Here is a 69226-nt window from a genome sequence, read left to right as displayed (position 1 = left end):
CTAGTGACTTAAAGATTACTCCAATGAGACTGCAAAGTTGAAAAGGTTTGAAAGGTCTATGTTTCAGAGACCTTAATAAAACTCTCCCTCCCATTTTTACCATTGCTTATAACAGAGGACTCTTGAGGAGACAGAAAGGAGTCAAGGTACTAGATAAATAGGTCCGACAAAACTGACCGTACCCACAGGAAAGAACAATTAAACTGCCAGCAATTTTTTGTTGGTTTTTTCCCGTTTCAATTTTGCTGTCGTGTTTGTCAGCGTAGCAAAGAGTATTGTTCTCAGACATCAAAAGGAATGAAAGGAAACAAACGATTACTCTAGCATTTAGAGATTGATCCTGTTAGCTGCTGGGCTACTGGGCTGAAAGCCTCTTAACAAGGGCTAAACCTTCAGCTCCTTTTGATTTGATTAAGTGCACTAATCATCTGTTCTAACTTAAGTCAGTGAGAGATCTGGGTACAAACACTTCACCGGCTGTTCTCTGTATTGCTCTGACCAAAGCCACAGTAAAGTCAATATCTCTCCCAGGCACTGAGATTGCTACTTGAGAAACAAGTTAGCTGTTAGTTAACTAACCGTCAAACCAACCATTGCTGCTGCCACTGTTAACCAGAAGGGTAGGCCACAGGAAGAGACCGATTCCGGGTGTGAAGTATCACCAAGACAGCTTGCAACAACAGCTCTGCTCATAACTCTGGTTGGTAATGCATCTCATTGTGGATTAAAGCAGTTATTCTGGGAAAGTATGAATTCTAAGTTCCTTAGAGATGTCTTTAAGAGAGTCTTTCAGTTAAAGCTGCTTCAGACTTCCACATCTGGCAAATAATTCCATTATCTTTAACCTTTAGGAAAGTGTCTGTAGTTTGATTAAGTGCTTTAGATTAGAGGTTTCCCTGTTCCTCAGTCGGTGGATTTAAGCACCTTATGAATTGAACTAGAAATGTGTTTCGATTCTCTGTTAGCTTTGGCTCTTGGGTGTTCTCCACCAAAACACATTTTATAATTCTATACTAGTAAATGCCACTACAGTAGGAAAATTTTCTTTAATGTATATGACATAGTAAAATTTAAGGTGTACAAAAAGTCTTTGGTTTAAAGCATTTTCCTCAAAATAAGTAGCTGCAATGAAAAGAATGATTACTCATGTGCTACAGATGGGAAATTGAAACACAGAATGTCAAGCCAAAGGTGTTTAGAGTCAAGTAGTAGTTTTGCAGACTTACTTAAAGTACTTGTTTTTCAAGGATGGCTAGCATCTATGTGGCTTCAGTAGTTCTCGGTATTCCTCCAAAACTTATGTCAAAAGGTCTGATACTGAGCAACACATAATGGAGGTATAATGAAGAGAACAATGAGGTCGCCCCTCAGCCTCCTTTTCTCCTAAATAGACAAGCCCAAAGTCCTCAGCTGCTCCTTGCAGGACGCGCCTTCCAGCCATGTCACCGGCGTTGTTGCCCTCTTCTTGACACATTCAAGGACATTCACATCCTCCTTAAACTGTGGGGCCCAGAACTGCACACAGCTCTCAAGGTGAGGCCTCACCAGCGCTGGATATGGCGGGATAATCACCTCTTTTGACCAGCTGGTTCTGCTGTGTTTGATGCACCCCAGGATGCGGTTTGCCCCCCTGGCTGCCAGGGCACGCTGCTGGCTCATGCCGAGCCTGCCTTCGGCCAGCACCCCAGGTCCCTTTCTGCAGGGCTGCTCTCCAGCCACTCCTCGCCCAGTTTATAGCGGTGCCTGGCGTTACTCCGTCCTAGGTGCAGAATCTGATATTTGGTCTTGTTAAGTTTCATCCCATTAATCATAGCAAACAGATAGTCAGGCTGCTACAGTTGTTTCCAACAGGTGGGTATGCTTGTGGTACAGCCCTCTAGTTAGCTGTCCAAAAATCTTTTCAAGATGAGATAGATGTTTTTCTCCTAAACGTGTTATTCTTAGGAGGTGGATTTGCATGTTGAGAGAAATAAATTATTGAAAAGCACTCTAATGGCTCACTTCCCATTTGCAACAAATCAAATGACTGAATAATAAATTGTATTACAAGTATTTCTGAGAAAGAGCTTTCCTCATTAAGGAAATTTTTGTGTTCTAATGACAAAAACATTAACTAAATGATGTATGCAGAGAGTAGCAAACAGAAAGTGGTAGAATACTTGTAGCTGGTGTGAAAACAACTCAGTAGCATAGTGACATTAGAAATTACTTTGCAAATCTTTATGTCCACTGTATTTATTTTAGCTGAAAACTATCTACTCTTTTGGAAGGAACTTCCCTTTCAACTGTTGTGATTTGGCAAGAACAGTCCTAGGGACATTATGTCCTGGGACTGTTGACAATTGTGAAAGTCCTCTGTATGTCCTCATCCCTAAGAAAACAAAGTGTTAGTTCGCATTCACTTTCTTTCCCAGCTTGTCTCTCCTACGAGGATCATAGCTAAGAAGAGCTGGTCCTTCTTTGGCTTTAGGGTAAGAAATGCTGCATATCTCTTCTCCTTCTTTTGCCCACCTGACAGGAGCTGTAACTGCTCATCCTTCTCCCAGTTTTCTTCTCTATCTTCCTGCCTGATAACCTTCTTCTGTTCCACTCCTAATCCAAGAGGTCCTACCTATCTTACCTACAGGATTGCCACAGATTTTCTTTTTCCACATAATGTCACATCCAGAGATGTGGAAAAAGAAAGAAAGAAAAAAAGTAGCTTTCTCCAAATGTTGGTCAAAACTTTAATAGGAATAGAGAAATTGCCTTTAAAGTTACGATGTCTTTAGTTTTGCTTCATTAGAGATCCCCCTATCTAAAGTTTCTCAGTCTTGCTCCTGATTTTTAAATCAACAATACACCTGTCCTTGTGTCTGTCACAGACTGATACAAGAAGGTGAAATTATATAGTACCTAAATTAAAAATAAACAATGTTATGTGGAAAATAGACATTTGTCATAGATAATATTTTTGAAGTTTTGAACATTGAAATTAGGACCAGATTTTTTTAAGGGTGTTAATTACCTAAAGACAAAGAGAAGCACGCAACAATGTATTCTGGTTTCTAGGTGTATGTCTAATTCCCAATCAAATTAACTAGTGCTCCTGAAAATGTCAGCAGTCACCTGGGTCTACCTGAAGTCACTGTGTACCTATGGAGTACATGGATAGTCGATTATCTTCAAGAATCCAGCACTTAGCTCTCTTGTGAAGTTAACTTTTTATGTTGCTAATGACAAAGAACAAAATAAAACCAATAAACCCCAAACCCGACAATCACCAAACTGAAAGGCAATGGCCGGAATTATTTCTTATTCATGGAATGACCTCTAGTGGTCATCACAGCTTTTACAGCAGTTGACATGCCAGCACTCGGAATATTCTAGAGGAGATGTGCAATTTTTTGCAAAATATGGAGCATGAAGATCATCTTTTTCAAAACTGTGCACGATCCACTTCTGCTCTACACCTGGAAGGCTTCCTTGTTTCACTATTAAAATAATATTTTATTTCATTTAGAAAATGAGCACCCTGTGAACTCTGCAGGAGTTTTAAGCCAGAATTCTACTATCTACATGACCCCTTGCTGTCTCTCTTTGCTAGTCAGTACCTCCATCAATCTACCTCTCTTGAACTTTGTCAGAGAATGCCTTCCATCGGACACCACAGCGTTGCTGTGTAACCTGGTACCTTGTATGACAGCTGTTCAGCTTCTCATAACATCATTTTGTTTCCTGGAACTGGCCACCAACCATCACCTCTCACTGCTGGCCAAAACAGACCACTTAATTCTGAACACTGATGACCCACGGAGTCAGTTTATCTGGCTAAAGAGCAAACTCAGCAGATGGAATACTGGCAGCATAATTGGGAAGAGAGCTCTAATCCTCAGTATTGTGGGACATAAAAAGAAATCTGAGTTGAACATTCAGCAGTATGTCAGAAAACAAATGGTATTCTCTTCACCCAGGGTTTTTATTAACATTTCTGCTGATCTTTCTGTGGCTTCTTTAAACAGCTGGGCCAGATTGTTCTTCTGCTGGATGTACATATCAGTCCAAATATTAAAGAATTTATTAAAATCTTTTGCTAAAGACATAGAATGCATCCCCAGAAATATCTCCTCTGTTCCCATCTTTCTCAAATATGGGAGTTATACAGGACTTCCTGCATTTGCATATTTTGTATGTAGATAAGCATATCTTGTCTGCAAAGCCAAGCTGCATTATAGGTGAAGTATCTGCACGTTAATCTCAGGTAGTTTTTGGCAGTCATGTTTTTCACTACACAAACCCAGTGACAGAAGAAAAATAGCGCCTCCATCAGGAGGAAACCACCGAATACAGAATTTATGGTAGAGCCATTAGAGATTGCTTCACAGTCCTACTTCCAGTGCTGAAAAGTACTTGAGAAGAGCTTGAACAAAATGCTTAATCTGTTTAAAAGGCATTCTGAAGTTCTCACTTAACAGAATGGTGTCAAAAGAAGAATGATTTATGTGAGAAACAAAGTTTGGAAACAATCCTGACAGAACAGTGATGAGCTTTTTCTATCTATGCAGCATCATCTACATTGAAAATATTATCTTTCTCAAAAAAAAAAAACCTCAACCCCAAAAACCCAAAACAAAACTGCAGGCAGCCTGCATGACTACCCGAGTTACACTGCTGTGGGTATTTTTCAAGAAAAAAAAATAAATTAATAGATGCATCTTTAGTTGACCATGACGTCATCAGAATTTGATCAGAATGCTTACCAGAGGAGCATTTGCAATTTCTACCCTGACTTCTCATTTTATTGAAAGTGACTGCAGTAGGTGGATTCTAGAGAATGCTTCATGAATATTGGTTTTCTTCCTAGAAATAAGAGAACATACATCTTACAGATAATATTTGTAGGTAAGGCATTTCTGGGTTTGCGTATCAGTCATGTACAAAAAGATGGTCAGTCTTGAACAGCAGAATAGTTTGGCTCTAGTTTGTAGTCAAGACTAATTCAGAAATTCCTTTTATGTTATAATTGATGTCTGGAAGCTACTAAAAATAATCTTGTCTATTTCTGAACACCCTAAAGCTTGATTTAGCTCTGTTGTCTCAATTGACATATTGGGACAGATTGCCTCATGTACGTAAGTAAAAACGTACTATATTAAAAAGTAAATATCAGACATAATGATTTTTTAATATTATGATTAAATAACTAATTTATCTTTAAAAAGCTGATTTTTCCCCTGCAAATTTGCACATTTCTTTGGAATATAACCTAAGATGAAATCTTTTCATCTTTTTCCCAACGTGGTCAGTAGCTTGGATTTTACTGGAGATTGAAACTGTATGGTACTGTGTATCAATCTGTTTGGTAATGTTAAATAATGCACTTTGGGACGCTGACTATATTTGGGATTGATTGGTATCAAACAGTGTAACTGGCTATGCAGAAGCTAACTCAGTAGAGAATTATTTTCTATGGCATTATGCCTATGTAGAATTGAAAGGATTTCCCTATGAGTTGGTCTGGTCAGCATTTCCATGTGTAGAATTTGCTCTGGGCTGTCAGTCCTTCTTCAGTGGTATTATGTGGATGTAGGCTGCTTTGTCTCAAACTTCACCTGTGCTCAAAGCCTTTTTTTCTCAACCTTCAAATCAGATTCCAACACATTTTCTTTAACTAGCCCCTGTGCTGCCTATAAAGATTCTAGAAATTCCTTTTTAACAAGTACCTCAATTTTTCTGTGACTTCCTTTTTCAAAATTAAGCACAACAGTAGTGAGTGTTTTGGTTTTGTTGCTCCTGCAAGAACGTTAAATCCAAATTTACTATGGTAATTTTACAGAGTAGCGCTTTGACAGAAGTATTCACCATCACAGTCAACTCAAGAATACTAAATCCTGATGGTTCTGCCAGAGGTAGAGTGGGCCTTTTTGGGGGCTGAGTAGCTGAAGACTTAGCTCATAATACCACTTCTGCTGTCGTTCCCCTACCAGACTTAACATTTAGTTAGTGCACAGGCATACAGCGCGTGAGCTCCACAGAGAAGGGTTGCAAGAGTACCTGCTGCAGTGAGAACAGTTTTGCACCTCAGGTTGGAAGCAAAGTAAGAAATAACAGCAATTCATCAGAGATTGTTTATTGATTTGAATTTCACTAAGGGCTCCCACAGAAATTTGCTTTTCAAGTTCAGAAAACACGTGGCCTGGATATCTAAATCAATCCATCATGAAAGATTTCAGGAAAGTGGAATTGGAACTTACCCCTTAATAGGCATGCAGAACTTACACACGGCCTTACAAATAATTCATAGGCTGTCCATTTTCTCCAAATCTTTGTATAAATTAACATGTCATTGATTCCTATGTTTAAAGAATGCCTCTCTTCTCTCCCATTTTAATAGTTTAAGGAGGTTAAGATGTTAGAGAGGAAAAATCTATGGGCAGTTCTGGATGGACTTATATGTCAAACTTCTGAGCACCAAAAATACATTTAGATTTTCACTGAAAAAATGTTGACAAGAACTGATGAATTAGCCTTTGTAACATATGTAAACATTGGTTATTGCCTGATATATGTCATCTGCACACGTGGCTTTATGACATAGTTAATATTTTACTATACTATATATGCATACTTACGTATAAATTATTTGAGAATGTTAGTGTAATCATAAAAGGTGACCTGTTTTAAAAATTGCTGTTCAGAAATGTTTTTTTATTACCTCTAAGATTATGTCATCTGTCTGACCACTAGTGTCTGTATTTGCAGTCACACTTTAGATTTCACTAGCATATGATCCATCCATCGCTTTTTTGGCAATATTTTGTGGAAGGAATCATGCAGCTCCCTGCCTTCAGTCTGTTGGGCAGTATTATGCATACATTTTGATTAATACAACTGCATTTTCTTCTTTTGGGATTTTCCAATCTGTAAATACCATTGCCTAAAACTTTACCTGTGCTCAAAGCCTTGTTTTCTCAACCTTCAAATCAGAGTTCAACAGTTTCTTTAGAAACCAGGTAGCAAAAAAGATGGAACCCCTCACTGGCAAGCAGCTGTCCAAGGCAAAACTCCTATGGAGACCATTTTAAAAAGTCCAGTGTATCTTGCTCCCAGACAATGCGCAGGTATCACACGGGAGCCATATGTACCTGTAAGAAGTGACTCGCATAGTTAAGTGGGCTGCATGTGGGTTTTGATTTAATTTACAACTCTTCCAAACTACCATCTTCCCACTATTGCCTCTCAGACTGCAGAACCTCTTGGTCTACAGTACCCATCTGTATCAATACAGTTAGAATACAATAATAGCATGCTGGTTCTCCTTCCACGCTTAGGGGAGCATGGCGTGAGGGGTTTTGCTAATTAAAATCCAGGCCCTGGCTCCGTCGCTGTTTGTCGTGGTCAGAATGTCCGCATACAGCCAGGGACCACCTATTGAACGGTTACTTGCAGGGCATGTACCTGCTGCACAACCTTGTCATTCAGCTTGAGCCTAAAGAAATAACTGCAATTGTTGTCTCTCTTAGATATGTTGTATTAATTGCCTGAGAGCATTTCTAATTATTTATCCTGATCTCAGAGATAAGGATTTTAAGCTTTTAACCTTTTTTAAAATACGGTTTAAAACCAACACCATAGTATCTTTGGCAGGATGTCTTTCTAATATACAGGAGTAATCATTCATGCACAAAGAGGGCCTTTTTATTTCCTTTTTAAACTGACAGGGAACAAACAATTTACAGACGGATTTTAAGTGGGCTAATATTTTTACAGTAAATGCAACTCATGTTTCCACCTTAAGATTAGCACTTAAGTGCTAAAGCAATGCCTTTCTTGAACTAATATAAATGGACTAATATTTTCACAGCAAATGTAACTCCAGTTAGGATGGCACCATCTCCCCGTTAAGATTAGCAGGGGAGTGCTGAAGGAGGTCCTTTCTGGAAGGAAGAACGCAAGAACTTCTGGTTCTAAATTGACAATAAGAGATATTTCCTAGAACGCAGCACAGAATTAGCTTTGTTTGTTGGGGAAATCCTTGTACGGTGGGGGATGTGATCGAAACAATCCTTGCCTTCCAGGTCACTCGTGACTACGTCACCGCCGGTGCTCACTCCGTTGCTTCTCGGAGCGTCACCTCCAACCTAGAGCTTTGCAGCAAAGCCCTCTCTTTCTTCAGAGGCAGGGCAGAGCGCTCCGCTTTGGCTGTGCCTTTAGCTTGCCCCCGTCACAGACAGATGCGACAGCCACTTCGTGTCCCCCTCCCCCCACCCCCGACTTCTCCTGATGGCCTCGGGGGCACCACAGCCTCTCCTCCGCCTCTACGTGGCGACCGGGGGAGCTTCTGTGTCACCGGTGCCAGCCGGGCGACCCCGCCCGCAGGAGCTCCGGCCTCCCGCTGCCCCGGCCGCCCCCGTTTCCAAACGCGCGGCACAGACCGCGCCACCCAAACCACCGCGGGCCAGACGGGCACCCCCGCACGGCCGCCCTGACGCGGCGCGCCGTTACTGCGCGGGGAGGGCGGCGGCGGCGGCAACGGCCACGGCCATGGGGCCGCCGGGGCGGTACCCTCGCGGGCCGGAAGTACCTCCTCCCGCCGCCGCCGCCACTACTGCACGCTCTGGCCCGCATCACGGCGCGGCGCACGCGTGACGCGGGGCTCCTCTGCCCCCGCCCTGCCGCCGGGCCGCGGCTCCTCCCTGCGCCACCTTTGGCCACGCCGCGGGCGGGGGCGCGCGCACGGAACAGCTCCCCGGCGGCGGCTCCATCCGCGTCAAGTATCAGCTGGGGAAGCCGCGTTACTCCCCTCTGCCGTCCTCCTCTCGCTCCCCCGCGGCCATGGAGCTGCCCGAGAGCCAGTGCAAGAAAGTCAAGCTGAGCAACAGCGTGCCGAGCTGGGTGAGCGGGCGGGGGGGGCGGCCGAGCTCCGCGGTGATGTGGCAGTGGGCGGCAGCGGGAGCCGGGACGGGGGCTCCCTGCAGCGCTGCCCGCAGCGCTCCCTGTCGCCCGCCCGGGGCCGGAAGGGATGCGAGGCGCCGTTACCGGTAACGGCGCGGCCGCGGCGTCGCCCCGAGGGGAGCGTGGCCGCGCAGCCCGGCGGGGGGTGTCCCCGCGCCCCCTCCCCGGCGTGCCGGCTTCCCGCCGCCGCCCGCGGGATGGCGGGGGCTGCCCGCGAGGGCGAGCAGGGAGCCCCTCGGGGAGGAGCGGGGGTCTGGGGGCTCATCCCTGCCTTCCCCTCGGCGACCCCTCGGCTTCCAGCCTTTTGGAGGAGGGAAGGCTTAAGAACGCGGTGTACAATGTGGCCTTTCATAAACCTGGGTTGGCCAAAGACTGAGGTTCTTTGTGTGGCGGGTGTTATGTGGAAAACTGTCGAGACAGGGCTTTAAAAAATTTAACCAAAGCCTTCATTCTTGTTCAGAAAGATGGGGGAAGATCGGTTTACAGCAGAGCCCAAAATGCAGCTATTTAGAAGATATGTTGCAGGCCTTTACTGAGAACATTTGATAGTTTTGATGATTTAAGACGAGTGGAGGAAAAAAAAAAGTATGATTTCTTTCAAAGAATGCTGAGCTGAAGGAGATGGGGGATAAGATCCAGAAAACATTTGATATGAAAGTAACACTGTAAAACAGTCTTTGAAGTCCTGCTGTTAGTAGTACAGGCCACAACTTTCGTATTAAAATCACAAATCTATTAAAGAAGAAGAGCCTCGCAGTTGCCTGAAAAACAGGGAAGTCGGTATTGTGCTAAAGAGTGTTCAGTGGATGTTGTGCCTGTCCAAGCCCCTTCCACTGTGAACAAGTTCGATCTTGTTTAGGTAAGAGAGTAATTAGTAAGTTACACTGTTTCAATTTATATAAGGAAGAGGCAAAATCAGATGTTACGAAGACAAGGAAATAGATCATGTCTGGGTGGGGGTAACAAAGCATATTCAAAAGTTACTCTGCACCATTTAATTTATCAGAAGCAAAGCCAAGATGGATTTATCCAAACCAGGGAAATCATACGTTAAAAAAAAAGTTAACTGGCATTAACCGTTTGCTCAATTCGGTTGAGGTTAGCAACCCCCTATATGTTACGTGGCAAGCAGAGGAAGTCTTCCGCTTCTCCCTTTTTCTTCCGAAGACCTCAGCTGAAATGCTCTTTATAACCCAATAAGCTTCACCAGGAAAAAAAAAGGTTGCTGATTCACACGCTCCACAGACAAATGTTCTGGCACTTCTGACTCTGTGTGGGCTCAGCTGAGAGCAAAGTCAAAGCGAACTATTATACCCCAATGGAATTGGCAGCCCCTGGGGGAGTGGGCAGAGCGTTGGCTTCCAAACTTTCTCTGGGCATCCAGCACTATTCAAAATACACCTCTGTCTGTGAAATCCCCTCGCCAAGCCCACCTCTGAGCACAGCAAACTCCAGGTTACAGAGCAGCACACAACGTAGCCACAGATACTGCCATTACACTACCTTGCTAGGAAGACTTGCGGAACGCTTTCTTTAGTGTAGCTCAAACTCCTAGCACAGCCGAGGTGTTGCATCATTTTGCAGGTAGCTCCTAATGAGCACTTGCTCCAGTTCTTCTTTCTGAAAGGCGTATTCAGCAGAGGCATTTCTGGCTTTGTGTTTGTCCATTCCTTCTGGGCCACCCAATGACTCCGCTCGAGCACTGGTGAATAAGCTGTCTCTGCTTTTGGTCATGCTGTTACTGCAGCAGGTGGCAAGCGCCGATATACTCCTTGTAGGACAGTTATCACGGAGTTGCTTGTACCCACAGTACTGTAGAGGACTCAGGCTGCTTTCGGCTGCTTTGATTTTTGAAACTGTCCCAGCGTTAGGACATCTGGCAAAGATGAGCTAGTCTGTGCAAGTGGCAGGAGAGCACGCATTTGGCAGATTGTGTGGTGCTACATGCAAAGGTATTTAGATGGCTTATTCTATCGCGATCACGGTGGCATGCTGCGTTCTGGAGGGCAGTTGTGAGGGTAAAAGTAAGTTGTTTGGTTTTTGTTGTTGTTGTAAGTGGGAGAAAATTTAATCCTGCAGGCTATGGCAGGATATGGATTGGTGAATTGTTAGTTTTTTAATAACCATAAACCATCTTATTGTTCAGATATAAATTCTGGGCTTACCCTTCTTTCCCAAGCACAATTCTCTACATCAAAGCACAAATTTTCAAACCAGAATTTGAGAAAGTAGCTATTGGAAGGCATTCCTGGCAGATCTTTTGGTGAACAGGTCCGGAAACCTTATCTAAATATGTGAACAAACTGACTCTCAGGTGAGGTGCTGTTGTTTTAGCATCCGTGGTAGTCAATTTTTTTATGTTGGTGCTACGTCTGTTCTCCTTGCTTATCTTTGTTTGTAGGCAAAGGAAATGGGCAACGTTCAGTCTGCTTGAGCTGCTGTTTGGCTGTTGACGAGAGCAGTTTGGAGGGAAAAAGAAACCTACCATTTGGTTATCAGTACTGAAGAATAAATATCATAAAAATATGTTGTTATTGGGGTATCCCTGGCTTATAAGAGGCACATAGTGAGCAAGATAGCAAATGGCCTAGAAAATATCTGAGATGATTGGGAAATGGGAAAGGCATTAAAGATAAGACTACATTTCAGAGGTGATGCTGGATGTGTTGCTGCTGTTAGCTTACGGGAGTTGTTAGCTTGGGAAATCAGTGCTGTCATCTTAGAGCAGAAGAATATGAAATTAGTCACAGCTTCTTGAGTATATATGGTTTGTATAGAAACCATATCTGTTCTTTACACAGTTCTTTCCTGATGCTTCCAAAGTCAGAGCTGTCTCGAGTTGGTGCTGTAGCTTGGGGAGTTTTGCCATTGAAAGCCTTACTTCCTACCCCAATGGTCTTGCTTTGTGAAAAGTTAAAATTTGATGCCAAGTGACTGTAGAAGCACAATGTTTCATTGTTGCTCTGAATTAATAAAGAATAAATTCAGTTTATGCCAGTGTAGCAATCTGTCTGCTAACTGTGGAACAATTAAGCAATAACCTTTTCTTTCTGCTGTCTTTTGATCTTAGTGTTGCAACTTGGATTTGCTCTTCAGCATCTGGATGTCTAATCTGAGTTCTTACATCAAAGGTGTTTGGCACTGATAGTCGGGTATGGTTTTGGCAAAAAAATTATAGTTGCAACTGGGCAAAATATCAAGAATGAGATAAGAAAAAAACCACATGGGTCAAGTCTATCTTGGTGAATCTGGTCAAGTCTATCTTGGCAAATCTTTACACAGAGAAACTGACAGAGTTAGTATTTCCTCTTGTCCCCATCTTCCCCATCTTTCTTTCTCCTGTTCCTGTAGTTCTTAGATGTCTGTATTCATTTCCCTGGTCAACTGCCTGCAAAGCTAGAAGGTTACCTTTATGCCAAAAACAATAAGCTGTGGAGTCATCCTTCCTTGTTCCTCTTATCATTACAGTTTTTCAGTTCACATCTGTGAAAAGCTTGTTACTTTAATACTCCCACTTTTTTTATCTTCAGTACAAAGATATTAGCCTATTATGGCACTTCAGATTTCTTGTGAGAAACGAACTAGCATAGTGGGGGAGAAGAAAGGAAGGGTATGTCAGCTGACGTTACTGTTCTAATGAAGCACAGTGGACCGAAGCATGACTTCTACTTAACTTGGTGAGTAGGAGGGAAAATATTAAATGCAGTGTTTACATAAGTAGTGTGGAAGCACTTAATGTATAACATGGGTTGGAAGAAATATTTTTATGGGCACGTCAGAGAGGAAATTTCTGATGGTTGTAAAAAAAGCTGTTAAATAGACCCTTGAGATTAATGCCCTTTTTTTTCATTAGCCCCTTTACAAAAATGTAGTGTGTCCTTTCAGTAGCAACTATTATAGTGAATGTAATTAGGCTAAGAAGTTTAAAATAGCTTTTTTAAAAGAATACTTGCACATCACATTGAGTTTCTCTGTTCATTTTCTTAACGTTTCATTTTGTTTCATGGGACTCCAAGGTGAGCGAGGCTTTTGATATAGTGTAAAAGGAAATGACAGTTGTTTGTTTCTGCTACCGTTTTGGATGCCCATTTAATTTCATCAGTCAATACTCATCAAATTTTATGTACAGGAATTTGAAGACTAAATAATCTAAGAGCACAACCAATGTGAGCTACTGATTTCTGCTCCTGAGTATTTTTCTGTGTCACATCAATATTTCTAGTAAGTGTCTGTATCAGGGATAGTAATTAAAAACTTACGTTGTTGAGGATCCAATGTTCAGCTTTTGTTCCTCGGTGGCGGTAGTGAATCAGCTAGTAGCAAAGTGGATGGGATAGGAAACATTACTAGTTTTTTCTGCAGCAAGAGAGAATGACTTGCTAAATTATTAACTCTTTAGAGCACCTCTATAAAAAGCTGTTTTCCCTTGGAAGATAAGGAGGATTTTGCTACTGCGTGCCCAGGAGTGGTACTGAGCTGTCTTGTTCCTGTGCATGCACCCATAAACCAAAGGTGGGGCTGCTGGGGATGGGTGTGTTTTTGAATGCATCCAGGGTGTTTGGGCACTTTAACCTTTTGTCTTAGATGCCTGCTTCAGAAGTACAGGTAGATAGATGATTGTCCTGCTGCTGACCTTGTTGCTCTGTTGCACTTGAGTGCCTTCTGCTCCAGCAATCTGTAGATTTCTTATCTCTGCTAATTTGTTACTTGATACTCTTTCGTGTTTTGTTTTGTTTTTTGTTTTTTTTTTTTTAAAGTTCTGTCCTTTTCGTCATTTTAAAAATCCCTCTTGCCTGCTTCCTCAGGGTTTCATGTGTTTTGTAAGCCTAATGCAATACCCTGATCAGTTTCGTTGCTGCTCTGCTGGTTCTGAAAACAAAGAAAACTGATGTAACTTACTGAATATGGACTGGAAGAAGTCTCCTTGGATGAGACACTTGACCTCAAAAGTATTTGAGTCTGATAATAGACTCATTGCCAGGAGTCAAAAGCAAAGCATGTGTGTTTTTATGTTTTAATGTAAAAGAGCTTACTGAGGCAGTGGCATGGGAGCTGTACTTTGAGGCTGTCTTCCGTTTATCCAGTGCTGGTACAATTCAGTATGACTGGAATTAATGAGAAATGATGTTGCTATTAATGTATTAGTTTGAATTACTGTGCATAATGAATGTATACAGCATATCTTTCTTTTAATTGAAGGCTAGGTACTTAAATTCTTTTTGTTGTTTTTAATTCCACAATTTATGCATTTGCTCACTGCGATCTCCAATTTTATGTAGTACATAATTGTTTCTACTACAAGAAGAAAGACTTTTTGATTTTTTGGCTCTGACTTCTGGTTTTAGTTAGCTGTATTGCACTGACTGTGTCTACAAGACAATTTTGTTTTAGGAGATCAGTTGTTTGAAGAGAACACGATCAGCAAGTATAACTTTGTTTTGTATGGCTATAACCTGTTTACAGGTGGTGGTTTCTTATGGATTGGTATTCAGCCTTCATCTAATTTTAGATATTGGACTGTCACACTGAATTATGGAGTTGCTTTATTTAAAAACTTGAACATCTGCTCCTACCTTGAGTTTCTGTTTGTATTAACTATGAGCCCAGCTGTGTTTAGAGTGGGAACATACAGTCACACAAATTCATTACTTCCAGTTATGTTATAGGTAAACTTTTGAAGTGTTTTTCTACAGAAGAATGATGTAGCAGTGGTACTTGAAGCCACAAGTAGATACCATTTTTCTGCTAACCCTACTTTGTGGTGTCTCTCTCTAAAACTATGACCAATGCTCTGTTAGTACTCCATAGATGATTAATCTCTCTTCTTTCTTTTTTATTAAATGTCATAAGTGCTTTCCTTTCCAGCTAGCACTGATACAATGACGAAAGAGAAGAAAGTGCAAATATCTTGAAACATGTTTGTAAGCAAGGGAAGTCAAAGCAGCGTTACATATACCCCTTATCTCCCCATTCCCCCCCTTTTTTTAGGCTTTCTCTTCTGTTTGATTCTTCATGCTCTGTCTGGTCATCTTGATGTTTTATAAACAAAGTTCATATAACTAGGTACTGTTAAGCATTAAGGGAATGCTGAGGCTGAACTTCCTGTGGGTTCTTTTGCCTTAGATTGTGAAATGTGTTTGACAGCAGTGTCATCTTACTTAACATTTATGTACAGTAGCTTATTGTGGTGAATAAATAATTTTAAGAAAGTCTGTAACAAGCTTTGTTTTAATTAAAATTGTATTATAAAAAATCCCTTCTATTTAAGTAAATTCTTTAATAAGTTGCTTAGAAACAGTACTTTCTTTAAACACTCAGAATATATGATAGCTGTCTCAGTTCTGGAGACTGAAGATATCACAGGTAAAGGGAGAGTGGTTTGGAGGCATGTGTGCTGAACTGAAAGTTGGACCAGGCATGCATAGTTTGCAATGAAAAGGCCTTTTAAGAGTTTAAAATGAGTCAAAGTTTGGCTGTTTCATGACAAAAACCTTTAGCCCAGAGAGAGAGACAGAGAGAACCCATTTTATCTTCTTAGATTTAAATTACATGAATAGAAGTCAAGTCTAGCAGCTCTAGCAGTTAATCTCTATAGTTGATTTTTCTTAAACAAGTTGTGTTTGAAAGTAGTAGTTGACTAACCTGGCAATCCCAGGTTTCACAGGAGGACAAGGGATGTGGTTTGCTATGGGTGGCTTTTCTAATTTCCTTTGTGTCCTTTGATCTATGCTGCAGCTAATGGATTGGGTATTGTTTTAACTTCTGTTGGTCTGTCTCCAAGACTTTCTTTGTGTCTGTGAATAAATTTTAGTATGCTTTGCCAGCTCACCCTTTCAGAAGTTAAAGACCTAATCAACTGCTTCTTTTACAGGGAATGCAGAGGGCAACCAATGTTACCTACCAGGCTCATCATGTCAGCAGGAATAAGAGAGGCCAAGTGGTAGGAACAAGAAGTGGTTTTCGTGGATGCACAGTCTGGTTAACAGGTACAGTCACAGATTTCTGAGGATCCTTTTTAGATACTCTTCCAAAACTTCCAAAAAGTTACTCTTCTTAGCTGTAGCTCCTTTTTCTCATGAAAAGTTGAATGTTTGTAGAATCTGGGACCTTGATGCAATTTTATTACTATTTTTAGGTAGACTAGCAAGAAATTGCTCTGGGACAGATAGTAACTGGAGAATGTACTTTGTTCGGTGCTCTAGCAGCATTTATTTGGCACTGTCCACTGCCTAATTCCAGTTGAATTTTGGTGTGTATGGGAGGGGTTTTTTTTGTGTGTGTTTTAACCAGTTCTGGCTTTTCCTACTGTCCATTTTAGCGATTAACAAATGAAAGCTAACCTTTTAAGAGTCTGTGTTTCTAAATCTTATATCTGAGGAGGTCTCTTCTCTTTGACATGTTCTTGTCTCCTTGGGTTGAAGTAACATTTCATCATAAACCTGTGCCTTTGGGCAGCAATTGCATGTTGAGGCAATGCATACTGGGAGTTATTTTTGAAATCAGCACCGCATTGTTTTCACTAAATTGTTTTGACTGTAAAAAGAGGGGGTAAGTAAATTCCAGAAGATGGCTTTGTCTGGTACTTGTGAGGGGATTTCTTTAGTCTGTCTTTAAAAGTACCTGGAAGCTATAACATATTTCCTTTGGAGTTTTTGTCAGTTAAAACTGAAAATAAAAAGTAAATATTACAAAATGTGTTAATTAATTTGTAAACTGTTTAGAGCACTGTTGTATTGCAATACAAAAGGTCTTAACAGAGTATTAGAGAAACTTACTGGAATAAGTAAAATTTGTTTCCACTAGTGTTAATGAACATGTGTGAAAGGTAAAGCAGTAGTGGATAACAAATTGCTGGGAGTCTTTCCAAACAGGTTTGATACAGTAGCTTGCTGTCATGTATTTCTTTGGTAAAAGAATGGAGCCCCTTCTCTTCCTGTTTCTGTCACGTAGCTCCAGTCTGTCTCAATGCTCAAATGATCTGGCAGGCTGCCTTTCTCCTGGTAATTCATTAATATCCTTTTGAAAAAGGTCATGATAAAAATGTTTTCTCGGTTATCTACATGGCAACGTTTTCCAGTCATCATTCTTTTTTTTAAACAAGTGTAACCTTAATGTCCAGTTTCATTTTTTCCAGGAGGAAGAAAGGTGATGGTAGAATACAGTCAAATAGAAAGGCTGTAAGCTATCAAGAAGAGTGTGTCAGGGAAGCTAGGTTATTGAAGATGTCTGAGCACTAATGTTAGGGAATGAAATAGATTGTAGGTATTGAAGTAAGCAATACTGCCTATTCTATAACTGCACAAACGTGAGTCTTAAACTCTGCTAGGTTTTAGAATAAAAGCAGAAACACTGGTGTACCCCCTTCTTCCCGAGGGATACTCCCAAGATTCTCTCACCTCAGCAGCACTCATGGGGTGGGAGTGTAGGGAAAGTTATTTCAGAGATCATCTTTCATTTTTAAGTTAAGATTTATTTGAGAGCTAAATTCTAATGAATGTCTTATGCTGTCAAGTCAGAGGGTCCTAGTTAAAAAGCCTCTGAGTAATATATCAAAAATATGGAGAAGCATTACTTTTGTGTGTAAAATAATATGCAATTTTGAGAGTGTAAGTAATTTTAAAGACTTGTCAGCTCAAAAGCTGGTTTTGGAATTCATTATTATATAACCTTCACTCTTGCATTTCATTACGCATTGGAGACCAGATGAGTGAAAAGCTAGAGGGTTTGAGTGAATAGCAAGCTAGGTGTGGCTTGAGAGGGGGGTGTTGGCTTAAGTTCTTATGTAGGACTTGTCCTGCAATAAAATACACATATTCTTATGTTTTCAGTAGACTGCTCTGCATTTTCTGGATGTTAATTTGAGTGAAGGAGGAACCAATGCAATGACTCATTTTGTTCAAAATACCCTAAATTTTTGCAGGTGTCAAGGTTTCCTTTGCACTTTGTGTTTTCTTAGAACGTGCTTGTTAGCATGATTGTCATGCTTTGCTGTAAAGGTCTTAGAAGTAATACCAAACTGCTGGTTTGTGTGACTTGTTTTTTTTTTTTTTCTTCTTCTTCCTCTGAAACCTAGAATAAATTTTAACCACCACTAATAAAGATCAAAGCATTTTTCTAAAGCCACTAGTGCTATTTTTTTAAGACTACCATTACCTTTTTTTTTGTCTTCCTCAAAGGATTAACGTCATCTTATGAAGATCTGAGTTTGTCCCATTTAGGAATTGATTGCTCTGTATAAGCTGAAGCATGTGCTCCATATAAACTCCTGACATCTAGCCTGGAAAATTATTTAAATACACTTCTGACTTAAAGCAAACACTAGACTTTTTAGTGCCAGCAAGATTTCTCAATTGTTTAAAGATTTGTTGCTGAAGATTCTGAACTGGAGCGAAGTTTAATATTAAAATTGTTTTTGCTTGTTGCTCACACACTGTGGTTAGTGGAGCATAACTGCTGTGTGTGAGTCCTGAGTGAGTTTTGTAGTGTCTAATTCAGTGCTGTTATGCTGCAAGGAGTAAGAACGGGGTGTGGTTTGGTCTGATCCCATTTCTTTTGTTGACTGAAATTCACTTCAGTGTGAGACCTTTCTCTTCTGATGTAAATGTAACATCTTAACTCTGTTGGGTTTCTGAATTTAGTTTGCTCAGGTAGTAAAAACTGCCAGCAGCAGCACTGGAGAATGTGCTCCACATCTATAAGGCGCAGCAGCTCTCAAGGCCAAAGTCTTTCATCTGTTTCTAGTTGAACACTTAACACTTAACTTTGTGCCTTACTCTCCCTATACCTACTGTCTGTGTAAAAGGCACTTGGCTTATATTGCAGGTAAGCCTCTCCGAAAGGCATTGCTGCTGATGTCTGTCACTTCGGGTTTTTCATGCTAGCCGTGGTACAGTTATTATGATTTGCCCTAATTTTTTTCTGTGCTTATAGTATATATTTGTATTATTATTGAATATTCTAGGTCTGTCTGGTGCTGGGAAGACTACAGTGAGCATGGCACTGGAGGAGTATTTAGTATGCCATGGCATTCCATGCTACACGTTGGATGGTGACAATATTCGCCAAGGCCTTAATAAGAATCTGGGTTTCACACCAGAAGATAGAGAAGAAAATGTCCGTCGTATTGCTGAGGTTGCTAAACTGTTTGCAGATGCTGGTTTGGTGTGCATTACTAGTTTCATCTCTCCTTATACCCAGGTAAATGTGAAAACCCTCTAGATAAAGTGTAGAGAAAATACAAAGTGCAAAATGTCGCTCAGAATTTTAGTTATAGGAATCCCTCGCTGAACTTAGCCAGAATCAAATGCTTGCTTGGTTTTTTTATTACATTTATGCTTTCTAGAAACTATTACTCAAATTTCAGCAATATAAATATTAAAGAAGTTTACATTAGTCCTATAACTGGAATTGTCCTTCAGTCTGTTAGGCAGAATTATTAATCTAATATTAGGCACAATCCCAAATGATACTCCAAGAAAGAGTTTTAAAATTCCAATACCTTGTTTGATCCATGTAGATTCCAGTACTTTATAAACTGCTACGTATATGCTGAACCTGAAGACTCAGTTAAATTGTTTTTAAAAGCAACTTTTCCATCAGTGAATGAATGGCATGAACTGTATTTTACCAAGTGGCTTAAGGCGAAGATGTTTAATTGCCCATCATTCTTTTTACTTTATTTCACTCTGTCTATGCAACTCAACATTAGATAACACTGCAAATTAACCTAAATCCATATTCACATTGTTTTGTGAAGGCTTTTTTCGTCTATGTACAAGAACATGGATGGGAGAGACAAAAGGGGTATCTTGAAGAATGAGCCGGGGCTGTAGCTCAGACATTTCACAGCATGAGAAGGTGTTATTTCTTCGGCTATTATCTTCTGATAATAATTTGGGAAACTCAAGATCCTGCAGTAAAACAGAAGTCTTTAGATAAGAGGAAAAATTACTATGTTTAGTAAGAGATGGTTTTAGTGGATTTTTGAAAGCTTTTTATTCTCTAAATGAAATTCATCAATTGTTTCAATGCTTGTCAAGCCATATAATATTGGGGTATAGGGTCTTGTCAGATTAATGGATGTAGAGAAATCTGGTGCTCTGGAGAGAAGGATGGTCACACCAGGAGCAGCATAGTGAGCTAGGCATATGTAACTGTTGGGGGTGTAACTCCTAAGATGGGGGCAGGCATAGAAAATTCTGCACTCTATTCCAGGGTTTGAAGTTTTTTTTTTATTTATAAATGGGGTTAATGTAAAATATCTCAAAACTTCATGTCAACTTTTACCATGCGATGAACTGTAGCCAAGCTGATGCAGCTTGCAGGGCATCAGTTGATTAAATCATGTTTCCTTTTTCAAACTTTGAAAACTTGTTTACATTTTATTACCAGCCTCTTTAAAATGAACTTGGAAAGCAGAAAGACAATAACAGTATGTGGGTACACTCTTTTAGTTTTTTTTTTTTTCTGTTCATTTTCAGGATCGTAATAATGCCAGACGAATTCATGAAGGGGCAAGTTTGCCTTTTTTTGAGGTATTTGTGGATGCTCCATTGCATGTCTGTGAGCAGAGAGATGTTAAAGGACTCTATAAGAAAGCCAGGGCTGGAGAAATTAAAGGTGAACCTAGATGTATTCTTCTGTAGAAGAAATGTTGCCTTACATTCTTATCTATAGTCAGTGGGTAGTGGGATACAAAGCAGAGTGCTAGCTAAGTAGGTCAGAAAAAGTGTCACTGGTAGCTTGTACAGTCTGTGGTGATAGTTACTGTAACTATAACAAACACACACATCTACCTTACATTAACAGCTATCTTAAGGTGGGTATATTAGCTAAACTAATGTAACAGGTGTTGGAATTCCTTATTCTTCAGAGTACTGCTTGGTGGCATGAGTGTAAATTTACTTATATACGGGCTCTTCAACATTACGCTTTGTGTTCAAAAAAAAAACAAACAACAAACCAGACCCCAACAATCACAGCTAATAATGAAGGACAGCTGATGGATGACTAACTCTGGGTTGATTGGCACAGTTCTTCTGCCAGTGCTCCTTTCTTTATTCACATAAAATAACTTCACCAACAAAAACGTGCTATGTATGTGTTGCACAGTGCAGAAGCTTGATGCAGTCATGTAGTAGGGTTAGCAGGTGCTCTGATAAAGAAAATAAACCTGTTGATTTCCCCAAGAAATTCTGAATGAAGGAAGCTCTGTGCTCTTGCTTGTTGTGTGGGTTTATATCTAGAGAATTGTGAACAATGTTAAAATGAATCATCTTTTGGAAAAAGTCACTAAAGCCTTTTGTCTTACGTTCTGTAGGTTTTACTGGGATTGACTCTGAGTATGAAAAACCGGAAGCTCCAGAGCTTGTGCTGAAAACTGATTCCTGTGATGTGAATGATTGTATACAACAAGTTGTGGAACTTCTTCAAGAGAGGGTGAGCAGAAATGCAGATATATCTTAGTAATTTTTTCAAACCATTTTTGCCTGCAATCTGAATGTATGTGCTGGGAAAAGCAAAGACACTTTTTAAGAGTTAAAGGCTTATACATCTTTACATTCTAGCTTTTAACCTTGTCCTATTGTGTGTTTCCTTTTTAAACCTAAACATTACAACATGACCTTGAAGTGAAATAAGATTTGGACAAGTGGAAAATTAATTTATATTATCACAACTGATAACTGGAAGGGAGAGAAGGCTGTCTCAGTTGTTACAGAACCAATGATGGATGCCACCTTTAAAATTAGTTGCTAGCATTTGTAAGAGTCTGAAATTTTTTACTTTGTCTCCATAGCGTACAAATTAATATATACTGCAGATGTGAAGAGACATTATGCAGTAATTCGAGCTGGTTTAAATAAGGGCTGCTGTGGTTGTGTCTGGTCTCCCTTGTTTCCACCAGTTTTCTTGCACTAGTAAAAGTGGTCCTGCAATTGTGTAATGACCAGTTTAGGAATCTTCTTGACATGGCTGAGTTGAGTTAATGGTTCATAGCTCCTGAAAAGGTAAGTCTCTATTGCCTGCGATTTACACCATCCCTTTTGAAGCCTCTGGGCCTCTTCCTGTTGTCTGATAAGTGGATTCAGAGCTCTTTACCCAACCTAAAACAAAATCCCCCAAACCTCCCCCCCACCCCACCCCCAAAAAACCCCAAACCAAACAAAACCCACCCCCAAAGCCAAACCAAACAACCCACAAAGAAACAAAAAAAACGCAACACCCACTCACAGAAAACAAAACAGACAAAAACCCCAACCCCAAAACTCACTAAAAGTGAAGGCAGCCATGAGATGGTTTTATTCTCTTGAAACAATACCCCCAGAATTTGCTAATCTTCATGTAGAAGAAATGTTGCCTTACATTCTTATCTATAGTCAGTGGGTAGTGGGATGATATTTCAGACAATTATTTTAATTTAGGTACTCTAGCAGACAATTATTCATGTTATTTTTGACATGGATGTTCTGGAAGTTGAGGGTGTTGGCAGCAGCTTGAGTAAAGCTCCACCAGGTGTTGAAGTTGCTTCAAGCAAAACACCTCAGCATGTAGCCAGCATAGAGTTAATTTTAACCTTCTGTGCCAGAACAGCTCTGGAGAGATTTAGTCTCTTGTATGTAAATTTTCAAGAGAACTCTGTTAATAGGTCACTGCTTGCTTAGGGTTGCTCAGGAGGTAAGTCAGGGCAGAAAACCACAGCAGAATTCTGGATTTTTACCCTAATGCTCATCTGAATATTTTTTTGGAAGAAAAAAGAGTGCTGTGTAGGAGTCCTACCTACGGGAGGTGGCAGTTCCTGACTGTGGGAGGCCCTGTGCCTCCTGCTCAGAAGAATAGTTCAGTATGCTTTATAATTGTAGAAACCAATGTCACGTGTGCCAAGATGGTGATATCCAAAGTCTTGCATTAGTACCCTTGGTACACAGTGCTGAATGCTGGCTCCTGCCCAGTCAGCTTTGCTCTGTCCTTTGCTTAAGGCACATTCTACTGCTAGGTTGTTTTTTTTTTTTCCTTTGTGGACAACAGTATCATAAATGCCAAGATATCTTAGCGGTTGCTTACTTTAATGAGAGACAGTGAAACCAAGGCATGGCTGAACAGGTATGTCTTGTTCTCAGGCCATATTAATACAGTGATATCTTGAGAATATAATATCTCTAGGTTTCCTTTAGTTGGAACAACCCATGTCTAGGTTCCTCTTTAATAATCCATTATGAGTAGTAAAGAAAAAGACCGCAGGCCAGCAGCATTAAAAATAATTTGTGATGTTTGTTTTGTTTCAATAGCTGTGAAAAACTTTGGAAAGAGGTCTGCTCAAAGTATTGTTAATCCTTGAATTTCAGGGACTGTTTTTATACTAGTTCAGACAATAATGGCACTAAAGAGAAGACAGCTGGAACTGAATAAAATGTGCCTTTTGTTAGAGGCAGATACACACACATTTATTAAACAAGAATTTGAAATGTTTTTATAGGTTGTGGAATTACTTAGTTCTTATAATTTTTTGTAATTGAAAAGAACTCTGAAACAGATTTATCAGGTCTTTTCTAAAAACATGTTCAATCCTTTATGGAAAAAAAGGGAAGTAACCACACAGCAATAGGAGGAATAAGCAGCTGCTGAATCTGGAAAGTTCTTGTGTGGTATAACTTGGTTTTGAGGGTCACCTGGTTTGGCTTCTTTGCATGTAAATGCAATAGATACTAGATACTTCAGAGTTCTTTTTGGGGACCTAGAATGCAAGGTACTGACAAGTAAGTATCTTCTAAAGCTACTGAGTCTGCGTCATGTGAAAAGTCCCTCCCCTGCCCCACGCAGCTGCTTTCATTACTGTACAAATCAGTGCTTGCATGCTTTTTTTTTTTTCCCTTCCCCAGTTGGAAAGGCTTCTGTGGCTTTTAAGCATGATAAATTTGGCTTTTGATCTGCTGTTATTTTCCAATGGAGTCAGACAAGCCTAGTGTGGGTGTTTGGCTGTGAAGATTTATTTGTTTTCTTCCTTGTTTTTCCTGTCAACAAATATAGCTGATCTAGCCCATTGCACAAAGTTCATATATCCTTACTATGGAATAAGTTCAATATTTAGCCTGGAAAATATTTCCTGAAGAAGCTATAGCTCAGGAATGCCACCTTTACTGTTAAGAAAGTGCAAAAGCATGCAAGGAGAGTGTTGCATTTCAGTAGGTAACTTTACCTTTGTGTAAAAGTCCCATTCTTAGAGACATCAACTTATGGCAGCTCTGCAAATACTACCCCCCAAATTGGAATCTGATTATGCACTACTTACACTATTTAGATCTATCCACTGTGAGTGTATGTATAAGTTTTCCATCCCTTCTTCCATCTCTCACCCACCTCCCAACAGTTACAGCCAAGTTCTTATCTAAGCTTATTATTGTACTTGTATTTGGGAAAGTAGTCCTCATGGTATCTTACAGTACTGATTTCCTAGCTATGTTCACACAATTCCCTGTAACTGTATTAAAATTATGTATTTTGGAGCAGAGTAGAAGTTAGGGAGGGTTGTTGTGGTGGTTTATAAGGTCAGTCTCTCTCTTTTTTTTTTCTTTTTTTTCTTTTCTTTTTTTTTTAAGATGTGAAGCTTTAGGCTGGTAGTTCCTGGAAAATATGTAGAAATCAATTCTGCTGTTTGGTACGTCTGAGGTTTTGGTGTACCTTATTTTTTTTTTTTACCCCAAATTATGCTGCAGCTATCACTGTAACAATACAATGATCCTTTTTGGAGCAAAGTTCTCAATCTTGTCTAGTTCCTCATTCACTGATCAAAAATCTAGTAATAAAGAATATTCTGTGTGATCGCCTCGGTCATCAAAATGAATTACAGCAGGCTCCAAAACATATTTCAGTATTTTTTTTGAATTAGGAAACTCGCATACATGGACACCTAGTATTTTTAATATCTGCAACATTCATGTAGAGCAGGCATTACAGGCATTCAGCCCACTTTTTCATTTTTTTAACTGTAAATTAGGCACTCAGTAGAGTATATTTGACACAATTGGTTATACCCAGCTGCTAGCAGGGCACTGAATCATTATTTTACAAGAAACTGTTTCCTGTCTCCTTCTGCTTTCAAAATTGTATCAGCAGAAAATTTGTACAAATACAACTGTTGTTTGTTTAGACACAGTGTTCAAACCAAACATCCACAGCAAAAAATGATTGGATGGGACTAGCTGGGATTCATAAAACAAAGTGAAGACCATGGGGACTTTATAAATGGTTTATAATGCTGGAAGTAAGCATTTGTATGAAATACAGGACAATGACGTTAACATATACGCTGACATTGTGTGGAATAACTGACCTTTTTGATAAGTAAATGAAGTATTGCTCTTCCTAAGACATGAGACGGATACAAGAGAACTGAAATAAATTGTTCAGCATTATAAAATGCTCGTCAGTGTTATGAATGCACATGCCCATGCAGCCAAGAAGGCCAACTCTATACTGTACAGTAATAGCAAAGGCATAGCCAGCAAGTTGAGAGAAGGAATTCTGCTATTTTATGTGGCACTTCTGAGACCTTATCTGGATGTCGTGTTCAGGTTTGTGCCCTTCTCCCTCACCCAGTAGAAGACAGACATTGATATACCAGAGTGAGTTGAGTGGAAGGCCACCAAGATGGTCAGGGGCTGGTACACATTGCCATAGCTAAGGGGAACTGGACTTGTGCAGTCTGTAGAAGAGAAGGCTAAAGGAGGTCTTATTGCTGTTTCCAGCATCCCAATGGGAGGGTGTAGACTGATGAAGACTTCTCTGAGGTGCACAAGGGTAGGATGAGGGGCAACAGACATGAGATGAAACATAGGCAATTCAAATTAGGCATAGGGGGAAAAACCCTTTCACTAAAAAGATGATGAAATATTAGAACAAGTTACCCTGAGAGTTTGTGGATGCTCCATCCTTGGAGATATTAAACACTTGATTGGCCAAGTTCCTGATCAGCCTGCTGTACTGGGACCAGTTTTGAGAAGGTGGCTGAACTAGATGATGCCCAGAGACCCCTCCATAGAGACCCCTCCATGATTCTGTGGTAACGCTAATAGTTGCTTCGTGTGAGAAGCTGGGGAAAAATAAATACTCTGTGTAAAGGATCTGCAAGATTATACTATTAGTTTTACACTGTTAAAGTGAAGATTTAAACACACAGTAGTAAAGATGTAAACCAGAGGGAGCAGAAACCAGTATGATACAAAACTGGGAGGAATGGCTGATACAGCAGAAGGCTGTGCTGCCATTCGGCGAGACCAGGATGGGCTGGAGAGCGGGGCCAAGGGGAATCTAATGAAGTTCAACAAGGGCAAGTGTAAGGTCCTGTATGTGGGGAGGAACAAGCCCATCCACCAGTACAGGTTGAGGGTTCATCTGCTGGAAAGCAGCTCTGTTGAGAAGGACCTGGGAGTGCTGGTGGACAGCAAGCTGACCACAAGCCAACAACATGCCCTTGTGGTCAAGAAGGCCAATGGTATCCTGGGGTGCATTAAAAGGAGTGTGGCCAGCAGGTCGAGGGAGCTTATCCTCCCCCTCTACTCCACTCTAGTGAGGCCACACATGGAGTACTGCATCCAGTTCTTGGCTCCCCAGTTCAAGAAAGACCAGGAACTGCTGGAGAGAGTCCAGCGGAGAGCTACAAAGACGATCAGGGGACTGGAGCATCTCTCTTATAAGAAAAGGCTGAGAGACCTGGGTTTGTTCAGCCTGGAGAAGAGAAGACTGAGGGGGGGGATCTTATCAATCCTTATAAATATGGAAAGGGTGGGTGTCAAGAGGATGGGGCCAGACTCTTTTCAGTGGTACCCAAAGACAGGGCAAGGGACAATGGGCACAAGTTGGAACACAGGAAGTTCCACTAAACATGAGAAAAACTTCTTTACTGTGAGGGTGACAGAGCAGTGGAACAGGCTGCCCAGGGAGGTTGTGGAGTCTCCTTCTCTGTATATATTAAAAACCCACCAGGACACAGTCCTGTACACCCTGCTCTAGGTACACCTTTTCAAGGAGATGGGTTAGACGAGATGATCCAGCCCCTACATTCTGTGATTCTGTGATAAGCTTTTAAACATAACTTTAAAAAAAATGCCTTGGTATTCAACTTCTGTAATTCCCACATCAATAAAACATTGATTTTTTGTTATTATACTTAGGAAAGCAAGCTATTCTATGTTAATTGAGACTGGTTAGGCAGCAGTCATCCAGTTAGATTTGCTGACTGATAGGTGTGTATGAATATTTCCTAGATGTTTTCGGTCAAAATTATTTAGGTTGATATAGATGTACTATTTAAGCTAAACACGACTTATTTTGACTAAATCAAATGTGCAAAGGGCATCTTTACGCAGCGGTGAATGGCTGGAGTCAGAAATTCCTCTCATAGGCATAAGAGGAGTGCTTCTGTAACTCAAGTGAATTTAAAACTTGATACAGCACAACTGACAGGTGGAGAAGAGGCCCTCAGTCCAGAAAGTCATACCTCTCTCTGTTAAGACCATGGCTGTCATTGCACTTTTTAGTTTTCCCTGTACTTAAAATACTGACAAACTGCAAGCTGTGGGTACTAAAACTTCAGTGATTATCATAGTTAAGCAGATACTTCTGCTGTTTTTTTTCCATGTATAAATAATTCAGTGGCCTCACACCTCAGTTAATATGAACCTGTAAGAGTGGTCATTCAGTAATGTAAATTGGATGTCACTTGTGAATGACCATCTACCAGAAAAGTGCCTGAAGGCCCTTTCCTTACAGACTGTTGAGGACGTTAGACAGCATCAGCAAAGAACCTACCACTGCAGTCCAAGGAGACGCATTGCCATGAAGCATGTAGTGTTTTTTTTTTTATTTCCCATTATTTATATGAATGCATTGAGAAATAGGATATGTTGAGGAATAGTGTGTAACTTCTCTTCTGGTAGAATGAACCTTTGAGTAAAGTTACTACCTTAAAGCGGTCACTAGAGGGCTTGCTAGCCTAGCATTTTCCTAGAATTCATACAATTTAAGGACCTGTGGATTCCTCTTACTGCTGGTTTTTTTTTTTTTGTGGTGTTGTGTGTGGTGGTGTTTTTTTTTTTTTTTTAAATCTAAGATAATGTTTTAAATACCATTTTTATAAGGGGGTCCAGGTTTACTAATCCTACAAAGTCTTTAAATGTCTGACTCAGTGTTTCTAGAACTGTCGTCAGGCTGTTTACATCTGTATAATGAAGTAGGTTGTTGACAGAAACTGCATTGTGAAACCTTTTTCTCCATTGTTTTACCAATTAGTGGGACACTAAAAACAGGACGATATTTGAAGACACCTTTTTAATAGCCACATTTATTTTAAGCTTTTGATGGTTTGTAAAATTAGGACATTCTAGCATGGTAATGAACTAGGGTCCAGAGGGGCATCTTCTGTGAAGCAATATAATGTGTACTCTCATTATACTTTGCTAGTAAGGTCTGCTGTTCTTTGCAGCAGGTAATAAAAATAGAAAAGAAAACAGAAGGCAGGTTTTGCCTAACTTACTGTCTCATAAAACCAGCTTCCCAAATGATGTCTGATGTATAATGGACTGAGCTTATAAAACACAATTTCTAAGTGCTAGTTTAGTTTGTTTTCCTTTTATTTGTCTTTGGAGATACGAATAATGCAACAGCCAGTGAGACTCGCCATGCCTTTTTACTCTTTTTATCTCCTACTTGCTTTCATCATCCCACTTCCTTTGTTTTACTTTCCATGGAGGTAGTGCCTAATGTCTGATAAATGCTTTAAAATGCTTGGACAAACTTTGAGTTTCCTAGTGTTGTGGTTTAACCCAGCAGGCAGCTCAACACCGCACAGCCGTTTGCTCACACACCCCCCCAGTGGGACTGGGGAGACAATCGGGGAGAAAAAAAAAAAAAAAGTAAAATTCATGGGTCATAAAGACAGTCTAATAGGACAGAAAGGGGAGGGAAAGTAATAATAATAACAATAATAACAATAATAATAATAATAGTAGTAGTAGTAGTAGTAGTAGTGATAAAAGCATATACAAAATAAGTGATGTACAATGCAATTGCTCACCACCCACCGACCAATGCCCAGCCAGTTCCCAAGGCAAGGTTGACAGCCTTGGCCAACTCCCCCACAGCATACATACTGAGCATGACGGCATATGGCATGGAATATCCCTTCGGCCAGCTGAGGTCAGCTGTTCTGGCTGTGCCCCCTCCCAGTTTCTTGTGTACCTGGCAGAGCATGGAAAGCTGAAAAGTCCTTGACTTAGTATAAGCACTACTTAGCAACAACTAAAACATCAGTGTGTTATCAACATTATTCTCATCCTAAATCCAAGACACAGCACTATGCCAGCTGCCAGGAAGAAAATTAGCTCTATTCCAGCTGAAACGAGGATGTACATGCATACCTGTTTACTCTGGGCTGCATATACTGGAAAAGTAAAGATAATTTCATTGTTCTTGTTATGGGTCGGTGTGTACTTTGCTGTAATGGTGAGCTTTTTTCCCTCAAAAAGTAAAGCATTACTTTACAAAAGTTTCTACAACTCTGAAAAACCTGTTTTAAGAAGAACTGTCAGCTGCTTTTCACTGATTTTTTGCTACTGAATATCACGAGAACATTTGACTGGGTTTTGACATTTTACACCATCCTTTGTCAGAGGAGACTCTTTAAAGTTTTATCATGATGGCCTTCTCCCTTTCTATTTAGTTATGCTTTTATCCTTATATAAATCTCTTATGAGAAGTTTAAGGTCTTGAGTTTTGAGCATTGTGGAGTGAGAGTGTCTCGTTTAAAATGCATGGAGGAAAACTGAATGTTTTCAAATTAAAAAATTATATTTTGTGGTATTCTGCTTATAAAACTAGATTTCAGTTGATTGCATATTTACATGCACAGATGGCCTCAAAGATTTAAATGTTCTAAGCGTTAGCATATGGATTAGGACACTGATGTTATGTCATTAGCTGTGGGTAATACACTTAGTTTCTACTTCTGTATTAATCACTTTCAGTTGAGAAAGAGATTTTTTTTTTACCTCCATGTTACCACTTCTAATGTAGGTTGTATAGTGAATGACTTAAATTTATAAATGTTCCATTTCTAAAGCTTTTTTACTTCTTTAGCAAGTATAAAAGCATAGTCTTCCTTTCTGCTGTAGATAATGCAGGCGTTAAGGAGTCATAAAAACTGCACTTAATTCAATAGCTAAATATTTATTAGGTAAATTTTATATGAGGTACTTAAGGTTTAGAAAAAAATGTCTTGTCAGAATGTTTCACTTCAGTTACTCAGGCCAGCTGATTAACTCTATCCCAGCCAAAACCAGCACGCTTTGCTAGCAATGTATTGTAATCTTGGAACCATGCTGTTTTTTAAATGAGTAAAAATTGCTTCGTGAATAAACTCTTGCTACAGGGTAATTAAACATTAGAATTTTACTTCCTGACCATGTGTTTAGTGTCCAAAAAGCATTCTGAGCAAACATTAACTTCTCTTTATTCCTTTTGTGCAGGACATTGTACCAGTGGATGCCTCTTATGAGGTGAAAGAGCTTTATGTGCCAGAAAACAAGCTACAGTTGGCCAAAACTGATGCTGAGTCTCTGTTAACCTTGGAAATAAATAAGGTATTGTGTGTTCAGTTGTCTCATTACTGAAGTTGAAAGACAGTCCAATCTCAGGAGAAGTAGATACAGTCAAAATAGATGTACTGGTTACAGAATGTTTCTCAGTAGACTTTCTCCCTGTTCTCTTGAGATGAATCATAGTATCTGTGTTTTCTTTGATCACTTACTAGAGATAACAATTAAATCTTTGTAATTTCATAAATAATGTCTAGTATAGCATTACTTAGTTTATCCCAAGCCTGGATATTAAATTTACTGGGACTTCCTCCCATGCCTTCAACCCCCCACCCCCATCCAGGGACTAAACCATGCCTGGCATGTCTTGTATGAGTATTTGTTTCTAGAAGAATTATTAACTTAGCTTTTTTAGTTTACTTATGCAAACAATTTTCTTTTGAATTTTAATAACCTAGAAATATGAAGGAAATCGGTTTCTCCTTTTTGATTCTCCTCATTGGTAGCTTTATATACCAGGCTCAAACAGTCACAAACTTGAGTCTACAGAGAGATGATCATAGTTTGGGTTGTTTCCCTGCCACCCCCCCCCTCCCCCTGGTTAGAAAATATTCATACTACTTTTCTGGCTTCCAGCAGAGGATGTGGAAAAGCCTGGATCAACTCAATCAACTCCATTCTTATTTTGGTTAAATGCATTAATTTCCAACTAAGATAAATTAAGACAAAACTACTTCTGGCCATGTTTCTGTTCTACCTGTTCTCTTTCTGAAGAAGTAGGCTTAAACACAGATACAATGCATGAGTTTTTTCACTGGCTTATTGACAGTATGACTAGAACTTAAAGGTAAATGTTTGATCTAGGAGATGACTAAGCTCAGAGCTGAGCATCTGCAGTGAGGGACTTGACTGTAAAACTGTTTATTGCTTTGATGAGGAATAAATATTTAAGGTCATCATTATTCAATTTCTGTAGTGTCCCAGTCCAAATTGTTCCCTATCTAGAAAAACAGATCCTTTCCCCCTCCACCCCCAACCAGTGTTTTTTAAATATCAAGCAAGTATATAACATAAGCTTGGGAAGAAAATGTGTGCTGTACTTGCCTCAGCATAAATTAAACAGTGTAATAAAATTACTCATGCTCTTTGCAAGAGAGACTTGCACAAGCAAAGCCTGTTGTTGTCAGAGACTTGACCAAGTCTTAGTAACGCACATGCAGAAATAATAGAGGCCACACACTAAGACATAGTGTGACTGTTTAAGTGCTAAGGAAGGAAATTCCCTGTAAGCTGATACCTCTTAAACTAAAATAAGTACTAGGCCCAAAAGAATTTTACTTGTGGATTGTCTCACTTGTTTCTGCAATAAAAATTTTCTAATATCTTTTAAGATTGTACCTCTTAATATTCACCTTCATAATTCTGATATTTTTGTGGTAATTGCATGTGTTGTTTCTCTCTGTCTGTTTCCCTCTGTTATCTTGCTCTGTTAAAAAATAAATGCAAGTGGGACTCACTAATTCTGTTAAGTTGAACTTTATCAAACATTTACAAATAAAGTTTGCTGTTGTGTTTTTTTGTTTAAGACATGGAAATTTGATCTAGTGTAAGGACTGAAAAACAGTCAAAAATACGAACAGTGAAGAACAAGTTGTTCCTTTTTTCTTTCTTGTAGAAAATTTGAATTCTTTGTGATTAAACACTGTAATACTGAGAAATCTTCCATTTATACTGTCCTGCATTTTTTTTGGTAAATCATGATCTATTATGATTAATACCTGATGTCAGTCATTAAGCCGTAACTTTTATCAGCTCTAAGTCTGTTTCTCCATTTCTTCACAAGGTGGATATGCAGTGGGTGCAAGTGCTAGCAGAAGGTTGGGCAACACCCCTGAATGGCTTTATGAGAGAGAGAGAATACCTACAGTGCCTTCACTTTGACTGTCTCCTCGATGGTAGGGTAAAACTTACCATTTGTAAAACTGAGAAAACTAATCCTACTTCTAAAATATTGCTGATGCTTTGCTTCTTAGTGACGGTGTGGTAACACATTATCAGGCTTGTACACAACCTGGGGTAAGAGAATAGGATATAATAATCAATTTAAGACTTGATGGTTTTATTCTTTTATTACCTACCATCACGTTAGAGTTTGAAGGTCTTGTCTTTTTGCCTTTACAAATTATATTTCTCAAATGTCTTCAGTTTTGAAAATAATTTAAACCTAAAATCCACATTTCTAATTTGTTTGGAAGAAATTTTTCACAGTGAGGACAGTCAACTGTTGGAACAATCTCCCCAGGGAAGCGGTTGACTCGGCCACATTGGACACCTTCAAGAGTTGCCTGGACAGGGTGCTGGGCCATCGTGTCTAGACTGTGCTCTTCCCAGAAAGGTTGGACTAGGTGATCCCTGAGGTCCCTTCCAACCTGGGAGTCTGTGAAATTCATTTTAGAATTCATAATTTCAAGTTCATTGCTCTTTAGCTCTGTGTGCCAAAAGATTTGTTCCATAACAGTAATGAAGGAAAGGACAACAAACTGACTTGAGCGCAGGAGCTCTTGCAAGTATGAAATCAGAATTTGGGGAGGTGGCTTGAGTATGGACAAACGTCACATGTAATTGAATTACTATGACTTAGTAATTATCCTGTGATGATTTAAACGAATATATTTTATTTTGCATTACCAATTGGCTAAAAGCAAGCATTAGTTAAGGTAGTCAACAAGTGAAAACATCCTTAGGTTTTGGAATTTGATTGTGATCCTCGGTCATTTTTCATTTATTCTTCTTTGAAGGCTGTGTTTCACTCTAGCCTTTTAGATTCTTTTGCACTCTCTATATCAAAGAGGGGTAGTAAAAGTTCCTGTCTCCCAACTTCCTTCTGCATTACTCTTCTCTTGCTGGAGACCAAATAGCAGAGGGAAAAAAAAAAGTCACTTGTCTTTCAACTCTATGATCCAGACATCTGTTGTCCCTTTTACATTTTCTAGTTCCGCTTTCTGTAAGTCTCTTGGATACTATCCTAGGCAACATAATGCCACCCTGTTATTTTGGAGTATCTAAAGTATGCAGTATTGTTTTGGACTGCTAGTTTTGTTTTCATTCTACTTGCCTTCTGTGTGTCCATCCAGGTGAAATGTACTGTGCAGATGCCATGCTATGCATTCAACTGCTAAAATAGCTTGTAGCTTCTTATTCTGCCCTGTAGTCTTCTGTAAATCAGAGTTTTTGTAAGGCATTTAAGACCTTGCATAGGTGAGTATTTGTGATATGGCAATATTACAAGTTTTTAAACTCCTCTTGCAGTCATTTTTAGTACCTCATGTATGCTGCAGAAAATGAGTAATGAAAAATAACAAATAACATATTAATGGAAACAATTTTCAGTCCTAAGCTTGAATAGAATAGTCATGTTCCTCTAGATGCTACCGTATTTCCTCCTTTTAGAAATCTACTGCAACATTTACATATGAGAACCTTTTTAGAAAAATGCGATTGCCTTAAAGCTCCTTTGCTACTTGAAGCAGTGACAACAGTTGGATCAAAACAACATCCTGAAAGTTTCCGCCCTGCTTGGTAGCTTAGTTCTGGAGTCTTACAGCAGCAGTTGTTTTCCAGAATTTTGACTTTGAAGAGAGGGAAATTGTTTAATACCTCCAATGCATCTCATCCTTTGGGATCTAAATGCAATGCTCATTCTGACTGACTTCTACATTATGGAAATCAGTGCAGGTGTGTTGATATCCTCACTTTAAAGCTTAAATTATCTGAAATAGTCTTAAGCTGACACTGTGCTCATCTGTGACTTAATAAACTCACTCCATTACCTTGCCTCAGTTTCTCATTTGTACAGTGGCTGAAGACTGATGTCAAAGATATTATATATTTATTATTGATCACTGACAAAATTTTTATAAGAGGTTTGAGATCCCTTCCCAGTTTGAAATATTTATTTACTTGTTTGCAAAGCAAAATTATTTTTTTAATACTTAAGTTAGGGGTGGCAAATCACCTTTGTGACTGTTGCCAAGCTCAATTTTATGACCTAGCTGCTTTGAAAGTAACTCTGAGCACTAAGACTGAACTTAGGAGAACATGCGCAGCATGCTTTTCATTTTGCATTATGTTTTTCTCCTAAACTTTTAACCTATCTTCATAATTTTTAACTTCCTCGCACACTTAAGGTAAAATTGAGACAAGGTTAAAAAAAATGAATTGCTCAAATAACAGGGAAATCAGCCTTATTTAGAGTCTTGTCCTTACTAAAACCAATAGCAAAAACTCCATTAACTTCAAAGGGCCCATGACTTTTCTCCTAGAGACCACCTGAAAGTTTTGCACTCTTCTAGCAAGTGTGTGCTCATTAGAATTCAAGCCTTTGCATTAGACTTACAGTATTTACTCCATTGGGTTTCTCAAATCTCACTCCTGTAGTCAAGAAAAACAAGGCTTCCAGCATCTAGCAGTGAAGTAAATGCTTAAAAATGTGGACCACACATAACCTTAAAATTCAGATACATTGGTTTAATATTAGAAGTAAAGTAGCTGGTAAGCTTTCAGCTGAACAAACTGTGCAAAATGTCTGCCTGACTCAACAGCTTTTTCTGAAATATATATGCTTGAATCTGAATATGGTTTTAAGTAAACAGCAAAAGTTACCTTCTGAAATACTTGAATTACATTTGCCGACTACTTTGGTACATTTGGCTGCTTCTATCGCATTGAACTTTTCTTACGGACTGAAAGTACAGCTACTGAGAATACTATTTCTTTTTTACTCATTATTCACTACAGTAGAAATCTTGCCTCATATTTTAGATCATCTGTTGAAAAAATGTCAGTTGTGTATTTCTGCGTACTCTGTAGCTTCTTGAACAAGATATTCATCTGAGATCCCCAAAAAGTAGTATCTTCACAGTCTAAATACTTGTGTGCAGCTATAAGCACTTGGTATTTTCACTACTGTCTTTGCTCTTTTTCAAACCTCAGTGCTTGCACAATTTTATAGCACATGTATCTTATGCAAGAGTTAATTCTCAAAGTTGCTTTTAACCCCTGCTAAAATAAGTACCTGAACTATCTGTTGTGTGATACACATACAGCCTGGACTGTAGTTTGCTAGGAGGGTAGATTTTCATAAATCATTGAAGACCATTACTAAGGATAAGGGCTTTTTTTCCCCCCACCCCTCACTCTGCAGGGGGAGTTATTAACCTGTCAGTGCCAATAGTGCTAACGGCTACTCAAGAGGACAAAGACAGACTGGATGGGTGTACAGCAATTGCACTGGTGTATGAAGGTCGCCGTGTGGCCATTCTCCGTAATCCTGAATTCTATGAGCACAGGAAAGAGGAACGCTGTGCTAGGCAATGGGGAACGACGTGCAAGGAGCATCCCTATATCAAGGTGTGTGTTTAAGAGTTGAAAATCTAGTTCTATTAGCTGTACTGTTTGTAGAGCTGCAAATTAAGTGAAGCTGATGTGTGTGACTAGTGTTAATTCAACAGCAAAACTACTTTGAGTACTAATTAAAACATTTGAGCAGAAACAAAGGTGATTTTTTTTTTTGTTCTATGCAGCTGTTGAATAGTCTGCACTTAGTATGAAAATCTAATGTCAATATGTACACATGAAATGAATTTAAAGTGTACTGTAGGATGTGTGCTACAGAAGAGCGATCTTTACTCTCTAGTGTGCCTAGGAAACGCATCCCTCTGTGTAGCCAGATGGATCATCAAAGCTCCTTAATCAGCAGATATACACATTGTGAAGGCAAGATGACTTCTATTCTGTCTGCATGTGGAGTACGTGAGAACTGCCTGGTTTAGATGCTTTTGGAATAGGCCCCATTCCTGGAGAATTCATTATTTAGTGTCTGGGGAGTTATTTTCCACCCATTGTGTTCAGTATGTTTTATTGTCTTGACCTTAAGCGTATGTCATACTGAAATATTCTAATTGTAACATACTCACTGCAATGCTGTGTTTGGTTTTGCAAGCTGGTGTAGATGTTGCATCTTTGCTCTGCAGAGCCAAAATATGTGTTTTGCCCATTTGTCTCTATAGTATCTCTTTGTTAACAACTATGACTCAGATAAAAAGAAATCAAACAAATCTCAAATTATGAGCTTGCTCTTAAAAAGGGAAAGTCTTTGATTTGTTCTAAAAGCATCTGTATGACTAATAGTTATACATATGTGAAAATTATGGATTTTTTTTACTTCTTTATTAATGTGCAATCATGGTTTTTTTTTTATTAATGACATTCTTTTACTGATGAAGTTGTATTTGGGAACATATCTGAAAAAGGACATCTCCTGCTAGACACAAAAAGAGAGTATTCTGGAAGATTTTCAAAGCCCTTGCTGTGTTCTGTGCTGATGAACATAAGATTAGCCCTTTATTGAAAACTTAAGACAAATTTAAGAAATTCTAAGATGATCTCCTGCAGACAAGATTTGAATGACTTGTTATAATGCATTAGCAATTACAGAATGACATGGCTGAAACTAACATAGAAGATGAGGAACTATGTTCTTATGTCTGTACTGGAGTGTACAGTAGTATCATGACAGGATATGAATGTGTGCATAATAGTATCATGGCAGGACATGAATCTGGTGGCCCTTCTAAATCAATCAGAAATCTTTGGGTTATTGTAGTGCAGTTTTCTCATCTTCATTTCTTTATCACACCTTACCCCCACCTTGGTAAGATGTCAAAGTGTAGCATTTTCTATGGGAAGTGGGTGGTGACTGTAGCATCGTTTAATTCCAGCAGGTCCTCTATCTCAAAGGAAAAATAAATTGAAAAATCCACTGTTAATTTTAATATCTTGTCTTGTGGGTTTAGTATGTAATGTCTGATGTTATATCAACATTTGTTGTCACCTTTCAATTACATTTTAATGTAATAACATAGATCTTTTAAATTAATAAGGCTAAAAAATTATCAGAAACTTGGAAGTTTTTTGTGGTTCCATCTTCAAAAGCAAATGCATTCTCAGAAGTTAACAATTTCTGAGTGAATGCTATAGCCGTTGCTAAGGTATGTTAAGCCGCTTGCTATAATTATTTTTTGACAGCGAGGTGATTGATATTTGAAGATATCAAAAGAATTCTAGTGAGTGTACAATATATGTCGCCTTGGTAAAGTGTGCTACAGTGAAACAAATCCAAAAGCTATTCTACTTCAAAGATTCTGATTTTATTTGTAAATTAAATTGGGTGTGTAGTTAATCAGAACTGGTTTATTTGTTATTTTATTGCTGACCAGAATCTTGTAAACTGCAGGGTGATACTGGAACTGCATTTGCTTTGACCAACAATTATAAATGTGCAACCTCATTGTACTTAATATATTAGGCTTTCCAGTCACTATCTCTTTTTGTGATATAATAACGTTGGTTAAGAATACTGGCTACTTGCATTTCTCTGTATTAAAAAAAAATCCTTTATTTTGAATGAAAGGCATATGCCTACTGCAGATTTGTGCAACTCTTCTGCACCATGGTATAACATTTCTGGATTATGTTCCAGTGATTTTTGGTTTTTTGTTTGTTTGGTTGGTTTTTTTTTTAAATTGATGCTTGACTTGAGACTGACAAATAAGATTAACCTGGAACTCTTCCCTTGATAAAGCTGTGTCCCCATGGCAATGCTCAGGAGAAGCTGACAACCAATCCTAAAAATGATTTTCCTTTCTTTTCTTAGATGGTTATGGAGCAAGGGAACTGGCTTGTAGGTGGAGATCTACAGGTTCTTGATCGTATTTATTGGAATGATGGACTTGATCAATACCGTCTCACTCCAGCTGAATTAAGGCAGAAATTCAAGGAAATGAATGCTGGTGACTAAATTTTTCTTGTTCTGTTTCTTCCTGCAAAATTTTATCCAAATGCCTATTGCCTCAATACCACAGGGGCTAGAACTGTTTCAAGGATGAAGATCTTGAATGCTCTTTTAGGTGGCATTCTTTGGCTTTTACTGGTATTGTTATGATCTCAGGCATTGCATTGCCTAAATACAGAAGAGAAGCTGGTAATGCCTGAGGTTCTGAATTTTATCTTTCTGTGCACACTAGACATGTTACTAATGCAGGAAAAGGTCATGTTAAAACGTGGTAGAATGTGACTTAAAAATTATAAGGTTCGGCTAAAACTGTATCAGGTACGGTTGAATGCTGAGTTTTAATGCTGTTTTATTTTTAAGTCTGTTCCATGCTGCTTCTGGGGAGCAAAGCTTATGACAGTAATTGCAAGCAGACTGGTGCAAAGTGGAATGTATCACAGTTAAAAATTGTGAGCTAACTGCTAGTTTTATATTGTGGAAGAAATAAAACAGTTTTTCTCACTAAAGCAGTTGTATTAGGCAGATAAATAAGAGGCTGAGTAATGTCATAAAGCAGAGAACAATCAAGCTGCCTTCATTGTGGCAGCGACCGGTAGGCAGATGCTGAGTGCCTCTAAGTGTGAAGGAAGGGATTAACATCAAGAATGCGAACTGAGATTGGTCCTGAGCTCCTGTCTTTTTTCAGTGTAGTCAGTATTTCCAGGATCTCCAGGTTTGAGATACCAGTCTTTGTTTTAGCTAGCCCCTAAATAAATTTTTTGATACCTGAAAAAAACCTGTTCTCTAGATTTCATTGGTTCCTTCTTGGGAAACCTCTCAGTTATGGTGATTTTGGTATCTTGCAGGGTACCTTAGTTTATCTTGATTTGCAGAAGGGAGAAATCTGGGTTGTGTCAGGGTTTTTCATTGAAGGGTTTGTCATACTTTGGAATAGCAATTAGCCTTGCTTTGTTCTTACTCTGAGTAAACTCTATTAAGCTGTTTAGGTGCAGGAAACTTATTAAAGTACATTAAATCCCCTTTTGTTGCAAACATGTCCATTTGTTCTCCTGATGATATGTTGAGCCTTTAAGACAGGTAGCATAGTTTGATTTCCTCTTAGAATTTGACCTTATATTATATGTTCATGCAAGTGAAACATCCAAAGAGAAGATTGTAGCTATTGGAAAAACTAGAGTAATTCTGTGGAAATCTCAAAAATGAAGGAAATTATTTCTGTTTTTTTTAGTATGGTTGTTTTTTAATAATTTTGCTTATTGAGTATAATGATTTTATAAGAATTCATAATCCTTTAATGACCTGTGACTACTGCTTTTATACTTGTTCAGTAGAGTTCAGAGGAAAGATTGTACTGTGTGAAGATTTTCCTATGGTTGTACAACTCCTGATAAAAGAACTTGCTTTCCTTATATCTTTTGTCTGTTTTTTCTCCATAGATGCTGTCTTTGCATTCCAGTTACGCAACCCAGTGCACAATGGGCATGCTCTTTTAATGCAGGATACTCATAAGCAGCTTTTGGAACGTGGCTACCGGCGCCCAGTTTTACTCTTGCATCCACTTGGAGGCTGGACAAAGGAGGATGATGTTCCTCTCATGTGGCGCATGAAGCAACATGCTGCAGTACTGGAGGAGGGAGTCTTGAATCCAGAAACAACAGTGGTGGCTATATTCCCTTCCCCCATGATGTATGCTGGACCAACTGAGGTAAACACAGGAAGAGTATAAAACAAAACCAAACCCCTTTGATAGTGCACTGAAGGATTTCATGTTACACCTGAGGTTTGTGCATTATGGTTTTTTTAATGGAGAGAGGAAACTAATTTTACTTGGGAAACTAGACTCAAAGGCTTCCTCTGTCATCAGCCAAAACATTCTATGAAGAAACTTGCATATTGGAGGATTTTTCTGGAAATGGTGGGAGACAATATTGGGTTTATATGCTCCTTTCCTTACAGTTGTAAGGGTATGATATGATAAAGAATTAATCATTCCTCCTTTTTTACAGTCTTTTTCAGAAGGAATCATAAGATCTGTTAACATACCAAATAGTTGTCCTGAATGTTAAGATAAGTTTTATGACTGTTAAGCAAAATGTTTGTATGTTGGAGGGCTATACACAAATTAGAAAAGAAAAAAAAAAACCAAACCAACCAAACTTTTGCTTATTTTTTGGCAAACTTAATTTGGAGAGAATTGCTTCAAGGCTTTTGTATGAAGTAATTATTTGGCTACACTTTATTTAGAAGCCAGGTCTTGGGTTGGAATCCCTAGAGGTTTGTGGGAATCAGTAGAGAGAATAAACACTCTCATTTGAGGGCAGTTCCTTTAGGGAATATTGGTTCTCCATCTCATTACTTTTTTTGTCTTTTTTCTATTTTTTTTTCTTTTTCCTTTCCCCTCCGTAAGTCACAGGAAGTTGAAATTCTGACCAGGCTCAAGAGGTTAACTCTGTGGCAGTTTTTTCATAGATAGGAGCCCTCACCAGCCGAATTAAATTAGACAGGTGTTGCTTATTTTCTGATGGCCAGTTGACTGATCAGAGCTTGCACTGCCTTTCAGTCCAGAGAAAAAATGAAGACCAGATCTAGTTGAGGCATGTAAGTGAGTTACTGTAGGGAATACTGTACTGTTCCCATAAACCTTTTGTGAGAATTAACAGAAATCTCCTACTTCACTCTTGAATTTATGAGCCTATGAGGAGGAACAAAACCCACAGTCCTTATTCTGAACAGAATGAGAGTTTTCTCCTAACCTATATGCCATTTCCAGTGACCTCAGAATGGAGCCTGACAATCATGTTTGTAGCCAAGTAATAAAAGAGACTCTTCCTTTCATCATTTTCCATAGGTCATTTAAGAGAGATCGGTACCAGATTTGTTCCTGTAGCACAAGTGCTTTACAAAACAACAAGCATCCATTAGTATGGTAATCTACAGGACGGGTGTGGCCTTCCAGTCTGTAAAGATTTTAACAGATGTGTTTCATAAGCATCTATTTAGCATTTTTGTATTTTTAACTTTCCTGATAATTACCTTGGAAAAAAAGAAACAGTTCTATAAGGGAAAATTCTGTATCAAAATGCAATAAGTTAACCTGCTTAGGAAAATAAATATGTACTGAAGTAGTATAGGTGTATAGAAATGGGACAAGAGCTGCTAGTTTTATGTCTCAGTCAAGTGGTTTACGTTGTTCTAAATTGTCTTAGTCAAATAGTTTCACTTACTCAAAATGGAGTTCTTACTTGCTGTTACCCAAATGACAACATGAAACTTAAATTTCTTAAGTATGCTAGAATAGTTTCAGAAAATATTCTGCTAGTTGATGTGGTATGCTGGAATTCCGTGTGTATGGCCCAGTCTATGCTTGTAACATAAATATTAAAATTATTAGCATATCTATCAGGATTCAGATGCTTCCATAGCACTTCATATGCTTGAATAGCAGTGGAATCCGTCATGTGTAATGCCTGGCTGTGGTCAAGATGAAAACTGACACCAGTGATACCCTCACAACTCCTGCTGGTTCCTAATTTAACTATCTGACTACTGATTTACAGAACTCCATCCATATTGACTGCAAAGCTTCCTCCTTGAATGGTTTCTGTAGCGATTAGTTATAGAGCTAATGTAGAACTAACAGTTACTACTTTGAGAAATCACTTTTGAGTTTCTTGCCTAAAGCTTATTAACATAGAACAGCATGCACAATGACTAAAATACGAAACACTGATTTTGTTTTATGTAAAGATTTGCAGTAGGTAGATACATTTTCCTTCCATTAAAAAAAAAATGCATCCATCACGTTGCCCATTTACTACAAGGCAGTGGCAGCAACTTTTGTCCTATGATTTGTAGAGTTTTTTCCCCTCCTGCCTCCCCTTCTGTTTTTTTCCCTTTAGTGCTTGACAGATGTTTTTACTGTTCAACTGGCGAAGCTATTTTATGCTATGTAGTTACTGGGTAGGCCCTTTAGTTTTGTGTGAAGGTAAGGCTACACATAGGAGAAACTACTGTTATATACTTGCTGGTTTTTTAAACTCTTCTCTGAGTATCCTTTGGCAGGTATAAGGAAATTGTATTTGGAGCTATACAGAAAAAAGTGAAAATCAAGTTATTAGTTATGAAACCACTCATTTTGAAAGGTACAGTGAAGTAACGTAGGAAAGCTGTTTATCAATATTTACAATACCTCAAATATTAGGTGGAAGGGAGTTGGTGCATCCAAGCCAAAATTCAGTAAAGCTAGATTTTCTGATTTTGACATTGGTTCCTCCCCAGTTCACATAGATGTGTTAGAATAAAATTATTTTGAAATGGTCAGGGAAAAGTGACTAAATATTTACCAAAGCTAGAGTTGCTTTGTCAGTTTTCATCCTGGAAGCTTGTGGTATAAATAGGCAGTCTTAGTGCTTTGAAAGCCTATTCCAAGCATTTGTGTGCAGTATGTACCTAGTTTATATGTCCTTTGGGTCTTAATATTGACACAGGCTAAATGTTGAAGTCCTGTCTTGAACATCATCCTTGCCACATGCACCAGGTGAAAATGCTGAGCATGGGCAACTTTTCTCTTTTAACGTGTAGATAGGTTGATTAGATCACTCATGAACATGTTTAAGTAGTCTATCTCGTCTTTCTTCTGATGAGATGTTTGGCAGCTATATTGGTCAGGATGTCTTTTCAGAGAAAATACTGTGGTTAAAATAGAGTGAAATGTGGCTATGTCCCACTAAACTGCCCAAAGCAGTTGCTTTTGCATTAATCTTTTTCTATAAAATGAAAGGGATGGAGACCGATGACATCAGGAAGACCTGAGCTAAGAAATGGATGAGCTCGTCTTTCTTGCCCTGATTATACTGTTCCAAACACTGTGCTAAAGTAACTTTTAAACTATCTTAATGTGCAAATCAAATAGGAGAATAGCATGTCTTAGCTGTAAGTTTGGCGGTGATTCACGTATTTGATTCTTTGTTTTGTTGTGGCTCCATAGTAAAAAATCATGTCTGATTAGGGAATAAGTGGTAATTATACAATGCATGCATATTTTAAGGGTCATACTTTGACCGTTTTCTTCTATTAACTGTTTTCCCTGTCTCTCTTCTAGGTTCAGTGGCACTGTAGATCACGGATGGTTGCAGGAGCTAACTTCTATATTGTAGGGCGAGATCCAGCAGGGATGCCACACCCTGACACTGGCAAAGATCTGTATGAACCAACCCATGGTGCCAAAGTGTTGACAATGGCTCCAGGCCTCCGAGCACTGGAAATCGTACCCTTCCGAGTTGCAGCTTATAATAAGAAGAAGAGGTGCATGGATTATTATGACTCTGATCAGTAAGTCGTATTTTTGTTTTAAGACTTTTTGAGCAATAGCTGCCTTTTAACCACGCCCACATTAAAAAATTGTTTTTAATTAAATTCGTATTGCTCAGAGATGGCAGTGTTTAGATGTGGTTTTAGATCAAATGCAACTTGACTTCAGCATGATTTGAGTGCGGTTTCACAGCACAACTAACCTGATCCAGCTTCAGCTGCCACTGGAAGCTCCCCTTTTCCTCGCATGTACTGGAGTTTCTCTAATTATGGAACATGTTGGCACAGACTGCTAAGTCCACAGAAAAGTATTACTGTTTGTTGTAATGGTAAGATTAGCTTGCTGCTGGTGTATCTTTCTAAATATGCTTCTCAGGTGTCAAATATGCATCAGTTATGATGGAAGAGAAACGATGAGAGAGAGCAGCAGGGGGACGATAGTGGACAGGAGAGGGTGGCAAATAGCTATTTACTCTGTTTAACAATAATGCAAAATGATGCCCTAAGTCCATTGTATGTTCCACGGTTTTCAGCTGGTTTGGTTTTATTTTTTTTTATTTTTTTTTTGGATCCAGTTACAGGACAGGTAATTTCACCTTCTGCATGTTCCAATATTATTTTTGACTTGTGTGGCATAGTGGAGTCCAAAACTCACTGTGTTGCTGTGGTGCCAATGAGTGGGACTAAGAAGATGACTTGTCATTTTAGTTTAAACCTCTTTATTTAGATTATTGAAGCCATACTTTTGTTTTACATGAAACTGCAGTTGAAGTTAGTACCAAAATACAAACTGTCAAGCAAGATGTTTTTCTAAAAAAAAAAACAACACAAAAATCCCCCACAAAACTTGCATTTTTTAAATATTCTATTTCCTACTGCTTCTAACTGAAGAATTATGTCTGTACAACACAGTTAATCTTTGAAAGCACGAAATCAGCATGGGATGGATTGATCTGTAAAAATGAACCCATCTCTTATCTCTTGTTCTTCAGCTGCTTATGCTGCAGTTACACAGAGTATAGAAGTCTCCAAGGATGTCACTGTGGCTTGTGACAATCAACCAACAAGTCACATTCAGGAACTTGTGTCTTTCTTACCATGAATTAGGTTATTAGTAGATAGTGTCCTGGCTCAACCTTGATTATAAGTTATGTAACTGCTTTATATTTCAGCAGTAAGTTGCAAGCACCTGAATTAGTCTGCTTTCATTTTTAAAAGCCGCAACGTGTTATCATCTGTTACATAACCAAATATAGCTTTATGGTATGTTCCTCTGTTGCTTGGAAATCATAATCAGCATGATAAAGGCAAATCTGTTGAAACCTGACAAGAATTAAAATAGTTTCTCTGTGTATTACTCTACGACATCCATATGTGTTTAGAAATTTGATTATTTGCTACATTGTAGGTGTTTTAAAATTGAAGCTAGTCAGGCATGCTTATTTAGCACTTGTAGTTTGCTGATGTTGTTCTTCCTTCCTCTTCCCTCGTCCCTCCCATATAGTCAGTATTCCAGCGTGAGGTTCTCCTTAATGCCGTGAAGCTTCTCTTTGGATAGCATTGCAGCGGTTTGTTTTTTTTTTTCCTCAAGTGAAGCTATGGACACTAGCATGAGATCAGACCTATGCCCTGATACATACAGTATTTTCATTAGGGGGAATAAAATCAGAGGGAAGGATACTCCTAGCATATGACATTAAAGTCTTTTCCTAAACTCATTGCCTCTTAGCTAGCTGTTGAACACTTCACTACCTTTGTGCCTTTCATTATCTGAGATGCACCTGGAAGTCCTCATTGCTGTGCACAGTAACTAGATTGTGATGTAGATATTGCTAGTTTTATGCAAACCTGTATACGTTATAAGGTTCAAGCTGTTGCAGTAGATAGTATGGATATTTGTCCTGTTTGTTCTCCAAGTAATTCAGCAAGTTTTAGAAGATAAATAGGCAAAAATTAAAGTGAAATAATTGCACTGGTGTGTCACTTCTTAATAATTTGGAATAGAAGGGGGGCAGGAATGTGAGAGGCCAGAATTCCCATTGCATGAAGCAGAAGATCTTTGTAGAAGAATATTGATTCTGTGATTAATGATACTGTTCTCTTAGCAGGATAGATTTGGTTTAGATCAAGGGGAGTAAAATGGTACCTCTGTCATTAGACAAAGCAAATGATAACAAAAATCTCAGTGGTAACAGGTTTTTCCTTTTGTCACAGACTATTATCCTTTCATCGCACCCTATTATCCTTTCATCGTGCCTGTGGGGACCCTTTGGTTTGAGGCATTTTTTTTCTTTCTCTGTTACTGTCTTGGTAAAAAAAGCCATGCTGCTATTAGTGTGCAGTTTTGCCCTGCTGCTGTTAAAATATAAAACCATTTGTCCTGTCCTTCTTTAGATACTGTTTGTAAACTACAGAGTGGACTGGAGTGTGGCAGCAATCCTCTAGGTGGCAATGCAGACACATGCAGACTCCCTGAAGAGAAAGCCATTGTTGATCCTGCTTGCCATAGACAGAACACTGTGGTAGGCTGCAGACAGAGTTAGAGCTTGGGTGGGTGCAGCTGGCTGCATTTCAAGATAGTCTGTGTAATGCTGAAAATGTGGCAGACTCCTGGACCATGTGGTGTTTGACTCTGTAAGGAGGATGGCAGGGAATAGAGGATTGTCTGGAAATATGAGAGGATCAGTACTGGTGGAAGACCACTGGGTGTGAAATAGTGATGTTCACGGAAATCTTCCCTGAGCTTAGCACTTACCTGGTGGAAAACAAAGCATGAAAATGTTGGGAAGAGGATTGTATGCATAGAAGCATTGCTCTGACTTGTTTTGGAAATGTGTAACTTGGTTTCTCTTGCATCTTTCTCAGTTCTGTGAGGCTTGGAGACTTGACAGCCAACTAGGCAATTCCAGAATTTACATCACTAATGGGTGCAAGGAAGGTTACAGCAAGTGGGTTTCCCTTGGACTGAGCTGTAGCTGAGCTGTGTGTCTTAGCTGCTGGAAGTAGTTACTCTCTCCCTGAGTGGTCATCTCTTCTGTTCTTTCAGGCCTCCTAGACTCCTCTGTCTGGGAAGGTGCGTGCGAGAAGCCATAATAGACACCATCAGCTAACTTGAGTGCCTCTCTAATTTGGCAGAGTTGGACCCACACCTCGCTTGGCAGCAGAGGTTTTTGTAGTTGGGCTTTTTGCTGATGACAGTGAATTATCTTTCTGCTTGTGAAGGCAATCCCAAGCCATTGGGATGATAGGGGATGAATCTTTGGCTAGTGGTGAGAGGCTACCAAAAGCTTGATCCAGCTGCCAGAAGGATGTCTGACAAGTTGGGGCTGCATCATTAGCAGTGGCACAGAGTTGCTTTGCCTGTGACATCCCTAAACGTTCACACTCAGCTTTTATGGGAAAGATGTAACACCTGAGAGCATTCCACGTATGCCTGTGGGAGTAGGTTTTCACAGGCTGGGTTGGTACTGGTCAGCTATGTATCATAAGATACTGAGCAACTATGTGGTACCTTGCTGTGGCCAAGCTGCTCATGACCTGGTGGCAAGCCTGGGAAGCATCAAAAAGTATACCACTGGCCCTGCCTCCAAATTAGTAACAAAGGCCCTTACTTCTCAGGTGCACTGCCTGTGATTCTAAGAGGTCATTGTTCTTAAGGTCTTCAGCTCCCAAAGGTGTCCATGTAAGTGCAGTTTTGTGGAGTTGTTATAGGAGTTAAGTTTGTTTCTCACTTCCATTAGTATCCTCCATAACACAAGCTGCCCTTGGAGTTTCGGTAGACCCGATATCTCTGCTTGGGAACAGTTTGGAGAACCTGGCTGCTAACTTTGAGTGTCAGGGCTTCATGCTGCTGGTTAACAGTGTTGAGCTGCTGTGGTGCTGTGTTGGAGCTGAAGTCACTTGGCAGGAGGTGCATCTACATGTACCCCTGTTTATAAGCAAAGGCAGAGACATCCTGACTGCATTCAGGGATGATCATGGAGTACTATGTGTGAGGAAAAGGGGTAAGAAAAGACTGATGTAAAAGCCTTTATACCAGCTGCACAGAAATTGTAGTTGCAGAGTGGTGCACAAAGTTTAACTTGTATAAATTATTTGACAAAAGTTACCCTTTAAAAAATTAAGACCTGTGAACAGCCAATTACTTGAAACTATATTAGTATTTTACCTCATGAAGCCACCACAGTTTTCAATTTGTTTCTTGGACATCTTAGAACTAGGTTTAGCACTTCATGAAACCATATAAAATTTAGGAAAGGGATTTGAGGAGTGCATTTGAAGCAATGTATAGCACCACAGGTAGAGCTACCTTATTTTTATTTTCCCTTTGGGCATAATGAGGATAATAAAGAAAAAAATCCCTTTTTATTGTTTTTGAAGTCAGATAGCAAGCCTAATCTAAGCTTCTCTGGGAAGCTTGAGCATTTCCACTTGCACAGAATTCTGAAGAAGTAACACATACAGAAACTAGTATGAATATTGGTACAGTCCTTTTGCTTATCATAGTTTTTACCCTTTTCAATTTCATAGAATTTTGGATCAATAATTGAATACATCCAAACATGTTTTGGAAAAGATTATAGGAAGAATTCTAGTTATAATGGAGAAATTCCAAATTAATGTCTAATCTGTGAACCACTATTAGACAGAAGTGTAAAGAAAAAACGACCAAAGAACCAAGCAACTGACAAAAAACACCCCCCCCCCCCAAAAAAAAAATCCCTACCCAATGCTGAAATCCCTTCAGAAAAACAGTGTGTTTCTTCAGCCAAAAAGGCCTCTCAAACAGTTACCACAAACAAGTGTAACTTGGGATTGGTGGCTTAATAATAGTAGTTGTTTGGGTGAGCAGAGATTCCCAGTTCTTTGCAGATCAGTCCTATAAAATGCAGCCACAGACTGCTGCTGAGAAAAAACTCAATTAAGAAAGGAAATTTGTCTCGCAATTAAAAAAGCCACAGCAGTGTCTGGAAAAATGGTTTTTTTTCCTTTTTGTCCTGAAAGAAAACTGATGAAATAATTTTGGCTAAAAGAAACTCGTAAGTAAGGTTACTGGAGCAGACTGTTCATGCTTTCTGTAAAATGTGAATGAAGCATGGGTGTCTGTGAAGATGAGAGATTTTAACTTTATATAGTTTCTTCCCAGAACCTTTAATATGGTTGTCATGATTGCTTTAATACTATCAAGTCATACTTACAGGACAGCTATTCCAACTAAGTACATACCATTCCCAAATTTGTTTGGTGTGATACCTGATTTTTAAAGTGATAGTAAGAGGCTGAGATAAGCACACTTGACTGTCCTCCTTAATTTAGCTATGTGAAATATGGCTTCTCAATTAACATTAGTACATAATTTAGGATACATTGAAACACTATAGCAGCTCAGAATACTTAAACCCTCCTGTCAGTCAGAAAAGCATTTCATTCACAGCAGGTAAAGGATTTGCTTTGCATATGTTGATATTAATCACATTATTATGTTCTGCTTTCATGAAGATTTGTTCATGGCTGGTTACGGTTTGAACCTAGCAGATACTAGCTGGTTCATTCAGCATTACAGGGCATTCCCAAGGCATAACGTAGACTGACATAACAAAGACCTGACACTGTGAGGGACAATGTTCTGTTCCTGGAGGAGTTATGGTGTAAGTCATGACTTGATGCTACAAAGGCAAATTTAAATTCAGGGAAAGTCCTTCTGAAAACAGTTGTAAGGCTAGATTTCACCTCGTGACAGATCCTGTTCAGGAAGTGTGAAGTTGGAGAAGGAGAGTTGTTAAAGGACTGAACCCCAGATAAGGAGGCGCTGTGAATTGTTCTGAGAATTAATCGGATCTAAAGTTTACCAGCTGAGTAAAACATAGCAGTCATTTTGAAGCCAGGGCAGGGTGAATAAGCCATATTATTGTTTTATTTCCATACATTTGTTTCCAAAAAACATAGTTTTATGAATAGACAAAACTGTGAATGAATGGTCTGTACTTCTATCATGAGCCTTGTATTTAAGAGTAATTTCTTAAGTCCTTGAGAGCACCAGATGTTGCCCTTCACAGAGAATGGGAATTCCAAGAAGGTCATTTGCAAAGTGCCAGATACCCTAATAGAAGGTCAGGGTTCCCAAGATTATGACTGATCTTTAGTGCTCCCAAATGAAAGATAAATTACATAATATCTTTTATACTTAGATTAAGCCTGTAGGGCATAATTGACGAAGTGGAAAAAATATTCTCCTCAGTCACTGTATTAAGGTGCTGTATTGACACTGCAGAGATACAGCAGAGGTTTCCTGCAGGACTGCAAGAATCTTCATGCAGTCGTTTCCCACTTGCAAACTGGTGATAACTTCTTTGTTTTGTCACAAGAACTGTAAGATCTTTGAAATTGTAGCCTGCCCTTAAAGTATTTAAGCTGATAACAAAGCATGAAGAGCTGTCATTGTGCTGGGATGACTTGTGGTGTTATAGTAAAAAAAAACTACTGAAGGCACGAAAAAAAAAGAAAAAGGGAAAGCCATTTAGCAGATTAAAACATTAGTCTTTGTAAATGAAAGAAAGAAAAGAAATGGTATATGAATTCTTTATCGTCTCTGCATGGTTTATAGTGTCCTTTGAGCCTGGTGCTCAGTTACTGTGAATTGTTTGAAGATTAATTAACAGCAAAAACTTGTTCTTATGTTTTTCTGCATAAATCACTGCTTTCCAAATATAAAATACTAGCTTGTGCACCTGAGGGTGTCTGTATATACCTATAGCTCTGTGTGTGGAAGGAGAGCACAATCTGAAGTGTAAGAAAAGATTCCTTTTCTCCTTTTGCTAGATGTATGAGAGCAAAGTTATGTATTTTCTGCCTGCCTAGCCTTGTCTTCCGTAAGTAAGGAGATTTCACAGTGTGCGTATGTAAGGCTTTTTCCACACTGTCAGTGCGTTAGGGTTCTGGGATGCTATGCTATGGAGCAAATACGGGTCTCAAAGTAATATGTTTCAGGACAGGTTTTCTGTTGGCAAGCTTTTGTTGTGGTTTTATTTCTGCCTTTTTTTCTTCTTTCTTTTGGAGAATGCTTTTAATTGCATTGGGACCAAATATTATGTCAATACTAGTCAAACTCAACTGGTAGTAAAGGGTCAAATCAATGTTACAAGCATTTACTAACATCCAACGTGGCTCAAAGAAAGCTAATTCCAGCAGCCACTGAACAAAAATTTCAAAGGCACTTAAATCCCATGCTCAGAAAAGGCTTGGGTTAAGTGTCATTGAGAGTCATTCTAAATCTCACTTGAGAATGGAATTTGAATGGCTTTAGCATTTATATTTCATAGCAGCTTTAATGGTCAAATGTTTCCCCCTCCCATGTTCCACTCAAATACATATTATGTAGAGTAACTCCTAATATCCTAAAAATTCACTATGAATAAAATTACTTGACTCTTCTTTCTGGTTTCTTTTTCCACAAAAGCAAATCACACATACTGAGATGTTTTATTTCAACGTGCTCATGGTTCACATCACACCACAGTGCCAGCACTGATAAGGTATTTCTGCTTAGTGGAAATCTCAGTTTCTGATATCCAAGAGATTTCAATTTTACAATTAGTAAAGACAATGAGTATTGAGTGGTTATTCAAATACTCTGTTTTAGGTATGAAAGTAGGCATTAAACTGGAAACAATAAAATTTCAAATGCAGTAACTTTTTAAGAGGCAAAAATTACTGTGTTGTTTCAACATACAGTATATATTGCCAAAGCTCCATTTGAATCACTTTAGTGATTACTAATTAAGGTAATTTTTTTTTTTTAAAAGAAAAACCCATTCAAAAGAGGTTTTGGATAATAGAGGGCATCTTTAGTACTGTTGTACTTTTTAATAGTATTTTGAAACATTTCTAGAAATGTTATGAGATGCTGAGTGTAGTATGTTACTTAAATGATCCTTGCTCATGTTTTTTCTTTCTTTTTCTTATAGTTTCTACAAATCTCCTTAGCTTCTTCTCGTGTTTCTCTCTTTCTTGGTATCTCTGATTCCTAGAGCTGCTTTTTATGCAACTAGGGATGAGAAGAAGCAGATGAATTGGGGGTCTTATTGAAGCAAACTTATATGGCATATCTAAATTTATTGTCTTAGTACCTCTATTTCACTTGTAGGGCACGGGAGGAAGTTGAGTGGGTTTTCTTCTGAAAACCTAACAGTCAAGGAGGGGATAAAGCAGCTAACATTTTTTTTTTTAATGCTCAAATTTTGGTATTGCTACCACACTGTGGAGAAAACCACACACGGAGAAACTTTATAGTACTTGCTTTACTCTTTTCTTTCTGATCATCTGCACACTTAATATTTTTTTGCTAGAATTAACCAGGCTTATCAGTTCCTTACATATTTTATATGGAAATAGTTCTTTGCAAAGAACACAAGTTACCTTCAGGCATTGTTAGTGAACAGTAGGCATCTCTCTACCAAGGAACAAAATTTTCAGGCATTATAAATAGCAGTGACATAACTTTTTCTCCCATGGGCTTACATCGACTTTAAGTTTCCATTTTTATGTAATTTATATTTTGCAGAATTGAAGCACAGTAGGGTTTTTTGCCTTGTTGTGACACTCCAGAAACCTGCCGTCCCAAATTGAGAGCAATCAGAAAAGAGCATGTATAGCAGTGCTGCTGTGTAAATGTATACAACCCAAATCAAAAAGTTATGGGGCTCATGGTTTTGTGAAAGGGAACTGTGGAATGCTTTTGCATCTTGCTAACTTCCATACCCTACTGAGCATAGCTCAGCACTTAGAGCCAAGTTCTGCCCTCTGATGCGCACACTTGGCTCTTGTTTCTGTCTAAGGCATGTGCATCTGAGATCAATACTTGGCCTTTATTTCAAACAGACAAGTAAAGAATGAGTAATGCATACATGTTGCAAATTGAGCAAATAGTGTAAGTAAAATTGCATATTTAATTTAAGAATAAATAATTTTTCCTTTGGAGCATTTGGTAGAACTCTGGCTTTTACTGTTTCACTTCTGTGAGGAGTAAGAGTTTAACTTGTGGAGCTTTTGCTGCTTATGACCACATACCTGAGAACTTAACATTAATTTAGATTGTCATGTTAACTATGATAAACAATCCTGATCTGGGTTCATTTATGCATTTGTCCAACTGAATTCTACTTTTTTAGGGAAAAACATCTTTAGGGGAAGGTATCTTTATTATTCCCCTGCTTTTTTCTTTGTTTTGAACTGTATGTGCCACATTGCTGATATGCATACATATGAATATGCATGCTCAGTGGCTTGCAACGGCCCAGCTCTGGTAGCTGTGGAGCTTGCCTCTAGACTCTGAGGCTTTTAGTTTCTCTGTTCTGCAAACTGTTCTTCACTAAGATTTTGTGCAATGCTGGTTTTTTCACATTCTCTAGTGGCACTGAAATGACCTCCTTCAACCAGCACTGGAACCTTCAACCAGCACATAGGGCTGGTCAGCTGCCATGGCAGGGCGAGGTGCAAGATAGGATGCCTGCTGTTGTTGCTTGGCAGAGGGCTGAGGCAGGACATGAAGGAGATGGTTCTCTTTCAACCGCAGTTCCCCGTTTCTCCATAGAGAGCAAGCGAGGCTAGATGGAAGCACAGACTCAATTCAGTCCACAGGAGATCAGTTGGACTATGCTGCTAAACCTCAGGAGTTACCTAAGCTGAATATTGTAGAGGGCATATATTCCAGAGATTTACTGGCATTGCTGGCCAAATGTCAGGAAATGACAGTTGCGTATACAGCACGATACTCCCAAGAAAAAATCTATAAAGTATCAAGAAAGCAGAAGGAATATGAGCAACTTTGCCTGCTTTTAAAATATGTTCTTTTTTTCCCCCTCCCTTGCTCCTCTCCCTCTCCCCCCTTGCTCCCACTCCTACTTTCTCAGCCATGAAGACTTCGAATTTATATCGGGGACCCGCATGCGCAAGCTGGCTCGAGAAGGACAAAACCCGCCGGAAGGCTTCATGGCTCCTAAGGCTTGGACTGTGCTGACAGAATACTACAAATCCTTGGAGAAGGCTTAGGCCTCTTATTAACTGCAGATCAACCTTTGACGCCTGGTTTATTTACGAGAAGGGGACCACACAGTCACCGTTCATGTTGCTTTGTTGTGGTGTCTGTCAGGAAGTTCTTTGCTGAAAACAGACTCTTTCTCCCTAACTTAGCATTATCCTTTGCCTGTCCTTATGGGTTCTATTATGTCCTGGCACCTAACTAGCTGCTGGTTTTAATGTCTTCTCTTTTATTACAGTTAATATTCTTGCAGTAGGATTTTTAACTCTTGTCTTTTTTTATATTTTACTGCGTCTGTCCTATGAGTTCTGCAGCTGTTAAATAGATGCAGCTTTTTTCATATGTTATTTAAACTGCTGGGTAGTGTCTGGTTTTAGTAGTTTATGTGAGAAAATGTAATGGTTAGACCCTTAACTATGGATAGATTATCAATAAATCAAAAAAGTAAATAAGTTTTAAAACATCAGTAGAAGTGTCTTCATCCTTATCTCATCATCTCCAGAAAGCACTTAACATTAATTTCTCACTATATGTAATCAAAAAGCAGTTTTTTAATGTAGCATAATTAAACTTTTTTGCTTTCTTTGTTTAGTTTTGGAGTTCATTGAGTTGTCCAGTGATTCTCTTCTGCTATGGACCTGTAAAGATGGCCAAGTAATGAATAAAAGAAAATATCTACTTTTCACTTTAACTAATCCAGATTATTTTTTAATATATATATGTGCTTGTTGCCATAGGTGTCAGTAGGGAATGTTTTATTTCATTTGATATAACTTGCCAGTTTTTGGTTCCAGATATATTTGTTCAGCCTACTACAACTTTTTTAAAAGTATGGCAGACCAACCTTGAATTCATGTTTAATTATTGCAAGAACAATTAAAAAATCCTTAGATCTTGGTATTTCCTGTGGTCCAAATACTTAATCCTGAGATTAATTTTCTGCCTATTTTTCAAGGTCTCCACAGAGTAATCCCCTCCTCTTGGTTCAGCTTTGCTTGCTTGAAAGGCAAAGCATATGTTCTTCTTCTAGGATTCTTCAAAATTCCCGAAGTTGGTTAATTCATTATGTGAAACATTAACTGCAAAAGAAAAACATAAAAAATGAGAAATAAAACACTTGTCTAGGTGTAAAGTAACACTGACCAATTGGGATCTTTTCAAGCATTTTCAGGTAATCAGTGGAACAGTCATAACCCCTCTAAGCCTATTAGCTTGAAACTCTCTCATATCCTGCTCATAGAAACTTACTTTTCTGTTGTTTAACAGTGTATATAGGAGGAACCAGCTCAAAAGTGTTTTTAGAATGTTGATGTTGGCCTGCTACTGAGCCTGGATAAGCATACGTTCATCTAGATTTTTTTTTGGACAAGGGGAAAGTTGTGATGAGGGGACCTGTATAATGAATGGGACTAATGCGTCTTGCAATCTTTGTTTACTTGTTCACAGCAGTATTTAAGATAAATGCTTTGAGAATTACTTCCTTCTCTTTTCTTAACTCTGTCTCTTTGAAGAGAAGTAAAAGATGTCTTTTAATGGGATTCTTACCTCTGACAGAAAGTAAGGCAGAATTGGGAAAAGACAAAGAGGCATGTTTATTAGTGAACCACAACAATTACTTGAGACTCTGTTTTGGTAGTGTAAAGTTTATTTCTTCAGACTTGCTGAACAGATTTTCTTCAAAGTTGGCTTTCTCTTTAGATTGTATCAATATGTAGGATAGGCAAAATCCAGAAGAAGGAGTCAGTTCGTCTGTGTGCAGCTGTTCATGCAAAACTTCCAAGTTTAACTATGAAGGTGAACAAGAGCTGCTAAAATGGGATTTGCTGTTGGAAGTTGGAGTTTGGACTCTTTGCTGTCAGGTTTGATTCTTCTGCTAGCTATGATAAAAGATAAAAATATTTTGGCAGAATAGCAAGCACAAGTGAAAGTCTACAGAGGTTAATATTTTAAAAATGCTACGTGTGCTATGTGAAGTCCAGAAAATAAGTGGGAGTGGTGAGCATGAATGGGAATCATCCTGTAAAGTTAATTTAGAAGCAGGAATGCCTTCAAGCAAATTAATGCAGTGATAACAAGCAGATCTAGGTTTCATACTTATCGTGTTTGATGCTGAGGCCCTGTTATATTGCTTCTGGAAAGCATTCCTTGCAAGGCTCTGTATTAAAGAAGCTTTCAGGTTTATTCTAATTTTAAGCCAACAGCCATGGCATTCCCGGCATAATGCTGATTAGGAACAGGAGCATCTGGTTGATTTGTGGGCAGGACTTGCTCTGTACAACAGTATTTTCCTGTATCATATGAGTTTTCACTGTAGAGTTCAAATTTTTCCTCTTGTCTGCAGCTGCCTTATTTAAGGAAGCCGTACTTACAGGAAAGGGCTGCCCCAGAAATTATTCTTTTGCCAATGTCTCTCTTTCTCTAGCTTTTCTCTGCCTTAACTCAGTGGGTAGCACTGTCTGTTGGCCAGTCCTAATGTTCTGTTTTTAACAGTAGGTTCAACTTCATTAGGGGTGCTTTGGCGTTTGAGGCTCTTCTGGGGCAAAAGTTGGGTGTCTTCCAGGAGGCAGCAACAGGACTAATGAGGTAATGGTTGTTGGACCCAACACCTGTCTTTCCACACCTGCTCTGTCACCAAAGATCAATGACCCCAGGAACATGCCGAACAAAAGTAATACTACTCCTAAACCATGCGATGGATATGAGGACAAGCAGAACCTAACTTTCCAGCTGGGAAAATAAAAGGCTCCACTGTCTAAATTCTTCAGTTTCTAGAACAACCCTTTTTTTAACTGAAAAAAATACTGATACGTACATGAATCATGCATCAAAGCAGTTAGATAGGTGTGGATTTTTCTTACAAAGAACAGCAAAATCAAACTTCCAAGTATGTCCTTTTTATAAAGGGCATTTTGCTTTAACAATCAAGAGGAGTTTTACTCTGTCTGTTAAGATGAAAAAAATCAAAAAGCGTTCCCCGTCTCGCACGTTCTGCCTCTACATGGGTCTACCTTATAAATGGCTCTTTACCTGCTACTCTTGTACAGGATAATTTACGGCTATTGTCCTGTGCTTTTTGTACAGTCTTAGGATGATTATTCACTTTAGCTGATCATTCTGATATATTGGGCATGTGATGTATGATAGTAGTAACACCCTCAATCTGTATAACTGGTACATGGACAGTCTGGACCCAGCTTTCCGAAATACAAGGATTAATGAGGTAGGTGGAAGTTACTAAACCCTAATCCTTGGGGGTAAATAAATGGTACAAAATTACTACCTCTCCTAGGTGAAATGATTAATTTCAGATTACTTTGATTCCTGGAGTACCTATGAGGAACTTCAAGTTTTTTGTAAAGAACCTCGTGGCTGAGAATTGTGTTCCTGTGTGAACTGCGTGCCTCTTTTTGACTAACGTGAATATTCAGGGTAACTTTTCAATTAAGAATCTAGTTTGTGATGGAAAAATAGCAGATGAATGCTAAGGATGCTGACTTCTGTCTGGTTTTTTTTCTTTCAATAGGGGATCTGAGCACTAACAACTCAGTAGTATGTCAGAGATGCGAAATGGAAAATGTAGACGAGGTCACAGGTTGGTTTACATGCAGTTTGGAGCTAATCAAGCTTCTACATCTGGAATAATTCAGTAGAAGTCAGGAGGGGGAGGAAATGAGTGGGTATCTTGTGGTGGTGGTGGTGGAAATAGAACAGGGCTACCATAAGCTGTGTAGCCAACAGTGTAATTGGCTTGTGTTTGGATCTCCCTTGCATTTCATATTTCCTTAGTTTTAAAAGTTCCACAGGTGGGTTATGCAGAGGGTTAAACTTACTGCCTTTCCGTGCTACAAAAAGAATAAATGTTTCTTTGAGCATCCTGACCAAATACTAACATAGTCCAGATCCATTTCCCTTCCTGACAGATTAAAGGTGCTAATCAATGCATTACTCCCTTTCCCTGTGTTTACGTGTCAGCGCTTGCTGACAGCTTCAAAAACAAGTGTGTGTCATTTTCACTGTTTACACGCTCTGCATCCCTTGTATCTCTGGTCATGAACCTTTAAGCTTTTGTGTTAGGCATTGTAGGAACACAGAAAAAAGCTCTCATCCCTGCTTCCCTGTGAGTCAGAAGATAAGTTCACGGCGTCTATGGCACCATCTCCGAAGACAGGGGAAGGGAAAACTATTCCTTCACTTAACATAGGAGAACCCACAGGAAAAAATAAGATGGAAACTGAATCTTCATTTAACTTTGTGTGCATGGCTGTTTATCCGTCTATAGGAATGAGTTTTACTGTGGTGCTTGAACACTAGTAAGAAATGCGTAGGAATGGTATTCTGCTCCTCAAACCTGATACAGAATTCTTTACCACCACCCATAAAATAACAGGGACTTCACCCTGGAGTGAACTGGCTGAATTAAGTGCTAGAATGAAAGCAACTGATAGCTCAGAATTAGTATTTTGTTGTTCTTTGTGAATTGGTCTTGGAAACTTGCTTACCAAAACTCCTGATTTAGGTGCTGTTGAGGAGAGTGACACTAATTCCATTTTTTTCATGTTTAGAGTTTTTCACAAGATGGAGCTGAGAAGCTAGATTGCCAAGGGTGAATGTAAAGCCTTCAATGGCCAGTTCATTGGATATGAGAGCTCCTCGCCAGCAGCCAAACAGGTGTTGAGTAAATGTGATTTGAAGGAAGACTCAGCGGAGGTTTCTGCTCAGTTGTGTTGCTTTACCTTGAAGAAAGCCTGAGGGCTGGAACAGCAGGGCCTCTTTTCAGTTTGCTGTCTCATTTCACAAAAAACTTTTTGATTATGAATATAGCTGGATTTTTACTAGGCTTTTGAAGTGTCCATTGAAGGGTTTTCTTTGTCTCCTGCAAGCTCTGCGTCTACTCTTGTAGTATTAGGATTGTTTTTACCTGTATCCCTTTTCATTATTTAGTCTTTATTAAAATCACTTTTTTCTCTTTATGGGAGGGCATGTGTGTGCATGAGCCAGAATCATGCCTTCAACATTTCCACAGCTTTTTGCCCTAGAAACCTCATCTTGATATCATTTGGAAATTAAGGGGGTAAGGCAACTACACTGAGAGCTAGAAAACACTGCTTTAAAGCCACATCTGGAATTTTTAGATAGTAAATGGCTCCAACTTAGAACAGAGAATACAGAGATTTTATATGCTGTAAAATTCAAGGAGCCTTGGATTCAGTATAAGGACTGTCGCCCGACCTTCATGTTAAAATCCATCTACACAATGCTTTGAAGTATGATTGTAGTCAGAACGCTACCTGCCTATGTACAAAAGGAGGGGAAAAAAATCATTTCAGTATAAACTTCAGTGGGGTGGAAATAGTGCCCAAATCTTGCTTTTATCCTCTGCAAACAAAGCTGTTTTATTTGTGGAGTCCTACACTCCTCACTCTAAATTGCATCGTATGAGGAGAATACAAACATTTTGGCCATATTTGCTTATTTTTGTCTCATAACAGCAGTTATGATTGCAAGTAAAAGACTTGCAGTCAAAGCTGTGAGTTTTCAGTTTTTGCTGAGCACCTGCAGATCTCCAGGCTTTCCATTCAGATGTCCTGGGTCTGAATTTTTGTGGTGTAAATCAATTATTTCTTTAATGATGGATAATAAAGTTTGTTGCGATAATTGCGATGAGGCAGATGAGAGACAGCAGTATCCATGTGTTAATATTCCCTGAACATCACTGGTGCATTTTATTTATTACAAAACATGACATTTTGACAAACCCACTCCTCCAAGGTGGAAACATTGATTTCAGGAGTGCTCCTCTGAGAAAGAGAAAACATTTAGGCTTTTGTACTATTAATTTGATTTCATCAACAGCTTTCTCAAAGGCTTAGGTGGAAGCAGAAGAGACTCCTTGACCCTTAAATGCTGGGTTCAAGTGGATTGCACACTGTAGAATGGAAAACTGCAGCTAGATAGTCCAAGGAAGGTGGTTTGCTACATTGCTTACGTGTCATTGAGTCCTGCCTTGTTTATAGCTCATCTACCACCTGTGAAAAACAATATTTTGATAATTTGATTCAAATGTTTCCAGACAATGAAGACAATCATGAGACAAGATCATGCTTAAGCATAACTTTCCACAAGGAAAAAAGTTTAGCACTATTATAGTTTATATTTAAACTCGGATACAGTCTGAAAGATCCAGTGTTATAATTATATGAGCAAAAATTTCCTATCATGCTATGTGACAGCGGAGCAATAAACATGCCATCAGAGTCAACATCAGAAGTACAGTGCAACATGCTAAGTATTATTGACACTTCTTCATTACAGACAGTTATTTATAACTCCTTTGTTCATTAATTCTTCAAGGAAAAATATTGCTTCTTTCTGAAAACTGAGATCTGTTTGCCTTACTTGGTAGTTAGGGGAAGAATGGCAGTGATTCTTCATAGTTTTTACTGTTTTGCTGTATTTTTAAATACATGTGCAAATCCGAGCTTCACAATGAAATGGCTTTGCAAAGAACATTAATGTTTTAAAGTTTTTCTTTGTAAGCTTTCTTGGCTATTTTACTTATAGCAGTTTCGTCATTTTTCCCTTTGTACAAAAGAAAAAAGGTCTCATAAAGGTCAATGTTATGTAGCGATTGAGTACTGAATTTTCATCAGCTATGAAAACAACTATAGCTGGTTTCCTTGTCATATACGCTTTTGGTTCAGGGTGATTTGGTTCAGGAAGATGGTGAGTTGGTAGTGGAGAATTCCAGGATATCGTCATTCAAGCGCTAACAATAAAAGACAACATCTTGTAATGTGTAATTCTTTCAGAAGAATATTGTGCCTTTTTTGTAGTCATAGCTGGGATATAAATGCAAATTCAAAGCAGTGTGTTCTGTCTAAGAGATGCACAGAAAAAAAAATGGATGTTCTTTAGTCACTGGGGAAAAAAAGTGCTTCCTTTTCATATTTTTAATGTACTTGAAAAATCAAACACAAATGTCCTGATCTTCCCATTTCCATCCTTAAAGATGTGTCTTGATCAGGGACCGACGTGTTTTCTTTCTTATTCAAACAGTTGCATTGTCTTCAGTTTGAGGATTTGCTGAATATTGGCAATTAACTGAAAATTGTGGTCTATCTAGACCAATCCTGCACTAGACAGTTTTAAACAAGTAAACTCGTGTTTTCATTTAGCCATACTTAACTGACTTTTTTTCACCTTGCAAGAACTCCTAATTTCAGAGTTTTCTACATAACCACGTAACTAATGAAAGAAAATTCAGCCTCTTTGCCCATTCTTGGTTTGATTATTATCCTTCATGTGTCTGTAGGTGTTGAAACTAATGCTAGGAAGTAGATGCCTTTCCACATCGATTTTGTGATGTTAACTCTGGAAGACATCACTGATGTTCATCAATGTGAACTTGAAGAAAGATCTGGCTGCTTGTGGAGAAATGAATCCGATTGTGTTGAGGGGCTGCAGAGTGTGTGCTAACTCTCCACTCTTTAAGTCTGACTGAATGTTGGAATACACAGAGCGTTTTATTTTGACAGAAAAGGGGTAAGTCACTGTTTTCTTAAGCGTGGCACAATGGGGGTTTCCAAAGAAATGGACTTATCTTAACTAGCTAAATGGACGACAATGTAAATGAGTTGCTTTTTAGCCAGTGGCTTACAAGATGATCAGTACAAATGAAAGAAGGCCTGCCCACTAAAACACAGAGATATGGGCCTGTGTATATCCCCGGGGAGACTACTACTAATGTGAAGAATTCTAGCATCAAAGAGGATTTTATGCAGTATGAATTTATTCCATAATAAATTTCATGGTTCCTATGGAATTTTCAATGTCTGCTCAATCTCCACGTGCAATTTTAATAAATTATGTACTCATAGTACATTACGCTCTTGTATCTTTTTCTTAATTTTCTCAAAAAAATGCTCTGTTATCGTTTCAGGCTGAAGATTTTCTCAACTTGTATGTGCTGAAGGAAGCATCGCAGTTTACAAGGGAGCTCATGCGGTTTACAGTTTCATCAGTCAGCCATGAAAACTATGAGGGAAGGGGCTGGAGAGTGTTCTGTGACAATGGAGTTTCTGATTTTGGTCAGGGCCAGTATAGCAGGGGCCTACAATCTTTTTTTGGTTGGCAGACTACTACAGGCATGTAGGGTTTTTTGTTTGGTTGGTTTTTTTGTTTTAGTAAGCAATAGTCAGCCTGTAATCTTGTTATTGTTTAGTTATCTGCTGAGGTTTGTTTAGTGGTAGTCTGTGAGCCTTTCTGGGAAGTGCAGCTTACAAGTTTAAAAAGATTGCTCTAGAATAACAGTTAATAAGTTTTCATAAATTTTGTCTATATAAAATTACAAACTACAGAAGCATTCAAAGAAACAAGAATAAAAATAAAAGGAAAGAATAAAAGATTATAAATGGAGTAGGCAGTATTTGAGGGGTTAGCATGTTCCCATTTAGGCCACACTCCCATTTTACATCCACCACATACGGAAAAGTTGCTGGTATATATTGGCTCTCTGGGTTTGTACATTACCACAAATGCAGGCAAGAATCCAGTGAAAGCTAAGGTAACAGCTCCAAACCAACCAAGGCTTAGAAGGCAAGAATCTGAAGGAAAGATGACTCTTGCCCTACAGTTAAAGAAGTGAAGCAAAAGAGGAACTGAGACCCCGAACTTTGGGACTAGATCTCTTGTACATAAAATATGGAGTCAGAGCCAAGGCAAATGACACTACTTTATCTGGTGAAATGTTCATCTAGAATAGTCTTCTGTACAAAAGATGTCAAACCTTGTTGGTGTAAGAAGAAATCATGTAGAGTACTAATGGTTCTTCCACTTGTCTGCTGTGTGGTTGCTGCCTTAACCTTGGCTGCTTTAGATTGTTTGTCTTGGGCCTGATGGCTTTGACCTTTCATACTTAGGGTTTACCTGGACTCCAGCTGTCTTTGTGGGGCTCTAGGAATTGGTCCTCTATGGACTCTCAGCCAGATTTCACAGCCAGAATTTTTGGGTTTCCTGAGCATGCTTTTCAGTGAGCTTTGCTATTTTTACTATCTCTGGAGCATGTTTTCATGGTCTGTGGTTTTGGGGGTGTGGGTTGTTTTTTTCTCCCCCTACTTATTTGTGGAGCTGAAAGCACCAGTTACTGTAGTATGAACCAAAGTGTCCTAGTTCACCATCTCTCTGTGTTTCTGCTGCTGCTTTTTATGTTGCAGCTTCCAGTCAACAGCCTACAGAGAAAACACCGTCAAACTCTACTTCCATATGCTTTTATCTCTACTTCTATATGCTTCTATCTATGGAACACCAAATGGCAATGTAAATGTGAAGCCTGCTGAAAGAATTTGTGCCAGATCAGGAAGTAGAGCACTGCAGTTATTTGTAGGAAGTTTTTTTTTATTCTTTCCATATTATAACACTTTGTTAGTACAACAATCAGAATAGTTTCTCCTCAAAAATGTGGAAAATACAGTATGAACTTAAGTGACATGGAAGCAGCTGAAATTCTGAACTGCAATTAAGAAAGTGAGGAACTCTGAATTACCTTTTTCTCTTAATGTCTCTTAATAATACATGCTTCACCTTTTGACCTCATCTCTCCATTGTTCATATTTTGTTTTCTCTAATGCTTCCTTGATGAGTAATATAAATCAAAGAGATTAAATTTGTTTGCTACTAATCTGACATAAAGGCCATGATTCTTCAGTATTTCGAGGTAAAATGATAAATAATCATGGTAGCAAGGAAAGTCTCCTTGTTTGCAGTATGACAAAATTAAGCTCTTCATCTGCAAAACCAGAACTGTTCTAACACCATCCGTGGTACAGATGCACAAACCGGGAAATAATCAGAAAGGCTATTTGTTACAGGCTGCTTTGGAAACAAAGAGCAAAAGAGAAGCCTACTGTTCTCCAGGTAGAAACATACTAATCCTGCAATGAGTGGGGGAGATAGGGGACCATAAAAACTTCAAATCAGCACAGACAAAATACTAAAGGATTTCTGTGTTTTCACTAATATTGGTCTTAAGCAGGGTTCTTTACTAAAGAGCCGATTCCACAAAAGCTGCAAGATTAAGCTTGTTCAAAGAACTGAGTATCACCATTTCTTGTTTTTAAACTGATTTTCAATTATCCAAGAGCTGCTAAATTTGTTTAAATCAATAGCACTTTTAAATTGCAGGACAGAAAAGTGCACTTGGAAAGCAATAAGTTTCTTGACGTTTTAGATTTTTTCCTTGTCTCTGGTACCATGACTGTTTTCAACCCAGCCTGAAAATATAAAGTTGAACCTGCAGATTGATGGCTATTACACATGAGCATATCTTTGAGCTCTGTCACAGCCTCTCTGTGGGCCTGTTGACGTTGCACTAATTAGAAGATGTCATTCTCAGTGGGATAACAGCAGATCTGCCCTTACTGCTCATGCTCTGGGATTAATTTAATGGGTGGAGTGCAAAATACTGCGTAGACTTCTGTGAAAGCGGGCTGCTAGGGGAACATGTGGCGTAGCATGTTCTTGCCTCGGTAGACTTTCAAGCCACTTGGACCTTCTTTCTGCAGCAGCCAGTGCTGGCAGATGCCCTCTTATGTTCAGAGGTGAATCTTGCCCCTGGAAAAGTAATTTTGTAAGTGAAAAAAGGAGGCATTGCTGTTTCACTGCAGGAGTCAGTACTTGATCTTTTCCTGACGCTTGCTGTCTTGTATATCAGAATGACTTAACTGGAGGATTGGAATATTGCGAAAACTTCAGCGTTTGCTGAGGGATTTCTTTTTCCCCTCCTGTCCTATTTGGTAAAATTGAACATTCTCTGTAAATCTGTGTAGAAGTATAAAAGTCTTCCCTTTGCACAGTTCTGCTGAACAAGCAGGACTGTATTGGTCTTTCTCAGAATTAAATACCAGCCAGACCTGCTGTTCAGATGTGACACACTTATTTGCATTTGCTTTCATCTTTTGCCCAAATAAAAAAGCAGGAACTGAATAGGATTTAATTATGGGCTTATTTAAGCTTTCTTTTATGCAGACAGTTGCGGAGTGTATATTTATCTGAGTAGAACTTTTGAAACATGGTCCTTTCTGCTCTCCATTTTCTCTTTTCAAGCAAGCATTATCTAGCCACTGATGTTTAGTTTGTTGTTTTTTGTTTAATTTCCTTCTGATGGAAGCCTACATCTAGTATAATGACAACAGGCTACTTCTGCCATTAAAAAAATGAATTAAATTATTAATTTTTCTCTCACTGTAAGTCGTAAGCAAAAATATTTGCATTATTGTTTCAGGGATATGTAGTTTTATAGGCTTCTGTTTTGTCTTAAGGAATTCTTATTCATCAGAGTGTGAGGGGCATAAAATTAGACTAGATTCATCTTTCTGCTGTTTGATAGGGTTTTTCATTGCTTCTCAGAAGAACTTGCCAAATCTAACTTCTAACACTTTCAGTTTTTGGTTTCTCTGGATTTATACTAGATGATACTTACCACCCATAAACCAAACTGGTTTACTTGTGGCTTAACCAGTTCAATTAACATTAAAAACAGACCTAAATCTTCAGCCATCTTCGGAAGCAAAATTGTTATTCAAACTAAATTTGCATTCATTTTTCAAGTTGAGATGATTTTGTCTTTACTGGGAATGTGCACTGAAATTGCTAGCCTGTTTCCACAGGACAAGTTGCCTGATGGCTGACCAAGGTGTACTCACTATGGTGAAACTGTGTTACTAGATGAGTTTTATTCTAACTTACGACCAAGAGGTGAGTTTGTTACTGATGTTTTCTGTCTTGCAGAATTAGTTCTGTACAGTTCTCGTGCTAAAGTGTTATTTAGGGGGAATCACAAAATGAGAAATAGAAGACAGCTTTTTTTAAAAGAACTTTGCCTGTAATATAAAGATTTTTTTCATAATGAAGTGACAATTGGGAGGCATATTTTTTTTTCTTCAATATTGTTCACATTCAAGAGATACTAAGGTATCTGTGTTTGTATACATAGAAAGAGATGTGAAAAGAGAGAAAGTCTCTTAACCACAATATATGTTTCTGTTCAGTTTCATCTGTTTTCTTCAGTGAAAAAGCCACATGATTATCGGTGTTGGGATTGCAGGCTAATACAGATATTGAAGAATGAGCTGGATGCCATATTGCTTATTCAGCCAGGTGGTTAGTTAGTCTGGTTATTTTGTGCAGAGGACAGATGTATAGCCTCTGGCAGAAATAATACCACCTGATTTTTCAGATCCTGTTATTCTTTCTCTGCTGGCAGCTGGGAAAAAGATATACGCTCAATAAGCAAGCTTTGTGTATTCAAAGTCAGTAGTATGAAAATCAGTGAGGAAAAGCAAACAGTATTTTTTTTTCAGTGTAGGAATGTTTCTTGGAGATTAAGGGAGTGTACAGAATATTATTTTAAGCACTTCCAGGTTACTCACTTCAGTAGTCATTGTTACCTAGGCAAACCTGATAGGTGCCTTAATATTGTAATCGGAGAACAAAGTCAACGTATGACACACAAAGGAAGCTTTTTAGAATTCAAGATGGTGTCCTCCCTACTCAGAGAAGCACAGTCAGTGTGGTTTCATAATACTTTGTTTTAACTTAATGTTGCATGTACAATGGCAAAGAAAGAATAGTTAATATCACTGAGAAAAATTTTCCTAAGCCAAAGGTAAAGAGACTTTCACTGCTATTAGGTTTTATTACTGTTCAGGATTTCATAAAGGCCATTTCAGATTCAAGCAAAGCTCTTAAATTTTTTTTCTCTTGTAATACTTAGAATAGAAAAATCATGGTCTGAATTAGTTTGGTATTCATGGAGAGTATAGTAAGGAAAAAGTCCACTTTTACCTTTCATTTAATCACTTGGCAAAATTCAGTTTGGTGTCATTTTAAGAGATGAATTATACTTTATAACCCTGAGGAGTTCTGTGAGAATTAACTTTCCTGGTAGGTATAACTTTGTCCCATGCTTAGGATTTTTTTTCTATTTAAGCCAATGGCAAATCTTTAAGACCTTACGTCCCTGTTGATACAAGGGTGTTTTCCTCCATGTCTAGTTTTCTAATTAAGTTGCAGCACAAATGAATGCCCAAGATTTCATATTACTTGATTATACTTTTCTCTTATGCCAGAGAATATGCTGTCTATGTTATCAAGAAGATGTTTCATACCTGAAAGTAGTAGTAAAGGAGAAAATGGGAGACTGGTATGAAAGAAGATTCACAAATGTATATATTTGTGCATATAAAACAAAGCATGACCTATTGCTATGTAACAGAAATCATAGAATCACAGAATGTCCTGAGTTGGAAGGGACCCACAAGGATCATCGAGTCCAACTCCTGTCCCTGCACAGGACAACCCCAAATTCACACCACGTCACTGAGGGCATTGACCAAATGCTTCTGGAATATCATCAGGCTTGGCGCCGCGACTGCCTCCCTGGGGGGCCTGTTCCTCTGGGTGAAGAACCTTTTCCTAATACCCAACCTAAACCTCCCCTGGCACATCTTCCTGCCATTTGCTCGGGTCCTAGATGTCATGAATTAAAACTAATCCATTAACTGAATTGGTAGATTATCCTGGAAAGAAAAGGGTCATGTAGAATAGTCTGTAACCTCTGGAAAAAGAAATCAGGATAGTTTTCTGGAATTAGTTTTGCTTGGGCTCCTACTAGTTTCCTGGATAAATCCATCCATGACTCTTTTCCACCTTCCTTTGTTGTTACTGTTCTGTCAACTGCATTTCCCTCTCTATTTTGATCTTGTTGCATTTTGTTCTGATGTATCCTATGATTCTGTGTTCAGGGCTATTTTGGTTAAGAAGGATGAAACTTGTTAATGTGCATAGACTTAGTATTTGCCAAAGTAAAGCCTTTTGCACTTGATTATGTGCTAGCACTTAATGTCCCTGATTTACTTTAATACTTTAGATGATTAGAACACATCATTTGAATAGATATTTTGCAGCTATCTCACCCCATTTTAATTTTTGTCTATATGTTAAACTTTGGAACTTAATAATCTCAGAGAAAACCTTATTTGTTTAGCAGTGATGGCAACAGAACAGTTCTGGAAACAAAGTATTGCATGATTAATGGTTGTTAGAAGGGACCCTATGCTTTCCGAGCTTTAAGCGCACCGGTAAAATTTGTCCCTGTACAGAAAGCTTGCTTACCACTTGATCAGAAAATACACACTGATGGAAATGGGTGTTGCTTTGCTGACTTCATGGGAGCAATGCAAATGTACGCATTTGGATTTGGTCAGAGTCTGTGAAGTGATGTGGGTCCTTGAAGGTTCAAGTGGAGAATAGGCCTTTCAGCCTGGTCTTTGGATAAGAGTGGATTTTACCCTGGGTACATGGATTATCCTACATAAAAGGCCTTCATCAGTTTTTACCATATGGTTAAAACACGTATACATATTTTTCCTGTTACCTCCAGGCACTGTGAAGCAGCTGGTATTAATGAATAAAAATAGCCAGCAAAATCATGGCATGTGGTTGCTAGAAGGAACAATTTATAGCCAGGAGTCTTGTAGATTACTAGAAAGAAGAAAAAAACTAACCCCAAAACACATGACCTCTGAAAGCATGTATGAACTCTAAGTTTCATCTGCATTTTGGGCACCTGTACTGCTCAAGGCAACAGAATACGGAGTTCATTAGAAGATATTAATTCTATTCCTATTGCTAAAAATTTTAGGAAAGGGACTTGGAGACAGTGTGGTGTTTTGGGTTTCTTTTTTAAACACCATTGCTGTAGTTTGTCTTCTAGTTAATTATAGTATCGAGATATTTGTAGCTTCATAGAGAGCTTTAGAAGAGGTAATGTGATTTTTGTCTCTCGGAATAAATGAAATATAACTTACAAGGTGAGCCTTGGAAGGTGGTCTTACTGTAATACAAAACTATGAGCTCTAGTAATGTGTTTCATAGCCCTGGTTTAGATTTTTACCTTCTGAAAAACAAAACTGACCTTCCTTTTACACAGAGCAATGACGAAATGCACGATTCTTATGTTTCAGAAAATGACTCTTTAATAGCCCTAAGTGTTTAATGATTGATAGTTACCAAGCTCAGTGGATGAGCAGTGAACTTTCTTCAGATCTTCACTGAGGCTCATCTTATGGGTTTTTGTTGGGATTTTGGATTGGTGGGGGTTTTTTCTTTTGGTTAGTTTTTTTGGTTTTTTTTTTTCACGTGAGCCAGAAAATTCATCATTTCTGTCTGATAAGGGCTGTGGTTCAAATAGTGGGAAGAGCAATATAACATGCAAATTCTATAGGGTACGAACACTAGAAGTGTTCATGGTATTGTAGTGAGAGAAGTGTTGAAACTTTGTTTGCAGTGGGACTATAATGGCTACTGCAGTTCTTAATTTTTATAAACAGGGAACAGGAGCAGAAGTAGGAAGGCGTGTGGGATTCTGTTGTTCTACAGAACTGGGAAGATTGGCATCAGATTCTGTCTTAGGTTAGCACAGGACGGAATAATACCAAAACATCAGAATAA

General features: G+C 38.8%; 1 protein-coding gene across 1 annotated transcript; it reads left to right on the top strand.

The window, feature by feature from the left end:
• The first annotated feature begins 8641 nt into the window (after positions 1–8641).
• PAPSS1 (3'-phosphoadenosine 5'-phosphosulfate synthase 1) lies at positions 8642–54410 on the top strand. The gene is made up of 12 exons (XM_064450069.1): positions 8642–8874; positions 15806–15920; positions 18896–19131; positions 20415–20553; positions 21254–21372; positions 30453–30566; positions 32365–32476; positions 35725–35930; positions 38236–38371; positions 39810–40078; positions 43475–43704; positions 53592–54410. The coding sequence occupies exons 1-12, from the start codon at positions 8815–8817 to the stop codon at positions 53728–53730; spliced, it is 1875 nt and encodes a 624-aa protein (XP_064306139.1). The 5' UTR covers positions 8642–8814; the 3' UTR covers positions 53731–54410.
• The last annotated feature ends 14816 nt before the right edge of the window (positions 54411–69226 follow it).

This window comes from Phalacrocorax carbo, chromosome 4 (genome assembly GCF_963921805.1).
Source record: "Phalacrocorax carbo chromosome 4, bPhaCar2.1, whole genome shotgun sequence".
Lineage (NCBI taxonomy): Eukaryota > Metazoa > Chordata > Aves > Suliformes > Phalacrocoracidae > Phalacrocorax > Phalacrocorax carbo.
Note: the sequence above shows the minus strand (reverse complement) of the source record. Positions and strands in the feature narration are given on the sequence as shown.

Coding starts and splice junctions, on each gene's coding strand:
- PAPSS1 (XM_064450069.1), top strand. CDS start 8,815: ATGGAGCTGCCCGAGAGCCAGTGCAAGAAAGTCAAGCTGAGCAACAGC. Junction 8,875..15,805: donor GCAACAGCGTGCCGAGCTGG/GTGAGCGGGCGG, acceptor CTTCTTTTACAG/GGAATGCAGAGGGCAACCAA. Junction 15,921..18,895: donor ATGCACAGTCTGGTTAACAG/GTACAGTCACAG, acceptor TGAATATTCTAG/GTCTGTCTGGTGCTGGGAAG.